The sequence below is a fragment of the Arachis ipaensis genome, chromosome B3 (assembly GCF_059453495.1).
Source record: "Arachis ipaensis isolate K30076 ecotype BB chromosome B3, ASM5945349v1, whole genome shotgun sequence".
NCBI classification, from domain to species: Eukaryota; Viridiplantae; Streptophyta; class Magnoliopsida; order Fabales; family Fabaceae; genus Arachis; species Arachis ipaensis.
Window position 1 is genome coordinate 70,061,444 of NC_142438.1, and position 72,089 is coordinate 70,133,532.

A 72,089-nucleotide genomic window follows, 5' to 3' on the forward strand; every position below is an offset into this window, starting at 1 on the left:
TAGTTAAAATAATGAAATTCTCCAAGAAAAACATTCTTAGTAGGGCACTGATATACTAATTGTTTTGAGTTGGTATTTGTTTTTATTGAAACTTGCTTGAAATATATTATGGAACACATTTTTGGGCTAAGAACACATAAGCATGTGAGTTTTGAGCCTAATTGTGTGGTTACTTCATATAACCACTATTTTCATTCTTGTGTGTATTATTCTCTTTTTATGATTGCAATCTTTGATTTTTTTGATTCTTTATGTCCATTGTTTGATATATAAATATGATTGAGGCCATCACTTTATTTAGCTCACTTACCCAAATAGCCTACCCTTTTATCTTCCTTTGTTAACCAACTTTGAGCCTATTTTAATCCCCTTTTGTTCTTAATTTTAGCACATCATTAACCCTAAGTGAAAAACAATAAATATTCCTTATTTGGATCTTTGATTAGCTTAGGCTAGTGAGAGTGTGTATCATCTAAGTGTGGAAAAGTTTGGGAACTTTGGTTGAGGTAAAAGTAGATGTTTGTACTTTTGTTGAAAATCTTCGAGATTGGGTACATACTCATGCATCAAATGCTTAAACCATATGCATTGATACTTTTGTATATATTTTAGTTTGAAGAAAAAATAATGAAATGAAAATGAGAAAAAAAATAGAAAAAGAAAGCAATAAAAAGGGGGACAAAATGCCCCAAAGTAGAATAATAATAATAATGCATATGGAATGTGAATTGAAGAGAATGCATGAGTGTGTAAGAAAAGTGAGGAATGGGTCATTAGGTTTACTTTGAGTTGTATAGGTTGTTATATATGTTAGTGAGAGCTTAGACTAATCAAAGAGGCAAATTTCAAGCTCACTTGACCATATGCATCCTTACCTTTACCATAACCCCATTACAACCATGAAAAGTCCTCATGATACTTGTATTCATGCATTGAATAATTGTTGATTGTTAGATAAAAAACAAATCTTAGAAAGCTTGATTAGAAGAGAATTGAGTGAATCAACCCTAAACACTTGAGCGATTAGAGTGTATACACATCCGGTGAGGGGTTCGATTGCTCAAATTCTATGTTTCCACTTATTATTATTGCTTATCTTGCAAGTTGTTAAACTCTTTTCAATAACTCAATTCAATTGTGGATTTGACTTGATTGAAATTGCTTTAGCCCTTATGTTTATATATGTATTATTGGAAATTGATTCATTTTGACTAAGTAGTTGCATTCATTTAGATAGACTGCATATAGGTAGTTTTCTTGCATTGAATAAATGTAATACCCCTTGTTTCTTTCTTGAGTTTAGCATGAGGACATGCTATTTTTTAAGTGTGGGGATGTGATAAATCCACATTTTATGGTATTAATTTGCTCTAATTAGGTGGATTTTATCAACTTTTCCTATACTATTCAATGAAATAGCATAGTTTTGTAAATTCTTCCTAAATTATGTTTAAAGTGAAAACATACTTTTTAGGCCCTTATTTGCTAAATTTTATTCACTTTAATTCTATTTGATGCCTTGATGTGTTTGTTGAGTGATTTTAGGCTTGTAAGGCAAATATTCGATTGAAGGAATGAAGAAAAAGCATGTAAAAGTGGAGAATTTATGAAGAAATAGAGTTTGGAGCTTTTCAACAAGTGTGCGAACGCACAACCCTTTGTGCGTACACACAAATGGAAAAATCAGAAAGTGTGCGTACTGATGAGCAGATATTACATACGCTTTTTGGGGATATTTTCGTATAATTTTTAGTAGAATCTAGCTACTTTTTAGTATATTTTTATTAGTTTTTATGCAAAAATCACATTTCTGGACTTTACTATGAGTTTGTGTGTTTTTTTGTGATTTCAGGTATTTTCTGGCTGAAATTGAGGGACCTGAGCAAAAATCTAATTCACAGGCTGAAAAAGGACTGCAGATGCTGTTGGATTTTGACCTCCCTGCACTTGAAATGGATTTTCTGGAGCTACAGAAGCTTAATTGGCGCGCTCTCAATTGCGTTGGAAAGCAGACATCCAGGGCTTTCCAGCAATATATAATAGTCCATACTTTGCCCAAGTTTTGACGATGCAAATTGGCGTTTAACGCTAAGTCTTTAGCCTATTCTGGCGTTACACGCCAGAAACATGTTGCAAACCAGAGTTAAACGCCAAAAACAGGATACAACCTAGTGTTTAACTCCAAAAAAAGTCTCTACACATGAAAGCTTCAATGCTTAGCCTAAGCACACACCAAGTGGGCCCCGGAAGTGGATTTCTGCACTATCTATCTTAGTTTACTCAATTTCTGTAAACCTAGGTCACTAGCTTAATATAAAAACTACTTTTAGAGATTTATTTGGCATCTCATGACATTTTTCATGTTTTACATTGTATCTCTACACTATGAGTCTCTAAACTCCATGATTGGGGGTGAAGAGCTCTGCTGTGTCTCGATGAATTAATGCAATTACTTCTATTTTCTATTCAACACGCTTGTTTCTGTTCTAAGATATTCACTCGTACCTAACCATGAAGAATGTGATGATCCGTGACACTCATCATCATTCTCAACCTATGAACGCGTGCCTAACAACCACTTACGTTCTATCTGTAATAGCTTGAGTGTATATCTCTTGGGCTCCTGGTTCAGGAGTTTGATTGCCTCTCCTGACAACAAAGCGTTCAAACCCTTAATCCAGAGTCTTCGTGGTAAAAGCTAGAATCAATTGGCAGCATCCCTGAGATCCGGAACGTCTAAACCTTGTCTGTGGTATTCTGAGTAGGATCCAAGAAGGGATGACTGTGACGAGCTTCAAACTCACAAGTATTGGGCGTAGTTACATACGCAAAAGGATCAATGGATCTTATTCCAACACAAGTGAGAACCGACAGATGATTAGCCATATACATGGACCCTTTTCACTGAGAGGACAGATGGTAGCCACTGACAACGGTGATCCACCAACACACAGCTTGTCATGGAAGGAGCCTTGCGTGTGTGAAGAAGAAGATGGGAGGAAAGCAAGGATCCAGAAGACGAAGCATCTCCAAAACCTCAATCTGTTCTCAATTACTGCATAACAAGTATTTATTTGATGCTTTTTTACTTTTTACTATTGAAATTAAGAATTACTATTGATATCCTGACTAAGTGTTACAAGATAACCATAGCTTGCTTCAAGCCGACAATCTCCGTGGGATCGACCCTTACTCATGTAAGGTATTACTTGGACGACCCAGTGCACTTGTTGGTTAGTGGTACGAGTTGTGAAAAGTGTGATTTGCAATTCGTGCACCAAGTTTTTGGCGTCGTTGCCGGGGATTGTTCGAGATTGGACAACTGACGGTTTATTTTGTTGCCTAGATTAGGAAAAATTTTTCTTTTTGGTTTAGAGTCTTCTATTATTGTTTTTTGTTGAATTTCTTTTCAAAAAAATCCTTATTTTTGTTTTCAAATTTTTTCAAAAATTAAAAAAAAAACTAATAACTGAGTTTTTCTGTTTGAGTTTAGTTTCTTATTTTAAGTTTGGTGTCCTTTGTGTTTCTATTTTCTTAAAAATTTTTCAAAAGTTGTTCTTAGCGTTCATTGTGATATTCAAAGTTTTCCTGTTTGTTTCCTTTGTTTTGATCTAAAAATTGAAGTTTGGTGTTATTTTTACTGTTTTTCTCTTTCTTCATTAAATTCAAAAATATATTTTCTCTTTATTTTACCTAATTTTTGAATTTTCCTTTAAAAATTCATATTTTTATTTTAAAACTTTTTATTCTATCTTATCTTAGTTTTGAAATTTCAAATTTCAAAATCTTTTTCAAAAATCATATCCAAAGTTTTTCAAATCTTCTTAATTAAGTAATTATTTTCGTTTTCAAATTTATTTTCTCTTAGTTTTCGAAATTTATATTTTAATTTCTAATTATTTTATTTTATCCTGTTATTTTTATTTATTTTTAATTATTCGGTTTTTTCTACTAAAATAAAATAAAAACAAAAATATATTTTAATTGGAATTCATATCAATTCCCTTTTATCCATCATGGACCAAAGTGGAAATGAACAGTCCAGAAGGACTCTGGGTTTATATGCTAACCCCATTACTGCTGCATATGGGAGTAGCATTTGTATACCTCCCATCAGAGCAAGCAGTTTTGAGCTAAATCCTCAGCTCATTGTCATGGTGCAGCAAAATTGCCAGTATTCCGGTCTTCCACAAGAAGAACCTACTGAGTTTCTGGCACAGTTCTTGCAAATTTCTGACACAGTGCATGACAAGGAGGTAGATCAGAACATATACAGGCTGTTACTATTTCTGTTTGCTGTAAAAGATCAAGCTAAGAGGTGGTTAAATAACCAACCCACAGCAAGCATAAGAACATGGAAACAGTTATCAGACAAATTTCTGAATCAATATTTCCCTCCAAAAAGGATGACATAGCTAAGGTTGGACATCCAAAGCTTTAAACAAGAGGATGATGAATCCCTTTATAACGCCTGGGAGAGGTACAGAGGGATGCTAAGGAAATGCCCCTCTGAAATGTTTTCAGAGTGGGTGCAATTAGACATCTTCTACTATGGGCTTACAGAAAAAGCTCAGATATCTATAGACCACTCAGCTGGCGGATCTATACACATGAGAAAGACTATTGAAGAGGCTCAAGAGCTTATTGATATAGTTGCTAGAAATCAGCATCTGTACATAAGTAATGAGTCCCCCATGAAAGAAGAAGCTAAGGCAGTCTCAACTGACTTTAGTCCTCAGGAACAAGTTGCTGAACTCAATCAGCAACTATCTTCTATAACAAGGCAGTTAGCAGAATTTAAGGAGATGCTACAAGAAACCAAAATTGCTAACAAGGATATGGAATCATAATTAAATCAGACAAAACAGTAGTTATCAAAATAGATAACAGAGGAGTGCCAAGCAGTTCAATTAAGAAGTGGAAAAACGTTAAATACCTCAACTCAAAGCAGCAGAAAGCCAAGAAAAGAACAGCTGACAGGGGATGAGCAACATGCTATCCAAAATCCCACTGAGGACAGTAAGAGCCCAGAGAGGAACAAGTCTGGCGTTCAAACGCCGGAAAAGGGTGAAAAACCGGCGTTAAACGCCCAATCCATGTTCAGTTCTGGCGTTCAAACGCCAGAAAAGGATAGGAATATAGCGTTAAACACCCAATCCTGGCGTTCAAATGCCAGTGAGGGATCAGACACCTGCAAGTGCTGATAATAACTCCCTCAAGAAGGCTTCTCAACCTGCCTCTGTAGGAAATAAACCTGCAGCAACTAAGGTTAAAGAATATAAAACCAAAATGCCTTATCCTCAGAAACTCCGCCAAGTAGAACAGGATAAACAATTTGCCCACTTTGCAGACTATCTTAGGACTCTTGAAATAAAGATTCCGTTTGCAGAGGCACTTGAGCAAATACCCTCTTTGATGGGAAAATTTGTGGAAAACTGAATCTTCTAAAATACCCAAAACTAACCGGCAAGTGCACCGGGTCGCATCAAGTAATAAAAACTCACGGGAGTGAGGTCGATCCCACAGGGATTGAAGGATTGAGCAATTTTAGTTTAGTGGTTGATTTAGTCAAGCGAATCAAGTTTTGGTTGGGTGATTTGTGATTTGCAGAAATTAAATTGCATGGAAATAAAGAGAACAGGGAATTAAAGTGCTGAATCTTAAAGAACAAGAAATTAAATAGCAGAAACTTAGAATGCAAGAAATGTAAATTGCGGAATCTTAAAGTGCAAGAAATGTAAACGGCTGGAATTATAAAGGGAATTGGGGAATGGATTTGCAGAATTTAAACAAGGAGAAGTTGAATTGCATTAAACAGAAGAGTAAAAGGGAATTGGGATTGAAGCGGATCTTGAAGCAGTAAAGTAAATGAACATTAAAAGCAAGAAACAAAATGTAAATTGGGAATTTAGATCTCAGGGCCCAGAGACTAGAAAACCAAGTCTAGATCTCAATGCCTTCCTAGATCCAACAAGAACAATTTCAAGGGAATTGTAAATTGCAAGGAAAGTAGATGAGAAGTAAGTAACAGAGACAGAAATTTAAATTCAGTAAATAAGCAGAGAGATCCAAGGATGAGATTGAAACAGAATTTCTTCAAATCTCCAACCCAAGATCCAAGACAAGTGTAATTGAAATTGAAAGCAATAAAACTAAGAGGAAGAGGAATGAATTCTCCTTCCCCAAGACAAAGAAATTAAAGATCACTCCAAGTAGCTCAAAACCAAAAGCTCTCTCCCAAAATCACTCAGTAAAAACTCAAAAGGAAAAAGCTCCCTAAAAACTTCAAATCCTAAGCTATTTATACACTTTCTTCCAATGATCATTAAGCATTGAATTGGGCCTTTAGTCTTGATGGAATTGGGTTGATAGTAGCCTCCGTTGATTGCTCTTGGTGTTGGGAAGAAATCCATTAGTGAACCGGGCCATGAGTCATTCACGTTTGAGCCAACGTTTGAGTCAAACGTTGACTCAAATGTTACTTGAGTGAAATTATGCAGCATAGGCCATTTGCTGTCATCCACGTTTGAGCTAACGTTTGAGGTCAAACGTGAGCTCAAACGTGGTTCTTCCCTCTTGCATGCTTCTTGGGGCTACTTTGTCCTCTTGTTGTGTTGCCAATTTTTGTGCCCAATAGAGACTATTATATATGGTTGGAAAGCTCTGAATGTCAGCTTTCTAACCCACTTGGAATCACCTCAATTGGACATCTACAACTCAAGTTATTCTTGTTTGAAGTGTGCCCCCTTCATGCTGTTTGGCGCCAACGTTTGACCTCACGTTTGAGTCAAACGTTGGCTCAAACGTTGCTGCCTCCAGGGATGCCATTTCTCTTCTCTTTGGCGCCAACGTTTGACCTCACGTTTGAGGCAAACGTTGGCGCAAACGTTGCCTTCCCAGGAGCTTCAATTCTCTTCTCTTTTGGAGCCAACGTTTGACCTCACGTTTGAGGCAAACGTTGGCTCAAACGTTGCCTTCCATGAGCTTCATTCTTCAGCCAACGTTTGACCTCAACGTTTGAGGCAAACGTTGGCGCAAACGTTGGCTTTCCCCAGGGTGTTCTTCAACTGCTACTCACGTTTGAGTTGACGTTTGACTCAAACGTTAGCTCAAACGTGAATTCCATTTTCTTAAACCCATTCTTGCAACCTTCTTCCATAATGTTGGCACATCTTTTGTTTCCTTTCTTCACCTACAAGTAATCAAAACAACCAATCAAAGTGTCACAAAATTCACAAGGTTTATAAATCAATTAGTTATCAACTAAAGTTGGCTTGAATCTCATGATTTTGTATCAATTAAGAGGTGGTTGATTGATTTAAGGAAACCATGCAATTCCAATTCAAATGGTTAATTTATAATACAAGAAAGTGCATAAAACTAAATGAAAACAAAAGAAAAAGACTAGTGAAACTAGGCTAAAATGACTTGTCATCACTCTTATGCTAAGTTCATGAAAGAGATCTTAAGTCATAAGAAGGATTGGAGAGAAACAGAAAAAGTTTTTCTCACTGAAGAATGCAGTGCAGTCATCCTAACAAGCTTACCAGAAAAGCTTAAGGATCCCGGAAGCTTTATGATACCATGCACATTAGAGTGTACTTGTACCAAGACAGCCCTATGTGACCTTGGGGCAAGTATTAATCTAATCCCTGTATCCACTATCAGAAAGCTTGGCTTGACTGAAGAGGTCAAACCAACCCGGATATGTCTTCAACTTGCTGATGGCTCCATTAAATACCCATCAGGCATAAATGAGGACCTAATTGTCAAGGTTGGGCCATTTGCCTTTCCCACTGACTTTGTAGTACTGGAGATGGAGGAGCACAAGAGTGCAACTCTCATTCTAGGAAGACCCTTCCTAGCAACTGGACGAACCCTCATTGATGTCCAAAAAGGGGAAGTGACCTTGAGAGTCAATGAGGATGAGTTCAGGCTGAATGTTGTTGAGGCAATGAAGCATCCAGACACATCAAAAGACTGCATGCGTGTTGATATTATTGACTCCCTGGTAGAGGAGATCAACATGGCTAAGAGTCTTGAATCAGAGCTAGAAGACATCTTTAAAGATGTTCAGCCTGATCTGGAGGAATCAGAGGAAATAAAAGGGCCTCTGAAAATTCTTCAAGAAGAGGAGAAACCTCCTAAACCCGAGCTCAAACCACTACCACCATCCCTGAAATATGCATTTCTGGGAGAAGGTGACACTTTTTCGATGATTATAAGCTCTGCTTTAAATCCACAGGAAGAGAAAGCACTACTTCAAGTGCTAAGGACATACAAGACAGCTCTTGGGTGGTCCATAAGTAATCTTAAGGGCATCAGCCCAGCAAGATGCATGCACAAAATCCTATTGGAGGACGATGCTAAGCCAGTGGTTCAACCACAAAGGCGGCTAAATCCAGCCATGAAGGAGGTGGTGCAGAAAGAGGTTACCAAGTTACTGGAGGCTGGGATTATTTATCCTATTTCTGATAATCCCTGGGTAAGCCCTATTCAAGTTGTCCCCAAGAAGGGAGGCATGACAGTGGTTCATAATGAAAAGAATGAACTGGTTCCTACAAGAATAGTTACAGGGTGGCGTATGTGTATTGATTACAGAAGGCTTAATACAGCCACCAGGAAGGATCACTTTCCTTTACCATTCATAGACCAGATGCTAGAGAGACTAGCATGTCATGAATATTATTGCTTTTTGGATGGCTATTCAGGTTACAACCAAATTGCAGTAGATCCTCAGGACCAAGAGAAAATAGCATTCACATGTCCTTCTGGAGTGTTTGCCTATAGAAGGATGCCTTTTGGTCTGTGCAATGCACCTGCAACCTTTTAGACGTGCATGCTCTCTATCTTCTCTGATATGGTAGAAAAATTTTTGGAAGTCTTCATGGATGACTTCTCAGTATTTGGAGACTCATTCAGCTCCTGCCTTAACCATTTAGCACTTGTTCTGAGAAGATGCCAAGAGACCAACCTAGTTTTAAACTGGGAAAAATGTCACTTTATGGTGACTGAAGGAATTGTCCTTGGACATAAAATTTCAAACAAAGGAATAGAGGTGGATCAAGCTAAAGTGGAAGTAATTGAAAAATTACCACCACCTGCCAATGTTAAGGCAATCAGAAGCTTTCTGGGGCATGCAAGATTCTATAGGAGGTTTATAAAGGATTTTTCAAAAATTTCAAAACCTCTGAGCAATCTACTAGCTGCTGACACGCTATTTATATTTGACACAGAGTGTCAGCAGGCGTTTGAAACTCTGAAAGCTAAGTTGGTCACAGCACCAGTTATTTCTGCACCAGACTACACATTACCATTCAAACTAATGTGTGATGCCAGTGACCATGCCATTGGTGTAGTATTGGGACAGAGGCATAACAAGCTTCTGCATGTCATTTATAATGCTAGCTGTGTTTTAAATAATGCCCAGAAAAATTACACAACCACAGAAAAAGAATTGCTTGCAGTGGTTTATGCCATTGACAAGTTTAGATCATACTTAGTAGGATCAAAAGTGATTGCGTACACTAACCATGCTGCTCTTAAATATCTACTCACAAAGTAGGATTCTAAACCCAGGCTCATAAGATGGGTGTTGCTTCTACAAGAGTTTGATATAGAAATAAGAGACAGAAATGGGACAGAGAACCAAGTGGCTGATCATCTGTCCCGGATAGAACCAGTAGAAGGGGCGTCCTTTCCTTCTATTGACATCTCTGAATCCTTTTCGAATGAGCAATTGTTTGCCATTCAGAAAACACCATGGTTTGCAGACATTGCAAACTATAAAGCTGCAAGATTCATACCCAAGGAATACAGCAGGCAACAAACAAAAAAATTAATTACTGATGCTAAGTACTACTTGTGGGATGAACCATATCTCTTTAAGAGATGTGCAGACGGAATAATCCATAGATGTGTGCCTAGAGAAAAAGCACAGAAGATCTTATGGCATTGCCATGGATCACAATATGGAGGACATTTCGGAAGTGAGCGAACAGCCACCAAGGTTCTCCAATGTGGCTTCTACTGGTCTACTCTCTATAGAGACTCCCGAGAGTTCGTACGTAACTGTGACAGTTGCCAGAGAGCTGGTAATCTGCCTCATGGTTACGCCATGCCTCAGCAAGGGATCTTAGAGATTGAGTTGTTTGATGTATGGGGTATTAACTTCATGGGGCCCTTCCCACTATCATACTCAAACACCCACTAATGATATTAAGACAGTGCTGAAGTTCCTCCATAAACATATCTTCAGCAGGTTTGGTGTCCATAGAGCACTAATCAGTGATGGGGGCACTCACTTCTGTAATAAACAGCTTTACTTTGCTATGGTTAGATATGGAATTAGCCACAAAGTAGCAACTCCGTATCATCCACAGACAAATGGGCAGGCTAAAGTCTCTAATAGAGAACTAAAAAAAATCCTGGAATGGACTGTAATTACCCGTAGAAGGGATTGGGCAAGAAGCTTGGATGAGGCTCTGTGGGCATACAGAATAGCATTCAAGACTCCTATAGGGACCTCTCCATACCAGCTTGTGTATGGTAAGGCCTGTCATTTGCCCGTGGAACTGGAACACAAGGCCTACTGGGCAACCAGATTCCTAAATCTTGATGCCAAGTTAGCTGGAGAAAAAAGATTGCTCCAGCTAAATGAGCTAGAGGAATTCAGGCTTAATGCTTTCGAAAATGCTAAGATTTACAAAGAGAAAGCAAAAAGGTGGCATGATAAGAAATTGTCACCCAGAGTCTTTGAACCAGGACAAAAGGTTCTGCTGTTCAACTCTAGGCTCAGATTATTTCCCGAGAAACTGAAATCCCGGTAGAAAGGACCATATGTAATTACAAGTGTATCACTATATAGCTTTGTGGAGCTTCAAGACATTGATTCTAATAAAAAGTTCATTGTTAATGGACAGTGAATCAAGCATTATCTTGAAGGCAATATTGAGCAAGAATGCTCAAAGCTAAGGCTAGATTAAAAGCTCAGCAAGGTCCAGCTAAAGACAATAAAGAAGCGCTTGCTGGGAGGCAACCCAGCCATTAGCAATGTTTATTTTGAAAATAATAATTATATGAGTTTTATATAAACTATCTTTAAGAATGATTAACAATTACAGGCGTTCACAGAGTTACAGAAGAATTCAGAGCATAAAGCAGAGAAAGGGAGCTCATTGGCACAAAAACGCCAGTAAAGGGAAGTTTGGGCGTTAAACACCCAAAAGAAGCATCTACTGGGCGTTTAACGCCAATAAAGATACCTTTCTGGGTGTTAAACGCCAGAATGGGCACTATTCTGGGCGTTTAGCGCCAGAATTGCAGCATCCCGGGCGTTTAGAAAAAAAGCCCAGTGACAAAGGATTTCTGGTGTTTAACGCCAGCCAGGGTACCTGGCTGGGCATTAAACGCCCAAAACAAGCAACAAATGGGCATTAAACGCCCAAAACAAGCAACAACTGGGCGTTTAACGCCAGAAGTGTGGAGGGGAGGAAGTTTGTTTTTCACTTCAATTTTTCTCAAATTTTCATATTTCCATCCATGATTTCTTGCATGAACATGTTACAAATTCTCATTTTTTAATTTCAATTTCAAATTATTTCAAGCCTAAAAATCTTTCCTCATTCTTTTTCAACTTCTTTTCAAATCTTTTTCAAAACTCATCTATCTTTTTAAATTCTTTTTAAATCTTTTTCAAATCATCATACTATCTTTTCAAAAAGTAGATTTATCTTTTTCAAATCTCTCTCCTATCTTTTCAATTTTGAAACTATATCTTTTGCAAATCATAATTATCTTTTTACGAATCATATCTTATAGCATATCTTTTTCAAAATTTTCACATTCGGCCACCCCCTCTCCGCCACAATTCGAATTTGTCTCTCCTTCTATTCCTCTCATTTCCTTTCTTTTGCTTGAGGACAAGCAAACCTCTAAGTTTGGTGTGCTTTTCGTGATCACTGAGCTAAGACTCACTAAGATCATGGCTCCTAAAGGAAAACAAACCACTTCAAGAGGCAAGAAAGAGAATATTCCAAAACCACTTTGGAATCAAGAGAGGTTCTTAACCAAAGAACATGCAGACTATTACTATAGAATAATGGGTCTAAAATCAGTGATCCCGAAAGTTAAATTCGAACTGAAAGAAGACGAATATCCAGAGATCCAAGAGCTGATTCAAAACAGAGGCTGGAAAATTCTGGCTAATCCCGAGACAAAGGTGGGTAGAAACATGGTTCAGGAATTCTACATAAATCGGTGGCAAACAGATAAGCAGAGAATTTCTATACCTTTCGAACCTTGGTCAGAGGGAAAATTATGTACTTCTACCAGGACAAAATAAGAGAGGTCTTCAAGCTGCCTTAACTACAAGATGATCCAGAATCCTTTAATAGAAGAATGGTGAGATTTGATAAGTGCTTAGACCATGTTCTAGAGGACATATGCGTCCCTGGAACCAAGTGGATAACCAATACAAAAGGTGTTCCAAATCAACTCAAGAGAGGAGATCTCAAACCAATTGCTAGGGGCTGGCTGGACTTCATTGGGTGATCTATATTGCCCACCAGTAACCGCTCTAAAGTCACTGTCAAAAGAGCAGTGATGATCCACTGCATTATGCTGGGAAACGAAGTGGAGATCCATCATCAGATTTCTTGTGAACTTTACACAATTGCAAACAAGAACTCCACTGACGCCAAATTGGCTTACCCAAACCTAATATCTCTGCTATGTAAAGATGCTGGGGTGAAGATGGGAGTGGATGAGTATATCCCAGTCGAGCAACCAATCACCAAAAAGTTAATGGAAGGACAACAAGTGCAGGATAACTCCATCAAAAGGAGGGCACAGGAGTTCCTCCCAGAAATCCCTCAGATTGATTACTGGACCCGCCTAGAAGCATCTGTCACCAAATTACAAGAAGCTATGGATCAACTGAAGGAAGAACAGCAGGTTCAAAATAGCATGCTCTGCAAACTGCTGAAGGAACAAGAGGAGCAGGGGCGTGAGTTACAGGAGCTGAAGTGCCAGAAGCTGTCTCTTGAAGGGCCAAGCACCCCACAGACTAAAGGAGCATCCATCTCCCAAAATAAAAGTTGTTGAGTCCTAATCTTAGTCTTAACTCGATGATAACTTTTACTATTAGAAATCTACCTTAGAAGTTATATGAGTAGTAGTAATTAGTATCTTTATTTTTATTTTTATTCCCCAAATAAGTTATAATTCATCTTTCTTATCATCATTGAACATGAATAAAATAGCAGATTTTTAGAATAAGAAGGCAATTTTATTTTCGAGTTCTTAATAAGAAAAATTCAAATTATTTATATGTGGTGGCAATACTTTTTGTTTTCTGAATGAATGCTTGAACAGTGCATATGTCTTTTGAATTTGTTGTTTATAAATGTTAAAATTGTTGGCTCTTGAAGAATGATGAAAAAGAGAAATGTTATTGATAATCTAAAAAATCATGAAATTGATTCTTGAAGCAAGAAAAAGTAGTGAAAAAAAAAAGGAGAAAAAAGAGAGAAAGCAGAAAAAGCTAGTAACCCTTTAAACCAAAAGGCAAGGGTAATGAAAAAGGGATCCAAGGCTTTGAGCATTAATGGATCGGAGGGCCCAAAGGAATAAAATCCTTGCCTAAGCGGCTAAACCAAGCTGTCCCTAACCGTGTGCTTGTGGCGTGAAGGTGTCAAGTGAAAAACTTGAGACTGAGCGGTTAAAGTCGTGGACCAAAGCAAAAAGAGTGTGCTTAAGAACTCTGGACACCTCTAACTGGGGACTTTAGCAAAGCTAAGTCACAATCTGAAAAGGTTCACCAAGTTATGTGTCTGTGGCATTTATGTATCTGGTGGTAATACTGGAAAACAAAGTGCTTAGGGCCACGGCCAAGACTCATAAAGTAGCTATGTTCTAGAATCAACATACTAAACTAGGAGAATCAATAACACTATCTGAATTCTGAGTTCCAATAGATGTCAATCATTCTGAACTTCAAAGGATAAAGGGAGGTGCCAAAACTGTTCGGAAGCAAAAAGCTACTAGCCCCGCTCATCTAATGAGAATTTGAGCTTCATATGAAACACTGAGATGTTATTGCCTCTTGATTTTCTTTCTATCCTGTTTTATTTATCTAGTTGCTTGAGGACAAGCAACAGTTTAAGTTTGGTGTTGTGATGAGCGGATATTTTATATACTTTTTGGGGATATTTTCATATAGTTTTTAGTACAATCTAGCTACTTTTTAGTATATTTTTATTAGTTTTTATGAAAAAATCACATTTCTAGATTTTAATCTGAGTTTGTATATTTTTCTGTGATTTAAGATATTTTCTGGCTGAAATTGAGGGACCTGAGCAAAAATCTGATTCAGAGGCTGAAAAAGAACTGCAGATGCTGTTGGATTCTGACCTCCCTACACTCGAAATGGATTTTTTTCTGGAGCTACAGAAGCCGAATTGACGCGCTCTCAATTGCGTTGGAAAGTATACATCCAAGGCTTTCCAGCAATATATAATAGTCCATACTTTGCCCAAGTTTTGACGATGCAAATTGGCGTTTAACGCCAAGTCTTTACCCTATTCTGGCGTTAAACACCAGAAACATGTTGCAAACCAGAATTAAACGCCAGAAACAGGCTACAACCTGGCGTTTAACTCCAAAAAAAAGTCGCTACACATGAAAGCTTCAATGCTCAGCCCAAGCACACACCAAGTGGGCCCCGAAAGTGGATTTCTACACTATCTATCTTAGTTTACTCAATTTCTGTAAACCTAGGTCACTAGCTTAGTATAAAAACTACTTTTAGAGATTTATTTGGCATCTCATGACATTTTTCACGTTTTACATTGTATGTCTACAGTATGAGTCTCTAAACTCCATGATTGGGGGTGAGGAGCTCTGCTGTGTCTCGATGAATTAATGCAATTACTTCTATTTTCTATTCAACACGCTTGTTTCTGTTCTAATATATTCACTCGTACCTAACCGTGAAGAATGTGATGATCCGTGACACTCATCATCATTCTAAACCTATGAAAGTGTTCCTGACAACCACTTACGTTCTATCTGTAATAGCTTGAGTGTATATCTCCTGGGCTCCTGGTTCAGGAGTTTGATTGCCTCTCCTGACAACAGAGCATTCAAACCCTTAATCCAGAGTCTTCGTGGTAAAAGCTAGAATCAATTGGCAGCATCCCTGAGATCCGGAGCGTCTAAACCTTGTCTGTGATATTTTGAGTAGGATTCAGGAAAGGATGATTGTGACGAGCTTCAAACTCACAAGTATTGGGCGTAGTGACAGACACAAAAGGATCAATGGATCTTATTCCAACACAAGTGAGAACCGACAGATGATTAGCCATGTACATGGACTCTTTTCACTGAGAGGACGGATGGTAGCCATTGACAACGGTGATCCACCAACATACAGCTTTCCATGGAAGGAGCCTTGCGTGTGTGAAGAAGAAGATGGGAGGAAAGCAGGGATCCAGAAGACGAAGCATCTCCAAAACCTCAATCTGTTCTCAATTACTGCATAACAAGTATTTATTTGATGCTTTTTTACTTTTTACTATTGAAATTAAGAATTACTATTGATATCCTGACTAAGTGTTACAAGATAACCATAGCTTGCTTTAAGCCGACAATCTCCGTGGGATCGACCCTTACTCACGTAAGTTATTACTTGGACGACCCAGTGCACTTGTTGGTTAGTGGTACGAGTTGTTAAACGTGTGATTTGCAATTCGTGCACCACGTACGCATACATCTGTGCATACGTACAGGTGCCAGCACGTGACCTCATTAATCCAATTCGCTGGCAGCAAATTTTGGGCCTCCAAAACCCAATCCAACACATTTCTAAAGCTCTTTAACCCTAATTCAAGAGGAGGCAAGGGGGGAGCAATTAGGTTTTAGGTTTTGCCATGTTGTAGGTTATTTTCTAGAGAGAGAAGCTCCCCCTTCTCTCTAGAATTAGGTTAGGTTTAGTTAATTTTCTCTTAGATTGATGCTTTAATTCTTGTCTTGATTTTGTTTCTTTACTACTTTCTTCTTCTAGCTTCTTACTTCTTTTAGTTTTACTTGTTATTTCTTTTATTTGGTTATTTTATTGTAATGAACTCTTGTTAATTTGAATTTCTATTAATGCAATTTAATGTTTCTTTGTTTATTGTTATTTAATTGAGCTGTTATTATTATTTTCTTGTATTTGGTAGCCTTAGATTTTATTATTATTGCAATTTAATATGATTTTATTTTCATGCACATCAAGTGTTTGATAAAATGTTTGGCTTAGTTTTTACCTAGTTTTCTTCACTCTTGGCTTGGAATTGAGGACTTTGGTGACCCTTGAGTCATTGATGTCCATTCTTGATTGATATATTAGAGTAGTTAGTTGATTTGGTTTCCACTAACTCTAAGTCTTCCATTAATAGAGTTGGCTAGGACTTGTGGATTGAAATCAATTATGCCTATTTGACTTATCCTCGATGTTAGGGTTGACTAAGTAGGATTAACTCTTCAAAATCATCATATGCTTGTAGTCAATGGCTAGGATAGGTAACCTTGACTCTCAATCCTTTCCAAGAGGTTTTTTAGCATTTGAATTTCCCTTTTCTTGCTTTAATCATTTCCCGTTTAATTTCTTACATGTTTGTTTGCTTTCTTGCTATTTGCATTTTTTGTCTCTTGCAATCTCAAAACCCCGTTTCCTCCATAGCCAATAATAGAACATTTCATTTGCAACTCCTAGGGAAGACGACTCGGGATTTAAAACTCCCGGTAAATTTTGTGTTGATTGTGACATCTTTGATTTAAACTTTGATGTTGGTCAATTGTTGGGTTTGGTACTATACTTGCAACGCCAATTCTATTTTGAGAAAAATTATTAACCCACTTTGGGCCATCATCACTTGTTCCCAAGTAACCAAAAACAAAATAAGATAAAGAAGAGCGGATTACAATGACTCTCAGAGCTCTCAATGAAGCTTAGCTCCGCTTATTTGAATGGGGCAATTAGCTTCTTGATTTCTGAAAAGGTTTGGAATCTCACTTTCCTTTGAAGGTCAGAAATATTGTCATCTCTTGGAATTGGAATTCGGATGATATTATTGATTCTCCTAGTTGAGTTTTTCTTGATTCTTGACCCACAGCTTCTTTTGGTGCTTTGCACCTTTGAGCCTAGCCGTGACCCTAACCGTTTTATTTTCCAGTATTACCACCGGATACATAAACGCCACAGGCACTTAACTGGGTGAACCCAATTGGATTGTAATTCAGCTTTGCTAGAATTCCCAGACAGTGGTACCCAGGGTTCTTAGGTATACTCTTTGCTTTCTTTTGCATTGGATCACGACTTTAATCGCTCAGTCTCAAACTTTTCACTTGACACCTTCACGCCACAAGCATATAGTCAGGGAAAGCAGTTCATTTGAACTTTTAGGCCTTTTTATTGTGAAGCCTTCCTAACCATTGATGCTCAAAGCCTTAGATCCGAGCTCTCCTTTTCCTTCATTTTGAGCTTTATTGGATTTTTCTCTTACTTTTTCTTTTGGCTTTTTCTTTTGATTTTTCTTTTTCTCTTCTCTTTTTTTTCTTTTTGCTTTGCCTTTTTCTGCTGTTTCTTTTGCTCCAAGAATAAACTATTTTTTATTTTTCAGAGAATCAATAATACTTCTCTAAATCTACTATTCTTCAAGAGCCAATACACTAAACTTCACTATCAAATATGCACAGTTAATTCATACATTCAGAAAATTAATGCAAAGCCACCACATCAAAATAATTAGAACATAGTCATGATGTACTTGAAAATCATGCATTCACCACTTCTTAAAAAAATTTTCTTTTAAATTTGGTGAGGGATACATTGGATATCTTATAACCGTGAAGTACTTGAAAATAAATAACTAAAGCAAAATCCTAAGAGTGATTATGCAAAAGCTAGAATAGAAATAAAAAAAATGGAATGAAATACTGAAAAATAGAAAGAAAGGGGAATGAAACTCAACCACCTTAGTATTGATGGTTGCTTAGGCTATGCATCTGTGAAGATGATTCAGCTTCCCTTGGTGCCGTTGATAATAATAAAAACCTAGAGCTCACTCTGCAACACCAAACTTAAAAAATTTGCTTGTCCTCAAGCAAAGAAAACTGAAAACATAAGGTAAGAGTGTTAGAGAGGGATGAAGAATTCTAGCGTTCAACGCCAAGAATGGGCATTGAACGCCCAAAGGGGACCGAAAATTGGTCCAGAGCTCCTTCTGAATGGGCGTTAGACGCCCCAGTTGCTCCTATTTTTGCGTTCAATACCAATAAGTACTTCTCAGTGGACGTTGAACGCCCAGTTTCCTCCTTGTCTGGCGTTCGTTCAACGCTAGCAAGGGGCTCTCCCTAGGGTGTTCTGTTTTCCATCTCAAGCGTCTCTGTCTCTGTTCTAAGTGTCTACTCTTGGTTGGGTTGCCTCCCAATAAGCGCTTCCTTAATGTCATTAGCTGAACTTTACTGTACTCATGTTAGCAGCAGGGTAGATCTCTCTTGCTCAACCTCACCATCCAAGTAGTGTTTCACTCTCTGGCCATTAACTGTGAATCTTTCATCGGAATATCTGCTTTGAAGTTCTACATGACCATAAGGTGACACTGCAGTGACCACAAAAGGTCCTGTCCAACATGACTTGAGCTTCCCTGGGAAGAGATTGAGTCTAGAATTGAAGAGTAAAATTTTCTGGCCAAGTTCAAAGACTCTGGAAGATATCTTCCTGTCATGCCACTTTTTGGCTCTTTCCTTATAGAATTTTGCATTCTCGAATGTAGCATGCCGGAATTCATCCAACTCATTCAGCTGGAGCAACCTTTTCTCTCCTACTGCTTTAGCATCAAAGCTGAGAAATCTGGTTGCCTAGTAGTCCCTATGTTCTAGTTCCACTGGTAAATGACATGCTTTCCCACAAACCAATTGGTATGGTGACATGTCTTGTATGCCCATAGAGCATCATCGAGCTTTCTTGCCCAATCTTTTCTAGAGGTGTTCACTGTTCTTTCTAGGATTATTTTTAGTTCCCTGTTGGAGATCTCAGCTTGCCCATTTATATGTTGATGATATGGAGTTACTACTCTGTGGTGAACACTATAACGGTGTAGTAAGGAGTCAAGCTGTCTGTTACAGAAATGACAGCCTCCATCACTAATCAGTGTCCTTAGGACACCAAACCTGCTGAAGATGTGTTTCTAAAGAAACTTCATCACTACTCGAGTATTATTAGTGGGTGATGCAACTGCCTCAACCCATTTAAACATGTAATCCACTGCCACAAGGATGTAGGTGTTTGAATATGAAGGTGGGAAAGGTCCTATGAAGTCTATACCCCATACATCAAACAGCTCAACCTCTAGGATCCCTTGCTAGGGCATGTCATGACTATGAGGGAGATTGCCAGCCCTTTGGCAATTATCACAGTCACGCACAAACTTTCGGGCATCCTTGAAGAGTGTTGGCCAGTAGAAGCCACTTTGAAGGACTTTGGCGACTATCCGCTCACCTCCGAAGTGTCCTCCATAGTCTGAGCCATGGTAATGCCATAAGATCTTCTGTGCTTCTTCTTCATATACACAACGGCGGATCATTCCGTCTGAGCATCTCTTGAAAAGATATGGTTCATCCCACAAGTAGTACTTTGCATCGTGCATGAGCTTCCGAGCTTGTTGTCTACTGTATTATTTGGGGATTAGCCTTATGGCCTTGTAATTTTGCAATGTCTGCAAACCAAGGTGTTGTCCGAATTGCAAAGAGTTGCTCATCAGGAAAGGTTTCGGATACCTCAGTAGAGGGAGGTGATATCCCTGCTACTGGTTCAATCCGAGACAAGTGGTCAGCCACTTGATTTTCTGATCCTTTTTTGTCTCTGATTTCTATATCAAACTCTTATAGGAGTAGCACCCGTCTTATCAGCCTTGGCTTAGAATCCTGCTTGGTGAGGAGATATTTGAGAGCAGCATGGTCAGTGTAGATAATGACCTTAGATCCTATCAAATAAGATATGAACTTGTCAATGGCATAGACCACTGCAAGTAATTCCTTCTCTGTGGTGGTGTAATTCCTCTGTGCGTTATTTAAAACATGACTGGCATAATAAATGACATGCAGGAGCTTATCATATCTCTATCCCAGGACTACGCCAATGGCATGGTCACTGGCATCACACATCAGTTCGAATGGCAAGTCCCAATTGGGTGCAGAAATGATGGGTGTAGTGATAAGCTTGGCTTTTAGAGTTTCAAAGGCATGCAGGCACTTTTTGTTAAAGACAAAAGGAGTATCAGTGGCTAGGAGATTGCACAGGGGCTTTGCAATTTTAGAAGAATCATTTATAAACCTCCTGTAAAATTCCACATGTCCCAGGAAACTTCTGATTGCCTTAACATTAGTTGGTGGTGGTAATCTTTCAATTACTTCCACCTTAGTTTGATCCACCTCTATCCCTTTATTTGAAATCCGATATCCAAGAACAATTCCTTCAGTCACCATGAAGTGGCATTTTTTCCAGTTTAAAACCAGATTTGTTTCTTGGCATCGTTTCAGAACTAAGGCCAGATGGTTAAGGCAAGCATCAAAGGAATCACCGAAGACAGAAAAGTCATCTATGAATACTTCAAGGAATTTCTCAACCATATCGGAGAAATGGAGATCATAAACCTTTGAAAGGTTGCAAGTGCATTGCACAAGCCAAATGGCATTCTTCTGTAAGCAAACACCCCATATGGGCAAGTGTATGTTATCTTTTTTTAGTTTTGAGGGTCTACTGCAATTTGATTGTAGCCTGAATAACCATCCAGGAAGCAGTAGAATGCATGCCCTGCCAGTCTCTCCATCATCTGATCTATGAATGGTAAAGGAAAATGATCCTTTCTTGTGGCATTGTTAAGTCTCCTATAGTCAATGCACATACGCCACCCTGTAACTGTTCTTGTGAGAATCAGTTCGTTTTTTTCAACCACTGTCATTCCTCCCTTCTTGGGTACAACTTGAACAGGGCCCACCTAGGGGCAGTCTGAAATAGGATAGATAATCCCAGCCTCTCAGATTTTTTATGACTTCTTTTTGCACTACTTCCTTCATGGATAGATTTAGTCGCCTTTGTGGTTGCTGACTGATGCGTACGCATCAGTGGTCGACGCTCCTAGAATAGCTGAGCAAGTGTACTGGGTTATCCAAGTACTACCTGATCGAGTCAGGGTCGATCCCACGAGGATTGTGGTTTGAAGCAAGCTATAGTTATCTTGCAGATCTTAGTCAGGTGAGTAGGAGTTGTTGGTATGTTGTTTAATTGCATAAAAGAAATAATGAGATCTGAACTAGGTTGACCTGTTTACAATGATAAGAAGATGGTTAAGGCTTGGAGATGCTTTGCCCTTCTGGATTAACTCTGGTCTTATTGTCTTCTTCAATTGTGAATAATTTCTTCTATGGCAGGCTGTATGTGATTATCACCGGTTGAGAGGTCGCCACTGCTCCTCCAGATCTGAACCCCAGGATTAGTGTGGATCCATTCTGATTGAGAGTGAAGCTCCTGCAGTCCATTCTCCTTAATGATCCTACTCAAAACGCCACAGATAAGGTCGGATCTTCCGGATCAGAGAATGCTGCGCCTTTGGGTTCTAGCCTCTACCACAGAGACCCTAATCTTCCCATACCTCATCTAAACTGGTGTCTCGAGAAGTCCCCAACGATGTCATAGATTAGCCGTCTAAGAGATGTATAATCAAGCTAGTGGTTCGATGCTTTCCAATTACGTATTCACACAAACCCAAGAAGAACACGGGTGGTTGTCTGGAACGCAGTCTTAGTATGAAGAATGAAGATGATTGTCACGGGTCATCCCATTCATCAAGTTAAAGAACGAAGATACATCTTAAAATTGAATCAAACATGGATTGAAAAGAAACAGTAATACTTTTATTGATCCATAAAACTCAGCAGGACTCCTCTCCTCAACCTAGGAGGTTTAGAAACTTATACTGATAGAAAATACAATGTGTAAAATGAAATATGGCTGATCTTTCCTTTTGAGGATCGTGTAAAAGTCTTTAAATACTAAACTAATGACTAAAGATTACATAAGAAAGGGTAAAAGAGTCTTTTAGTGCTAAAATCCACTTCTAGGGCCCACTCAGTGAGTGTTTGGGCTGAGCTTTAATAAGATCCATGTGCTAGGAGGCCTCTAGGGCGTTGAACGCTGCCTAGGGGGTCCTCTTTGGGCGTTTGGACGCTGGTCTCCTCCTTTTGGGCGCCGGATGCCTGGACTGGGCAATGAGGTTGGCGTTGAACGCCAGTTTTGGGCCTTCAATTCTGAATCAAAGTATGAACTATTATACATTGCTAGAAATCTCTGGAAGTCGGCTTTCCATAGCCAATGAGAACGCTCTATTTGGACTTCTGTAGCTCCAAAAAAGATCTTTCGAGTGCAAGGAGGTCAGATTTGGACAGCATCTGCAGTGCTTTCTCTGTCTCTGAATCAGACTTTTGCTCTAGCTCCTCAATTTTTGCCAAAAATTATCTGAAATTGCATAAAAACACACAAACTCAACGTAGAATCCAAAAGTGTGAATTTTACAGTAAAACCTATGAAAACTTAATAAAACTTAAACAAAACATGCTAAAAATTATATGAAAATGATGCCAAAAAGCATATAAAATATCCGCTCATCACAACACCAAACTTAAACTATTGCTTGTCCCCAAGCAACTAAAAATATAGTAAGATAAAAAGAAGAGTAAGATATAATAAATCTCATAGTTTCCAATGAAGCTCAGTTTCAATTAGATGAGCGGGACTTAGTAGCTTTTTGCTTCTGAACAGTTTTAGCATCTCACTATCCACTGAAACTCAGAAATGTTGGTCTCTTTAGGAACTTAGAATCCAGATGATATTATTGACTCTCCTAGTTCAGTTCTTTTTTATTCTTGAACACAGCTTTTAGAGTCTTGGGCATGACCCTAAGCACTTTGTTTTCCAGTATTACCACTTGATACATAAATGCCACAGACACTTTAAGTGGGTGAACCCTTTTGGATTGTGATTTAGCTTTGCTAGAATCCCCAGATAGAGGTGTCTAGAGTTCTTAAGCACACTCTTAGGATCTTTGGATCCTTTTTACCCTTGCCTTTTAGTTTAAAGGGTTACTGGCTTTTTGCTCTTGCCTTTTGGTTTAAAGAGCTATTGGCTTTTTCTGCTTCTTTCTTTTTTTATTTATTTTTTCTTTTTTTTTGCAATTTTATTATTTTTTGCATGCATATATTATTTTTTTTTCTTTTGCAACATGCTTTTTCTTTTTCTTTTTGCTGCATTTTCTTGCTTCAAGAATCAATTTTTGGATTTTTTAGATTACCAATAATACTTTTCCTTTTTCATCATTCTTTCAAGAGCCAACATTTTAAAATTTCAACTTCAAATATGCACTGTTATTCATACATTCAGAAAATAAAAGCAATGCCACCACATCAAAATAATTGAACTATTCTTATTTTATAACTTGAAATTCATGTATCTATCAATTCTTTTCAATTAAAAATTTCCTTTAAGCAAAGTGAGAGACATATGGAACATTTTATAAATTTAAGACATAGATAAAAGTGATCATGCAATAAGAACAAGAGAACAGACAATACAACATAACAGAAACAGAAAAAAATGACATAAGGAGAGGGGATTAAGAGAACGAATCCACCTTAATAGTGGTGGCTAGTGCTCCTCTTTGAGGATCCAATGTAGTGTTGATCTCTTCAATGTCACTCTTTTGTCTTTATTGTTCTTCCTTCATAGCCCTTTGGTCTTCTCTAATTTCATTGAGAATGGTGGAATGCTCTTGATGCTCCATCCTCAACTGATTCATGTTAGAGCTTAATTCTCCCATAGAAGTATGCCATTAATCCCAATAGCTTTGAGGAGGAAAATACATCCCTTGAGGCATCTCAGAGATCTCATGCTGAGACAGTTGCACAGGCTCATGTGCATGCTCTCTAGTTTGCTCCATCCTCTTCTTAGTGATGGGCTTGTCCTCCTCAATGGAGATATCTCCCTCTATGACAATTCCAGCTAAATTGCATAGATGACAGATGAGGTATGGGAATGCCAAACTTGCTTTGGTGGAAGGCTTCTCAGCTATCTTGTATAATTTTTGAGGAATCACCTCATGTACTTCTACCTCACTTCCAATCATGATGCAATGGATCATGATGGCTCTTTCAAGGGTCACTTCTGACCGGTTGCTAGTGGGGTTGATAGATCGTTGGATGAATTCCACCCATCCTCTAGCTATGGGCTTGAGGTCAAGCCTTCTTAGTTAAATGGGCTTGCCTTGGGAATCCCTTTTCCACTGTGCTCGTTCCACACAAATGTCTGAGAGCACTTGATCCAGTCTTTGATCAAAGTTGACTCTTCTAGTATAAGGATGTGGGTCTCCTTGCATTAGAGGCAAGTTGAACGCCAACCTCACACTTTCCGAGTTGAAATATAAGATTCTTGATGAATCCATATTTGATGATGATTTTTGGTTATAATTGAATGGATTTTCATCACATAAACTCACACTTATTCCCTTGAATAGCATGCTTTTGATCTCTCCTCTCCATTTGTGCTTGATCATGAAAATATGCTCTTTTATACTTAATTTAATCTATTTTATTCCATTTGCCTTCCATTCGATGCCCTGATGTTGTTGGTGAGTTCTTTCAGCTATATAAGGTAGGAATGAATCGGAGAAAATGGAAGAAGAGCATGCAAAGAGGAGGAAGCAAGAGAAATCAAAGGAGTGAGCTCAGAGATGTGTGCGTGCGCACAGCTACCTGTGCATATGCACAGCCACCCAAGTAGAGCGCGTGGATTGCATCGAGCGCGTCGCGCGTCTAGCCAAGCATCGCATAGTGTGCGTACGCACGGCTGCTTGTGCGTACGCACAGGCCTGGATTTCTCGCGAAGTGTGCGGACGCACGTGTCTATGCGTCCGCACAGGTGTCCGCACATGACTTCATTAAAATATCATGTGCCTCGCAATTTGAGGGCTTTGGAGGCCCATTTATGAAGACTTCTAGCTCATATTGGAGGGGGAAATGAACACATGGGAGAGCATATCATTAAGTATAGTTTAGGAGTAGTAGTAGGATATTTTAGTTTAGTTTTTCTCTAAGTTTTTCATCATCTCTATTAGGGTTTATATTAGGGTTTTACATTCAAGTGCCATTTCCATTTTTTATCTTGGATTTTGCAAGCTTTCATTGTAAGTATTTCCTTGTTATTACTCTTTATAGTTACATTGTCATTACTCTTTCTTCTAATTCAAGTTATAGTTCAATTTTGCTTTTCTCTTGCAATTTCAATTTCTTGTTGATGAATTTGATGTTGGATGTTGATTATATACTCTCTTGTGTTATCTTTGTTGATTGAGATTAATTGTTGCTTTTAGTTTCAAGTCTTTACTCATTTTTCTCATGTTTAAGCTTTTTGCCCACCAAGTGTTTGACAAAAGGTCAAACATGGTTCTAGGGTAAATTTTTGGTTCTTGGCTTGCGTAAAGTAAGCAATTGGGTTCCTAGAGTTGGAATGTCCAATATTTAGTTTAAATTCTTGGGTTGTTAATTGTTCTTGTTCCCACTAACGCTAATTTGTTGCTAAGGTAATTAGCAAGCAAGTTAGGATTTGTGGGTTAAGGACACTTATGCTCATTTAACTTACTTTCCGATGTGAGAGTTGATCAAGTGAGACTAATCCATTATAATTGTCATAGTTGTGGTTCTAACAAGGAAAGGACCCTTAGCTCATTCCAAGCCAAGACTCTTTTTGATGCTTTCAATCTTTTATACCTTTATATGTTGATTTCTTTTATACTTTACTTGTTTATATTACATAGTCGGTTCTTTAATTTATTGATTAGTTCAATCATTGCAATTTTGCATGTTCTTTTATTGCTTTATATGTTTATTTCTTCATTCACAAACCATTGATCACTACAACTGGAATTGCACACTCGTTGTTCTAAAGTGCTCCTAGGGAGACGACTCGGGAGTCTAATACTCTCAGTTTTAATTTGGTTTTGCTTGTGACATATCTTGTGAATTTCTAATTTGATCCGAGGGGCCAATTCGTCTGGTTGGAACTATACTTGCAACGTTAAATCCGTTTTCTTTGGATAACCGAGTTCCTAACCCACATGCAAATTGATCCTAGCCCCTCCATCAAATTTTGGCGCCGTTGCCGGGGAGTTCACTTTATGTGCAATGAGTGCTACTATTTTGGTTGTTGTAAATATGTGAATATTGTGAATACTTGATTTTGGTTTGCTACTTGGCTTTAATTATAGATACCATATTCCTCTTTAGTTAACTTTAGTAGTCTTTGATTGTTAAGTTGGTTCTTGTTTACTTGTCTATTTTTGTTTTGCCCTTCATAATTGCATGGTTTTATTGCCTCCTCAGTTGAATGACACGGTCACTTCCAGACCCGAGCTTGGCCACTTTTGATCCGAAAATTGAAAGAACTTTAACTCGTTTAAGGTAAGCTCGGCGCCGGCTAGCTTTTGTGGATAGTGAATCGAGTTCCCTTGAGGAGCACTCCCATTCACTATCACCAACCATCCGTGACCATCATTTTCCAATCAACGGGGAGACTCTATATTCATCTATGGGGAGTACTGAATTCTCTTTGAGTGACTCAGGTGATACTGATATGGCAGACCCGCCTAGAAGAATCACCTTGAAAGAGGCTGGAGCTCCTGATCTTAACTTACAACCACTTCAAATCTTGTATCCGGCCTTAGATCTAAATTTTGAGCTCAAGTTTGGCACGATAAACTTGCTCCCTAAATACAATGGGTTGCCTGGAGATGATCTCTTGAAGAATCTCAAGGATTTCCAAGTTGCTTGTGCAATCGCAAGAAGACATGAGGCCGATGAAGCTGCAGTGTTGGTCTTTGCCTTTTCTTTCTCTTTGGAAGAAAAAGTGAAGGAGTGATTTTATACTCAGACGGGTGAAATTAGATCCAACTGGGACTTGTTGCGTAAAGAGTTTTTAGAAAAGTTCTACCCTCCCTAGAAAATAGACAAGTTGCGAAGAGAGATTTCTTGCATTGTGCAACGGGATGGGGAAACTTTGTATGAGTATTGGGAGAGATTGAAGAAGTTGCTAGAGTCTTGCCCTCACCATCGGATTGATGAGTTGGTTCTTATCAGTTATTTCTGTCAAGGAATGCATCACCAAGACAAGCTTCTCCCTAACGCCGCGAGTGAAGGTTCATTGACTAAGAACAAGACCGCTGCGGAGGCATGGAAAGTTATATCAGACTTGGCGGACTCCACTCTGCACTCAAGGGGGAGGAGCCCACAACCGAAAGCTATGAATGAAATTTCTCCCTCCGGAGATGCTATTTTAACCAAGACCCTTGGTGAAATGACAATTATGTTGCAACAACTCACCCAAGGACAACAAATTCCTCAAGCTTTGATAAGTGCTCAACCTCAACCTCAAAGGATCGAAGGACCACCAAGGGTATGTGGTATGTGTGCGTGTAACACTCATTACACCGATGAGTGTCCTCAGCTCCAAGAGGACACTACATTGCTGGTAGCTAACTCTTACCCACAAAAACCAAATTACACCCAAGGATCCAACCAACATGGAGGAAACCAAAACCAAGGGTGGAGGGATAACTCAAACCAAAGGTAGAACCAAGTTCCTCAAGCTCATCCCAACCAAAACGCCCAAGTCTACTACTATCAACAACCCCAAGGCCAACCACAATACCAACAAACATACCAACAACCCCCACAATCTCAACCTCAAGGGAAGTACCAACACCCACATAGTAGGCCTAGCCCTCTTCAAGTTAACCAAGCCCTTCCCTCCAACCAACCTCACATGAATGACACAATTCACACCTTCATGCAAGAACAACGAGAGTTCCACAAGAAACAAGAAGCATATATGGCTACAATAGCCGATGCCCTCTCCTGTTTGACTCTCCCTCCTCAAACCGCACAAAACACCCAACAAGCTTCAACCTCAAGTAGTTTGCCCTCCCAACCCCAACCCAATCCGAAGGGTAGTATCAATGCCATTACCCTTAGGAGCGGCACTAAATTGGATAAGAATGTTGCTATACCTACAAAGTTGAGTGAGGAGACAAACAATGAAGATGTGGAAGATGAAGTGGAGGTCATGAGGGATGAGGATGAAGGTGTTGATAAAAGCAAGGAAGAGCCACCCAAGGTCAAGGAGCCAAAGAGAAAGACTTTGCTTGAAGAGCCTTTGCCCATTCCATTACCAACTTTAGCCAAGAAGGCCAAGAAACAAGAAGAGATTGACCTCACTATGGTAGAAGTTTTCAAGAAGGTTGAAGTCACCGTCCCTCTCTTCCAAGCAATTCAACAAGTGTTGAGATATAACAAATTCCTTAAAGATGTTTGCACTCACAAAGAGAAGCTTGGAAACCTCAACACAAGGCCGGTAGATGATTCTATTTCCTCTTTACTTCCTGAAAAATGCAATGATTCCGGCCCATGTATGGTCACTTATTTGACTGGCGGGAAAAAATTCATGGACTGTATGTGTGATCTAGGGGCGTGTGTGAGCATTATGCTACTCCCCATTTATGAAAGATTGAATTTGTCACCCCTAAAGAGGTCCGGGGCGAGGTTTGTACTAGCCGACAAGAGTATTGTGTCCGTTGTTGGGATCGCCGAAAATGTCCTAGTCAATATTCAAGGATTGCTCTTTCCAGTTGATTTTAACATTTTGGAGACACCCCCATTGACTCAAACAAGCCATCATCCATACTCCTTGGAAGGCCATTCTTAAAGACAGCCCGTTGATGTGAGAACTTTTGTCGATATAGAATTTCCTCAATTGAATGAATTCTCGTTGCAAGTATAGTTCTACACCAACAAAGAATCCTCACATGCAAAAATTTGGTTGTCACAAGTACAAACCCCAAATAAGAATTAAACGAAGTATTTAGACTCCGGGTCGTCTCACAAGAAATTGCAATGAAGTGTCTTCAAGCTTGAAATCCACCTCTTGTTCAATGTCGCCTAGCTCTTTAACCACTTCTTCCGGCTCAGTTATCTTAACTTCCTCCCCTTGTGCCAATTCTTGCTTCAACTCCTCTTCTTCACCTTGAAGCTCTAAACTCACTCCCTCACTATGCTCCTTGATTGCTTCTCCATATTCAACAATGGGAGAGCCTTGATCATATAGGCTTAGGCGGGATGAGACCATATGGCTAACGGCTTCCGCTAGGATAGCCATCTTGGCTCCTAGCTCCTTAAACTCCTTTTCCATCCCCTCTTGTTGCCTTTGCATATGAGAGTCAAGATCTCTTAATTCTAGCATAAGGGCTTCATCGGGGGGCGGTGGTGGAAGAGAGAGTTCATTGTTTGAGAGGAAAGTTTCATGATTGGAAGTTGGTTCACCTTGGTAAGGGTATGGAGTTGGTGTATATTGAGGTGGTTCTTGAGAGTAGTTGTGTTGGAATTGTGGTGGTTCTATGTATAGTTCATATGGCTCATAAGGTGGTTGGTAGGGTGGATAAGGATTAGGGCCATATGGAGGTGTTTGGTGAAAAGGGGCTTGTGAGTAAGGTGGTTCAAAATTATGTTGAGGGGGTGGTTCATAGGCATATGGTGGTGGTTGTTGACAATCACAATAAGGGTCACCACATCCATTAGATTGATATGTATTAGGATGAGAGTTATACCCATAAGAATTCGGAGGTTGTTGTTGCCAAGAAGGGTGATCAATCCCTTGAGGCTCTTCCCACCTTTGATTATTCCATCCTTGATGTATATTGTCATTAAAGTTTCCATTTCCTACAACATAATTTGAGTCAAACTCATAGCCAAAGGGATGAGAATTCATATAGCAAATAAAAACAAAAGCTAACAAAAATAAGCAACAAAGTCCTAAGCCTAACAAAAAGTAACAAATAAGCAAAAGGCAAACATATTCACATATTCACAATAGCCAATAACATAACACCATTGCAACTCCCCGGCAACGGCGCCATTTTGATGTGAGAACTTTTGTCGATATAGAATTTCCTCAATTGAATGAATTCTCGTTGCAAGTATAGTTCTACACCAACAAAGAATCCTCACATGCAAAAATTTGGTTGTCACAAGTACAAACCCCAAATAAGAATTAACTGAAGTATTTAGACTCCGGGTCGTCTCACAAGGAATTGCAATGAAGTGCTCAATTATTAGCTATGAGGATGCAATGGGTTTGATTTTATATTTTTGCAAGAAAGTAAAGGGGCAAGAATTAAATGACAAGAAGAATAAATCAAGCAAGTAACTAAAGAAAGCAAGTAATAAAGAGAGACATTCATGACAAGGATTGAGATCATAGGCTTTCCATCCTAGTCACTAATAACAATAATTAACAAGAATTTATCTTATTACGTCATCCCCAATGATGGAAGAAGATATAGGTTATCTTCCATGAGAGAAAGTCTAATAAGACTAGCTAATCTCAATCTAAAAGTCCTAATCACCTTCTAATTGAATTAGCAAGAGATTAGAGTCAATGGAAATCATGCTAGCCAACAACTCTAGATCACCAATATAAGTTGGGTTTTCATGACTCAAGATTACCTAATTACTCTTTCCAAGCCAAGAATGCTCAAAATCTACTCTAAATCCCAACCAAGCATTTTGTCAAACACTTGGTGGGTACAAATGGAAAGTATGGTAAAAGTGCAAGAATAATAAATCTACCAACTACCAATTGCAAGAAAAGTAAATCAACAACTCAAATCATCAATTAAAAGAACATCAAACATTAAATTTCATTAAAAGAGATCTAAATCCAACATAAGCATCCATGAACATAAAAGAGAGCATAAAAGGGAAATTAACATCATAAACTAAGAGAATGGAAGTGTAGAAGCAAGAAATCATAAAGGAAACAAGATGAAAAGATGAGCTTGAACCTAGATCTAGGAGAGATTAACCTAACCTAATTCTAGAGAGAAGATAGAGCTTCTCTCTCTAAAAACTAACCTACATGATGCCAAAACTACAAACAATTGCTCCCCCCTTTCCCAAGCTTGAATTCTGCATGAAATAGCATCAGAAATGGGTTGGATTGGGTCCAAAATGAGCTAGAAATCACCCCTAACGAGTTGCCCAAAGTGGACCCACGCTGCTCTATCGGCGTGCACGCATACAGTGCATGTGCGCATCCCTAGACGTTAGGCAACTATGAAAAATTTTATATCATTTTGAAGCCCCGGATGTTAGCTTTCCAACACAACTAGAACCATCTCATTTGGACCTCTGTAGCTCATGTTATGGTCGATTGAGTGCGAAGAGGTCAGGCTTGACAGCTTTACGGTTCCTTCATTTCTTCATGAGTTCTCCCACTTTGCATGCTTTTCTCCTCACTTCTTCCATCCAATACTTGCCTTATGAACCTGAAATCACTCAACAAACACATCAAGGCATAGAATGGAATTAAAGTGAATTGAATTTAGCTATTTTAAGGCCTAAAAATCATGTTTTTACATTTAAGCACAAATCAAAGGAGAATGGCAAAACCATGCTATTTCATTGAATAAATGTGAGAAAAGGTGATAAAATCCCCCAAATTAAGCACAAGATAAACCACAAAATTGGGGTTTATTACCCGTTTCAAGCTAGATGCACATTCGGGGGTCTATTCTTTTAAGGCGGATGGCAAGTTAGTCAATTTCACCTTGGAGGAATCCAACAAGCCCGTTCTTGAGGCGTATTCTATTTTTGGCTGTGATGTAGTTAAAGAGCAAGTCATTGAGGGTGGCAAGGAGCAAAAAGAAGAGGATGTTCCTTCAAAGGATCATACTCATCACACTCAACCCAAAAATTCCAAGGAGTTGGAGATCTTCCTCCTTGGTGAAGTTCCCAAGTGAACAATGAAGCCATGCAAGTCCAACTTAGGACTCTAAACCAAAGTGCTTGGTGGGAGACACCCCACCATGGTGACATTATTCCAACTCTATCTCTTGTTTATAGTCTTTTGCCTTATTTGCTTTTTTTGTGATATAATGGATAGTTTAGGTTTGATTTGATGAATTTTGAGTTGCTCAAGTTGTATTGCTTATGGACTGTGAATTTGTGCTTATTTGAATGGTTTGGGGTTGGTATGTTGATGTGCTAAGGGTAGGAACCTAAGTTTTGAAGAGAAAAAAAAATTTTCTGAAACAGGGCATCTATGCGTCTGCACCCACCTGTGCGTCCGCACAACCCTGAATTTTTCGCCATCTGTGCGAACGCACCAGCCTGTGCGCCCGCACGAGCTTTGCTTTGCCCTCTGGTCGCAGCTCCAGCACAGCCTGTGCATGCGTGCTACCAGTTTTCCTTACCCTCAGCGAGCGCTCATCCGCGTGCGCCCGCACGCACTCCCTTTCATGCTCCATCTGTGCGGCCGCACAGACGTGTGCATCCGCACACAACTTGAGAGCCCCTCTGTTGGCAGCGAGGGAACAGCTTGTGCATGGGCACAACCCGCCCCATTCCCAACCTCTGTGCGTGCGCACGAACCTGTGTGCGGATGCACGCGAGCCTTTGTCCTCAAGCTAAAAAAAAACTCTCTGTGCGGTCGCACGTCTTTGTGCATCCGCACGTCCTTTTACAACCCCTCTGGTCGCAGCGATCGCACGCTGTGTGCGTTCGCACCCTTCTAAGTTTTCATCTCTGTGCGTCTGCACAGGACGCGTTCTGGGCAATATCAAGGCAACCTGCCCTGTTGAGAGGCAGCCTTCTCTTTTCTTTTTCTCTTCATAGCTGCCCTCTCTCCCACTTCTCTGCCCAGCCTCGCCGGTCTTGGCTGCCGTCGTCGCCGGCGCTGCCAGTCCACCACCGGCGACCACACTCTCCTTTTCTTTTCCTTCTTCCTTTCCTTCTCTTTTCTAAACACATCCGGTGAGTTCCCTCTTTCAGTGTTGCTTTCTTTTTTCGGCGAACCCAACCGCTGTGATTTTGCAGTGGCTATAAGAAGTGTCATTGTTTCCCACCTCATTCTTGTCTTCTCAACCTCTATATCTAAGGTTCTTGTTTTCTTTTTCTCTTTATATTAAATATTTTTGTGATTGTTTCCATTCCTTTCTTATTGTTTAGATTTAATTAGTTGCTTTCTTTCTTGTTTCCTTGATTTGCAAAGTGTTGTTGTTTGATTTTTGGGATAGGTTATGATTGAATCTGAGCTTAATTATGATGAACTTGCACATTGCATACCACATGTTCGATAAAATGCCTCAATGAACACTTTGTTTGATTCATATGACTTGGCCATCATATGTCTTCAATTTATCTCTTGTTAGGCATATTGTATGAATTGTGCAACTTCTATTATGACTTTTGATGGTTATTAAGTAAACCCACCAATGTATTCCTTCGTTTGTTCATGTGCAATTCGTGGTTACAAATGCATTGTGTATATGAATTCATTTGTCGTTGTTCATCAAAATTTTTGATTCGGTAATCACTATACAATGGCTCAACCTTAGTTGATGTCTTGATTAAACATCTTTTGCACTCAAATTAAGACCATTGTATGTGGGATTACCACTTCTTGAGAATGAACAATTGCTAATTCCCTTTTGGTGCTTGCTTAAGGCTTCAGTTGTTAATTGTTTAAGGGTGTGATTGCAGTGATGGCCAGCCGGTGTGTATATTCCAACCGCACGCATTATTGGAATATATACACCGTGTTTTTGTAAATCACACCATTTGTATAAGCTTCTTTTAAAGTTATTAGTGCTTCCTCAATGATTTTTACTTTAATGTTGCCCTATGATCTCGAAATTCCTTTGTTTGTATTTTCAGGATGCGAAAGAAGGGTAAGGCACCGGTTTCTGCGCCGGTTGAGCAAACTACCGCTCACTCTCCTGATATATGGTGGAATCGCCACGGTGATAAACTGGATACCTTGGTGAACCGAAGAGCCGACTCTCAATACGAGGCTATTGAGGAACGAAAAATCCATTGGGAGCGGCCGTTGAAGGTTCCTGATCAATATAAGGCGATTATTCACCAAAAGATCGCCTCATTTTATTGAGAGTTTCTCGAGCGAGAACCCATTGAAATCAATGAGACTATGGTGTGGGAATTCTATGCAAACTACCAAGCTTGGGAAACTAGGTCAGTCTTCCTCTGGGATAGGATGTTGGATACCTCCAATCAAGCACTGGAAGCTATCCTGAACATCCCCCACATTCCATTTGAGAAAGACGAATACTCCAAGATAAAAGAGGATGTCGTCGAAGGAAGAATATCTCTGACTCCCATTCTTGAGAAAATAGGCTGTTGATGAGCGGATAATTTATACGCTTTTTGGCATTGTTTTTAGTATGTTTTTAGTAGAATCTGGTTACTTTTAGGGATGTTTTCATTAGTTTTTATGCTAAATTTACATTTCTAGAATTTACTATGAGTTTGTGTGTTTTTCTATGATTTCAGGTATTTTCTGGCTGAAATTGAGGGACTTGAGCAAAAATCAGATTCAGAGGTAGAAGAAGGACTGCTGATGTTGTTGGATTCTGACCTCCCTGCACTCAAAGTGGATTTTCTGGAGCTACAGAATTCAAAATGGCTCTCTTTTAATTGCGTTAGAAAGTAGACATTCAGGGCTTTCCATCAATATATAATAGTCCATACTTTGAACGAGTTTAGATGACGTAAAAAGGCGTTGAACGCCAGTTCTATGCTGTTGTCTGGAGTTAAACGCCAGAAACAAGTCACAAACCAGAGTTGAACGCCAGAAATACGTTACAACCTGGCGTTCAACTCCAGAAAGAGCCTCTGCACGTGTAACATTCAAGCTCAGCCAAAGCACACACCAAGTGGGCCCCGGAAGTGGATTTATGCATCAATTACTTACTTCTGTAAACCCTAGTAGCTAGTTTATTATAAATAGGACTTTTTACTATTGTATTAGACATCTTTGGATCATCTTTGATCACCTTTGGACGCTTGGTTCTTAGATCATGGGGGCTGGCCATTCGGCCATGACTGGACCTTTCACTTATGTATTTTCAACGGTAGAGTTTCTACACTCCATAGATTAAGGTGTGGAGCTCTGCTGTTCCTCAAAGATTAATGCAAAGTACTACTGTTTTTCTATTCAATTCAACTTATTCCGCTTCTAAGATATTCATTCGCACTTCAACCTGAATGTGATGAACGTGAAAATCATCATCATTCCCTATGAACGCGTGCCTGACAACCACTTCCGTTCTACTTTAGATTGAATGAGTATCTTTTGGATCTCTTAATCAGAATCTTCGTGGTATAAGCTAGATTGATGGCGGCATTCATGAGAGTCCGGAAAGTTTAAACCTTGTCTGTGGTATTCCGAGTAGGACTCTGGGATTGAATGACTGTGATGGACTTCAAACTCGTGAGTGTTGGGCGTAGTGATAGACGCAAAAGGAGGGTGAATCCTATTCCAGTACGATCGAGAACCTCAGATGATTAGCCGTGCTGTGACAGAGCATTTGGACCATTTTCACAAGAGGATAGGATGCAGCCATTGACAAGGGTGATGCCTCCAGACGATTAGCCATGCAGTGACAGCGCATCGGACCATTTTCCAGAGAGGATTAAAAGTAGCCATTGACAACGGTGATGTCCTTACATAAAGCCAGCCATGGAAAGGAGTAAGACTGATTGGATGAAGACAGCAGGAAAGCAGAGGTTCAGAGGAACGAAAGCATCTCTATACACTTATCTGAAATTCTCACCAATGAATTACATAAGTGTTTCTATCCTTATTTTCTATCTATTTATTATTTATGTTCGAAAACTCCATAACCTTTTGATATCCGCCTGACTGAGATTTACAAGGTGACCATAGCTTGCTTCAAGCCGACAATCTCCGTGGGATCGACCCTTACTCACGTAAGGTTTATTACTTGGACGACCCAGTGCACTTACTGGTTAGTTGTATTGAAGTTGTGAATGAAAAACAATTTATTAAGACGTGCGTACAGAGTTTCTGGCACCGTTGCCTGAGATCACAATTTCGTGCACCAAGTTTTTAGCGCCGTTGCCGGGGATTGTTCAAGTTTGGACAACTGACGGTTCATCTTGTTGTTTAGATTGGGTGATTTTCTTCTTATTTTCAAAAAAGTTTTTAAAAAAAAAAAATTTTTTTCAAAAACCTTTCAAAAATTTCTCATCTGTTTTCGAAAAAAAAAATGTTTTCAAAAAAATATATTTTTCTTCAGAATTTTTAAGAATGAATTCTAGTGTTTCATGAAGCATGTTGAAGCCTGGCTGGCTGTAAAGCCATGTCTAATTCTTTTGGATAGGGAATGTCAGGCGTGTCATGTCTGAGTTACATACTAAAGCTTGGCTGGCTATTAAGCCATGCCTGACCCTTTGATTGGAGCTTTAGACTAAAGAGCATAAGATTCCTGAAATTCATATTAAAAATTTTGGAATCCTTATTTTTATTTTTCAAAATGATTTTTGAAAAAATTAAAAGAAAATACAAAAAAATCATAAAATCATAAAAATAAAAAATATTTCATGTTTCTTGTTTGAGTCTTGAGTCAAGTTGAAAGTTTGGTGTCAATTGCATACTCATCTTGCATTTTTTGAAAATTGCATTCATGCATTCATAGTGTTCTTCATGATCTTCAAGTTGTTCTTGATAAGTCTTCTTGTTTGATCTTGATGTTTTCTTGTGTTGTGTCTTTTCTTGTTTTTCATATGCATTCTTGCATTCATAGTGTCTATACATGAAAAATTTTTAAGTTTGGTGTCTTGCATATTTTCTTTGCATTAAAAATTTTTCAAAAATAAGTTCTTGATGTTCATCTTGACATTCAAAGTGTTCTTGCTGTTCATCTTGACATTCATAGCATTCTTGCATGCATTCATTGTTTTGATCTAAAAATTTCCATGCATTGAGCATTTTCATTGTTTTTCTCTCTCATCATTAAAAAAATTCAAAAATAAAAAAAAATATCTTCCCTCTTTTCTCTCATAAAATTTCGAAAATTAGATTTGACTTTTTCAAAAATTTTTAAAATCTAGTTGTTTTTATGAGTCAAATCAAATTTTCAATTTAAAAATCTTATCTTTTTCAAAATCTTTTTCAAAAATCAAATCTTTTTCATTTTTCTTAGTTATTTTCGAAAATTTTAAAAATATTTTTCAAAAATCTTTTTCTTATCTTTATCTCCTAATTTTCGAAAATAACATCATCAATTAATGTTTTGATTCAAAAATTTCAAGTTTGTTACTTGCTTGCTAAGAAAGATTCAAACTTTGAGTTCTAGAATCATATCTTGTGATTTCTTGTGAATCAAGTCATTAATTGTGATTTTAAAAATCAAATCTTTTTCAAAACTAATTTCAATCATATCTTTTCAAAAATATCTTCTAATCTTATCTTTTTCAAAAATTGATTTTAAAATATCCTTTCTAACTTCTTATCTTCTTATCTTTTCAAAATTGATTTTCAAATTGGTTTCAACTAACTAACTAACTTTTTGTTTGTTGCTTATCTTTTTCAAAACTACCTAACTAACTCCCTCTCTCTCCAATTTTCGAAAATATCTTCCCTCTTTTTCAAAATTTTTTTTAATTAACTAATTATTTTAACTTTTGATTTTAAAATTTCAAAAATTACTAACCTTTTTCAAAAACTATTTTCGAAAACCACTAACTCTTTTTCAAAAATTATTTTCGAAAATTCACTCCCCCCTCTCATCTTCTTCTATTTGTTTATTTATTTACTAACATCTCTTCCTCACTCACCAAAAATCCGAACCCCCTCTCTCTCTCTGAGCTCATATTTTCTCTTCTTCTTTTCTTCTATTCACACAGGGACCTCTATACTGTGGTAAAAAGGATTCCTATTATTATTATTATTTTTCTGTCCCTCTTTTTCATATGAGCAGGAGCAAAGACAAGAATATTCTTGTTGAAGCAGATCCAGAACCTGAAAGGACTCTGAAAAGGAAACTAAGAGAAGCTAAAATACAACAGTCCAGAGACAACCTTTCAGAAATTTTCGAACAAGAAGAGGAGATGGCAGCCGAAAATAATAATAATGCAAGGAGGATGCTTGGTGACTTTACTGCACCTAATTCCAATTTACATGGAAGAAGCATCTCCATTCCTGCCATTGGAGCAAACAATTTTGAGTTGAAACCTCAATTAGTTTCTCTGATGCAGCAGTACTGCAAGTTTCATGGACTTTCATCTGAAGATCCTTTTCAGTTCTTAACTGAATTCTTGCAGATATGTGATACTGTTAAGACTAATGGAGTAGATCCTGAAGTCTACAGGCTCATGTTTTTCCCTTTTGCTGTGAGAGACAGAGCTAGAATATGGTTTGACTCTCAACCTAAGGATAGCCTGAACTCTTGGGATAAGCTGGTCAAGGCTTTCTTAGCCAAGTTCTTTCCTCCTCAAAAGCTGAGTAAGCTTAGAGTGGATGTTCAGACTTCAGACAGAAAGAAGGTGAATCCCTCTATGAAGCTTGGGAGAGATACAAAGGACTGACCAAAAAGTGTCCTTCTGACATGCTTTCAGAATGGACCATCCTGGATATATTCTATGATGGTCTGTCTGAATTAGCTAAGATGTCATTGGATACTTCTGCAGGTGGATCCATTCACCTAAAGAAAATGCCTGCAGAAGCTCAAGAACTCATTGACATGGTTGCTAATAACCAGTTCATGTACACTTCTGAAAGGAATCCTGTGAATAATGAGACGCCTATGAAGAAGGGAGTTCTTGAAATTGATACTCTGAATGCTATATTGGCTCAGAATAAAATATTGACTCAGCAAGTCAATATGATTTCTCAAAGTCTGAATGGAATGCAAGCTGCATCCAACTGTACTCAAGAGGCATCTTCTGAAGAAGAAGCTTATGATCCTGAAAATCCTGCAATAGCAGAGGTAAATTATATGGGTGAACCTTATGGAAACATATATAATCCATCATGGAGAAATCACCCAAATCTCTCATGGAACGATCAACAAAAGCCTCAACAAGGCTTTAATAATGGTGGAAGAAATAGGTTTAACAATAGTAAACCTTTTCCATCATCCACTCAGCAATAGACAGAGAACTCTGGACAAAATACCTCTAATTTAGCAAACTTAGTCTCTGATCTATCCAAGGCCACTGTAAGTTTCATGAATGAAACAAGGTCTTCCATTAGAAATTTAGAAGCACAAGTGGGCCAGCTGAGTAAAAGGATCACTGAAATCCCTCCTAGTACTCTCCCAAGCAATACAGAAGAAAATCCAAAAGGAGAGTGCAAGGCCATTGACATAACCACCATGGCCGAACCTGTAAGGGAGGTTGAGGACGTGAATCCCAGTGAGGAAGACCTCCTGGGATGTCCAGTGATCAATAAGGAGTTTCCCTCTGAGGAACCAAAGGAATCTGAGACTCATCTAGAGACCATAGAGATTCCATTGAACCTCCTTATGCCATTCATGAGCTCTGATGAGTATTCCTCTTCTGAAGAAAAGGAGGATGTTACTGAAGAGCAAACTGCCAAGTTTCTTAGTGCAATCATGAAGCTGAATGCCAAATTATTTGGTATTGAGACTTGGGAAGATGAACCTCCCTTGTTCACTAATGAACTGAGTGATCTGGATCAACTGACATTGCCTCAGAAGAAACAGGATCCTGGAAAGTTCTTAATACCTTGTACCATTGGTACCATGACCTTTGAGAAGGCTCTATGTGACCTTGGGTCAGGGATAAACCTCATGCCCCTCTCTGTAATAGAGAAACTGGGAATCTATGGGGTGCAAGCTGCTAAAATCTCAGTAGAGATGGCAGACAATTCAAGAAAACAGGCTTATGGACAAGTAGAGGACGTGTTAGTAAAGGTTGAAGGCCTTTACATCCCTGCTGATTTCATAGTCCTAGATACTGGGAAGGATGAGGATGAATCCATCATCCTTGGAAGACCCTTCTTAGCCACAGCAAGAGCTGTGATTGATGTTGACAGAGGTAAACTAGTCCTTCAATTGAATGAGGACTCCGTTGTGTTTAGAACTCGAGGTCATCCTTCTGTAAACATGGAGAGGAAGCACAGTAAGCTTCTCTCAAAACAGAGTCAACCAGAGCCCCCACAGTCAAACTCTAAGTTTGGTGTTGGGAGGCCACAACCAAACTCTAAGTTTGGTGTTGAAATCCCATATCCAAACTCTAAGTTTGGTGTTGGGAAGTCTCAACAATGCTCTAAACATCTGTGAGGCTCCATGAGAGCCCACTGTCAAGCTATCGACATTAAAGAAGCGCTTGTTGGGAGGCAACCCAATTTTTATTTATCTAAATCTAATTTTATTGTTCTTTCATGTTTTATTAGGTTCATGATCATGTGGAGTCACAAAATAAGTATAAAAGTTGAAAATGAAATAAAAAACAGCAGAAGAAAAATCACACCCTGGAGGAGGACCTTACTGGCATTTAAACGCCAGTAAGAAGCATCTGGCTGGCGTTCAACGCCAGAACAGAGCATGGTTTTGGTGCTGAACGCCCAAAATGGGCAGCATCTGGGTGTTTGAACACCAGAATTACACCCTGGAGAAGAGCTGGCGCTGAACGCCCAAAACAAGCATGGTTCTGGTGTTCAACGCCAGAAATGGGTAACAAATGGGCATTCAACGCCCAGAACAAGCACCAATCTGGCGCTGAACGCCCAGAGTTGTGTGCAAGGGCATTTTGCATGCCCAATTTGGTGAAAGGTTGTAAATTCTGGAACACCTCAGGATCTGTGGACCCCACAGGATCACCTCAGGATCTGTGGACCCCACAGGATCCTCACCTACCTCCACTCACTTCTTCTCACCCCTCTTTCACACAATCCCATAAACACACTTCCACAAAACTCTTCACCAATCACCTCAATCTCTCTTCCCTATCACCACTTCACCACTCACATCCATCCACTTTTCCCGATAAACCTACCTCATAAACTCCACCTACCTTCAAAATTCAAAATCAATTTCCCACCCAAACCCACCCTATATGGCCGAACCTTAACCCCCCTCCCTTCCCTATATATAGCCCTCCATTCTTCCACATTTTCACACAACACAACCCTCTCTTCCCCTTCTTGACCGAAACACATCTCTCTCTCCCTCACCTCCATTTCTTCTTCTTCTTCATCTCTTCTTTCTTCTCTTGCTCGAGGGAGAGCAATAATCTAAGTTTGGTGTGGTAAAAGCATAAGCTTTTTGTTTTTCCATTACCATTGATGGAACCTAAGACTGGAGAATCCTCTAGAAAAGGGAAAGGGAAGACAAAAGCTTCCACCTCCGAGTCATGGGAGATGGAAAGGTTCATCTCCAAAGCTCATCAAGACCACTTCTATGATGTTATGGCCAAGAAGAAGGTGATCCCTGAGGTCCCTTTCAAACTCAAGAGAAATGAGTATCCGGAGATCTGACATGAAATCCAAAGAAGAGGTTGGGAAGTTCTAACAAACCCCATCCAACAAGTCGGCATCCTAATGGTTCAAGAGTTCTATGCCAATGCATGGATCACAAGGAACCATGATCAAAGTAAGAACCCGAACCCAAAGAATTATCTCACTATGGTTCGGGGGAAATACTTAGATTTTAGTCCGGAAAACGTGAGGTTGGCGTTCAACTTGCCTATGATGCAAGGAGATGCACGCCCCTACACTAGAAGGGTCAACTTTAATCAAAGGTTGGACCAAGTCCTCATGGACATATGTGTGGAAGGAGCTCAATGGAAGATTGACTCCAAAGGCAAGCCAGTTTAATTAAGAAGACTGGACCTCAAGCCTGTGGCTAGAGGATGGTTGGAGTTCATCCAACGCTCCATCATCCCCACTAGCAACCGATCTGAAGTTACTGTGGATCGGGCCATCATGATCCATGGCATCATGATTGGAGAAGAAGTAGAAGTTCATGAAGTCATCTCCCTTGAATTCTACAAAATAGCCGAAAAGCCCTCTCCTGGGGCAAGGCTAGCTTTTCCTCATCTTATTTGCCATCTATGTTACTCAGCTGGAGCTTTCATAGAAGGAGACATTCCCATTGAGGAAGAGAAGCCCATCACCAAGAAAAGGATGGAGCAAGCAAGAGAGCCCATTCATGGATCTCAAGAGACGCATGAAGCTCATCACCATAAGATCCCGGAAATGCCTCAAATGCATTTTCCTCCACAAAACTATTGGGAGCAAATCAACACCTCCCTAGGAGAATTAAGTTCCAACATGGGACAATTAAGGGTGGAACATCAAGAGCACTCCATCATCCTTCATGAAATTAGAGAAGATCAAAAAGCAATGAGGGAGGAGCAACAAAGACAAGGAAGAGACATAGAAGAGCTCAAGGACATCATTGGTTCCTCAAGAAGGAAACGCCACCATCACTAAGGTGGACTCATTCCTTGTTCTTACTTTCTCTGTTTTTCATTTTCTATGTTAAGTGCTTATCTATGTTTGTGTCTTCATTACATGATCATTAGTATTTAGTAACTTTGCCTTAAAGTTATGAATGTCCTATGAATCCATCACCTCTATTAAATGAAAAATGTTTTAATTCAAAAGAACAAGAAGTACATGAGTTTCGAATTTATCCTTGAACTTAGTTTAATTATATTGATGTGGTGACAATACTTTTTGTTTTCTGAATGAATGCTTGAACAGTGCATATGTCTTTTGAAGTTGTTGTTTAAGAATGTTAAATATGTTGGCTCTTGAAAGAATGATGATAAGGAGACATGTTATCTGGTAATCTGAAAAATCATAAAAATGATTCTTGAAGCAAGAAAAAGCAGCAAAGAACAAAGCTTGCAGAAAAAAAAATAGCGAAAAAAAATAGAAAGAAAAAGAAAAAGCAAGCAGAAAAAGCCAAAGCTCTTAAAACCAAGAGGCAAGAGCAAAAATCCAGTAACCGTTAAAACCAAAAGGCAAGGGTAAATAAAAAGGATCCCAAGGCTTTGAGCATCAGTGGATAGGAGGGCCTAAAGGAATAAAATCCTGGCCTAAGCGGCTAAACCAAGCTGTCCCTAACCATGTGCTTGTGGCGTGAAGGTGTCAAGTGAAAACTTGAGACTGAGCGGTTAAAGTCAAGGTCCAAAGCAAAAAAAGAGTGTACTTAAGAACCCTGGACACCTCTAATTGGGGACTTTAGCAAAGCTGAGTCACAATCTGAAAAGGTTCACCCAATTATGTGTATGTGGCATTTATGTATCCGGTGGTAATGCTGGAAAATAAAGTGCTTAGGGCCACGGCCAAGACTCATAAAATAGCTGTGTTCAAGAATCATCATACTGAACTAGGAGAATCAATAACACTATCTGAACTCTGAGTTCCTATAGATGCCAATCATTCTGAACTTCAATGGATAAAGTGAGATGCCAAAACTATTCAAGAGGCAAAAAGCTACAAGTCCCGCTCATCTGATTGGAGCTATGTTTCATTGATAGTTTGGAATTTATAGTATATTCTCTTCTTTTTATCCTATTTGATTTTCAGTTGCTTGGGGACAAGCAACAATTTAAGTTTGGTGTTGTGATGAGCGGATAATTTATACGCTTTTTGGCATTGTTTTTAGTATGTTTTTAGTAGAATCTGGTTACTTTTAGGGATGTTTTCATTAGTTTTTATGCTAAATTCACATTTCTGGACTTTACTATGAGTTTGTGTGTTTTTCTGTGATTTCAGGTATTTTCTGGCTGAAATTGAGGGACTTGAGCAAAAATCAGATTCAGAGGTAGAAGAAGGACTGCTGATGCTGTTGGATTCTGACCTCCCTGCACTCAAAGTGGATTTTCCGGAGCCATAGAACTCAAAATGGCGCGCTTCTAATTGCATTTGAAAGTAGACATCCAGGGCTTTCCAGAAATATATAATAGTCCATACTTTAAACGAGTTTAGATGACGTAAAAGGGCGTTGAACGCCAGTTCTATGCTGCTGTCTGGAGTTAAACGCCAAAAACAAGTCACAAACCAGAGTTGAACGCCAGAAATACGTTACAACCTGGCGTTCAACTCCAGAAAGAGCCTCTGCACGTGTAACATTCAAGCTCAGCCCAAGCACACACCAAGTGGGCCCCGGAAGTGGATTTATGCATCAATTACTTACTTTTGTAAACCCTAGTAGCTAGTTTATTATAAATAGGACTTTTTACTATTGTATTAGACATCTTTGGATCATCTTTGATCATCTTTGGATGCTTGGTTCTTAGATCATGGGGGCTGGCCATTCGGCCATGCCTGGACCTTTCACTTATGTATTTTCAATGGTAGAGTTTCTACACTCCATAGATTAAGGTGTGGAGCTCTGCTGTTCCTCAAAGATTAATGCAAAGTACTACTGTTTTTCTATTCAATTCAACTTATTCCGCTTCTAAGGTATTTATTCACACTTCAACCTGAATGTGATGAACGTGACAATCATCATCATTCCCTATGAACGCGTGCCTGACAACCACTTCCGTTCTACTTTAGATTGAATGAGTATTTCTTGGATCTCTTAATCAGAATCTTCGTGGTATAAGCTAGATTGATGGCGGCATTCATGAGAGTCCGGAAAGTCTAAACCTTGTCTGTGGTATTCCGAGTAGGACTCTGGGATTGAATGACTGTGATGGACTTCAAACTCACGAGTGCTGGGCATAATGACAGACGCAAAAGGAGGGTGAATCCTATTCCAGTACGATCGAGAACCTCAGATGATTAGCCGTGCTGTGACAGAGCATTTGGACCATTTTCACAAGAGGATAGGATGCAGCCATTGACAAGGGTGATGCCTCCAGACGATTAGCCATGTAGTGATAGCGCATCGGACCATTTTCCAGAGAGGATTAAAAGTAGCCATTGACAACGGTGATGTCCTTACATAAAGCCAGCCATGGAAAGGAGTAAGACTGATTGGATGAAGACAGCAGGAAAGCAGAGGTTCAGAGGAACGAAAGCATCTCTATACACTTATCTAAAATTCTCACCAATGAATTACATAAGTGTTTCTATCCTTATTTTCTATCTATTTATTATTTATGTTCGAAAACTCCATAACCTTTTGATATCCGCCTGACTGAGATTTACAAGGTGACCATAGCTTGCTTCAAGCCGACAATCTCCGTGGGATCGACCCTTACTCACGTAAGGTTTATTACTTGGACAACCCAATGCACTTGCTGGTTAGTTGTATCGAAGTTGTGAATGAAAAACGATTTATTAAGACGTGCGTACAGAGTTTCTGGCACCGTTGTCTGAGATCACAATTTCGTGCACCAGCTGTCCTGGTGCATCTTCGGAGTATAGCAAAGGGAAGAATTCTGTTCCCACTAGTATTGCATACTCTGATTTGAATGCTGAAGCTCGTATATGGCATCAAATTATGGCGGACTACATCATCCCAAGCACCCACACTACCCATGTGAGATTTAGAATTGCTTTGCTAGTTTAGGCTATTATGCAAGGGAAGCATATAACCATCTTGCCCTTATTGCGCAAATCAATTTGGAAATTGCTTAAGAAGAAGAATGTCAGCATTCCATTTCCATCGATGGTGATGCGTTTAACAAATGCACCGGGGGTAGAGAGGCGACCAATGGATATAATGCTTGAGTTTTCTAGAGGCAACAAGTTCATTCCAAGGGGAAATTTGGAAAGATCAACAAAAACAACCCCCTCCAAGAGGAAGACACCCACAGCACCACCATCAAGTCTACCACCTTCATCAACTGCTTTACCTTTTTTCCGTCCTCTTTTGAATCTATTCTGCGATATCTTGCACGATATCTACTACATGGAGCATTTGGAACACAAACGTTTTGAGTGGATAGTGGCAAGGCTAGAAGGAAGGGACCCCGGCCCGATTCCTACAGCTTCATCCGAGCTAGCTGGGGAGGAGCTTGATGCAGTTGACCATCCCATTTCTGAGCCCACCAGCTAAAGGTGGCCCCCTTTTCATTCTCCCCGGATCGTGAGTATGCACGGAGGACCGTGCACAATCTAAGTGTGGGGGAGGATCGATGACTTCAAGGGAGGTAAAAATTTCTTTCTTAAAGACACTTTGCAATGTTTCATGTAGTACTTTTTCTTTATTTTGAGTAGTTTTTTCTATTGCATCTTGTTTGATTTGTTGTGAATATTTCTTTATCATTTATGGATATTTAGTAGCTAATATTTGCATTTTGCATGATATGATGAATAAAGTGGTGAAACACCAAGGAATTCTCATGAAATCCTTTTCTAAGGGCATACCATTGATTGAATTGAGGAAAAATTGTTTTACCAACTTGCTTGAAGTATTTTGTTTGTAGAACAAGGAAAAAGGAGCTTGAACAACATACCTTGTGAGATTTGAGCTTTAATAGATGGTTGCATTTTTTAACCATAATGTTGTTCTTGTGTGCGATTGTACTCCTTTTTTATTGTGATAATTGATTTGCATGATTCTTTATGTCCTGTATTTGTGTTTGGATGCATTTAGCATGATTGAGGCCATCTTTGATGATAAACTAACTAACCTATATGGCCAACCCTTGCATTCACCTTTGTGAACCCCTTTGAGCCTATGAATCCCCTCTTGTTCTGATGATAGCACATTACTCCCCTTAAGCAGAAAACCATTGATATCATTGAATTACTCTTTGATTAGATTGGGTGGATTAGTGTGTAAATTCTAAGTGTGGGGAAAATTTAGTAGGCATCGGTGATAAAGGCATGAATTCTTTGTGAAAAATCTTTTGGGCAATTAGGTAATGCTCATGCATTTCATTAATTGAAACATAAAAAAAAAACCTTGTGCACAACAAAGTATGAATAAAAAGAGTAAATAAAGGATGCATATGCCATGGTTGAAAAGAAAATGCATGAGTAAGATGAGATATAAAAAGGAAATGGGCGGGAAGGTTGCATTGTTATGTGTATATAGGTGATGTAGGATTAGGTGGATGCTCAAGCTAATCAAAGAACTAATTCCTTAAGTCCACTTGACCATAAATCATCCTACCTAAACCCTAGCCCCATTACATCCCTCTAAAGACCTCATGATACTTGTTATTCATGCATTAAATACTAGTTGAATGTTAGATGAATTGCAAATCTTTAAAAAGCATGATAAAAGGAGAATTGAGTGGTTAAACCCTAAACACTGAGCTAATTGAGTAAAAACACATCTGGTGAGGGGTTTGATTGCTCGATTCCATATTTTTACACCTCATATTGCGTCTTCTTGTAAGTTGTTTGATTGGATAGTTTTAACAACGTCAATTCAATTCTTTGGACATCAATCTTAATGTATGAACTCTTTGCATTGGCCCTCAAGCTTTCTTGTGATGGAACGGAATTTCCTGGTTTGCTTCTAACCACTCTCATCGTAGTACATATTAGTAATTAGCCTTAGGATAGTTGCATGCATTTAAGTAGTATATAACATAAGTCATTTTCCCTTTCATCTATTATCTCCTTTGTGTGTTTAGCATGAGGACATGCTAGTGTTTAAGTATGGGGGAATTGATGAATCCATATTTGATGATGATTTTTTGTTAGAATTGAATGGATTTTCAATACATAAACTCACACTTATTCCATTGAATAGCATGCTTTTGATCTCTCCTCCCCATTTGTGCTTGATAATGAAAATATGCTCTTTTATACTTAATTTAATCTATTTTATTCCATTTGCCTTTCATTCGATGCCTTGATGTTGTTGGTGAGTGCTTTCAGGTATATAAGGTAGGAATAGATCGGAGAAAATAGAAGAAGAGCATGCAAAGAGAAAGAAGCAAGAGAAAGCAAAGGAGTGAGCTCAGAGACGTGTGCATGCGCACAGCTACCTGTGCTGACGCATAGCCACCCAAGCAGAGCGCGTGGATTGCATCGAGCGCATCGCGCGTCCAGCCAAGCATCGCGTAGTGTGCATACGCACGGTTGCTTGTGCGTACGCACAGGCCTGGATTTCTCGCGAAGTGTGCGGACGCACGCGTCTGTGCATCCGCACAGGTGTCCGCACATGACTTCATTAAAATATCATGTGCCTCATGATTTGAAGGCTTTGGAGGCCCATTTCTGAAGTCTTCTAGCTCATATTGGAGGGGGAAATGAAGACATGGGAGAGCATATCATTTAGTATAGTTTAGGAGTAGTAGTAGGAAGTTTTAGTTTAGTTTTTCCCTAAGTTTTTCATCATCTCTATTAGGGTTTATATTAGAATTTTACATTCAAGTTCCATTTCCATTTTTGATCTTGGATTTTACAACCTTTCATTGTAAGTATTTCCTTGTTATTACTTTTTATAGTTACATTGTCATTACTCTTTCTTCTAATTCAAGTTATAGTTCAATTTTGGTTTTCTCTTGCAATTTCAATTTCTTGTTGATGAATTTGATGTTGGATGTTGATTATATGCTCTCTTGTGTTATCTTTGTTGATTGAGATCAATTGTTGCTTTTAGTTTCAAGTCTTACTCATTTTTCTCATTTTAAGCTTTTTGCCCACCAAGTGTTTGACAAAATGTCAAACATGGTGCTAGGCTAAATTTTTGGTTCTTGGCTTGGGTAAAGTGAGCAATTGGGTTCCTAGAGTTGGAATGTCCAATATTTAGTTTCAATTATTGGGTTGTTAATTATTCTTGTTCCCACTAATGCTAATTTGTTGCTAAGGTAATTAGCAATCAAGTTAGGATTTGTGGGTTAAGGACACTTATGCTCATTTAACTTACTTTCCGATGTGAGGGTTGATCAAGTGAGACTAATCCATTATAATTGTCATAGTTTTGGTTCCAACAAGGAAAGGACCCTTAGCTCACTCAAGTTAGGATTTGTGGGTTAAAGACCCTTATGCTCTTTTTGATGCTTTCAATCTTTTATACCTTTATATGTTGATTTCTTTTATACTTTACTTGTTTATATTACATAGTCGGTTCTTTAATTTCTTGATTAGTTCAATCATTGCAATTTTGCATGTTCTTTTATTGCTTTATATGTTCATTTCTTCATTCACAAACCGTTTATCACTACAACTAGAATTGCACACTCGTTGTTCTAAAGTGCTCCTAGGGAGACGACTCGGGAGTCTAATACTCTCGGTTTTAATTTGGTTTTGCTTGTGACATCTTGTGAATTTCCAATTTGATCCGAGGGGCCAATTCGTCGGGTTGGGACTATACTTGCAACGTTAAATCCGTTTTCTTTGGATAACCGAGTTCTTAACCTACATGTGAATTGATCCTAGCCCCTCCATCAATTCTCCCTCGGACCATGGTGCTCCAATTCTTGGGATTTGGATTCATACTAATGTCATAATTTTTTGTGACCCATGCATTAGCATAGAACTCTTACACCATTAAGATCCCAATCTCTTGGATGGGATTGATTAGGACTTCCCAACCTCTTCTCCGGATCTCTCTTCGGATTTCTGGATACTCATTCTTCTTGAGCTTGAAAGGGACCTCAGGGATTACCTTCTTCTCTGCCACTACTTCATAGAAATGGTCTTGGTGGGCTTTGGTGATGAAAGACAACTTTAAGCGCAGAATCTCATAATTACCTTCATAAACACTTAGGGAGTGGTAAGAACAAATTAGTGAGGCAAATATAAAAGAAAGATAAAAAGTGGAAGAAAAGATAAAAGTCGAAGAAAAGTCTGTAAAGTTTTAATGACAGAAAAATAGATAGAGACTAGTGAACGAACTAGGGCAACTTAGCTAGTACTTGAGTTGCGACTAGGGTTAGGTATTATATGAAAAGTTAAACTGTTTCAGTATAGACTTAATGAACCTATACTTGGGACAAGCTAACTATTCATACCAAAATTTACATAAGCTTTAAATATATACGTTAAGCAGAGAAATCAGAGCAGAATAGAGAAATACAAAGAACAGAGTAATCAGAGTAGAGTAAAGAGATAAGAGAAGAAGGGTAACATAGATATAAAGGAATGAGTAATCAGAGAAAAGTAAAGAGATACAGAGAACAGAGTAACCAGAGCAGAGTAAAGAGATACAGAGAAAAGAGAAACCAGAACAGAGTAAAGAGATATAAAGAGAAGAGTAATATATATATATATATATATATATATATATATATATATATATATATATTAGTTGCTTGATGCAACCCAGAGTTTCTGTAGGGATACTAAGTTACCTACAGCCATTTTCCGATTCCCCAGAGCAGAGCAGAGTTTCCTGTGTTAAGCAGAGGCCGTCTCAAATGAGCGGCTATTACTATCCTTTAGGAACGGAAAATCGTATCTGGGAAATCGGGATTACTCATGACCAGATAAATGTCGGGATTGCGAGCAGCCAACCGACACATGAGCTCATAGCCTGCACTAGGGCTAGACATGCATCATTCTTGTCTGCGCATCATTCTCTGTTGCATTCTTTTTTGTGTGTGATCTATTTCCTTATGTTTGTTTGCTTGTATGCTATTTCTGTGTTACATTTTCTTGTATTCTTTTGTTTGTGTTCTACTTTCTGTTGTTCCTACTTTCTCTTTCTATCTTTATCTTCTGTTTACTGCTTCGCTATATTCTGTTATTCGTTTACTAATCGACACCGTGTAAATGAACGTAACTAATAACCCCGGCCCTACTAATAACTCCCCAGTTCTTACCCCCTTCTCTCCCTTCCTCCCCTTCAGATGGAAACGGGTGTGATATTCTATGAAGTCGAAGACCTATATATTTACGAGGATCCAGTGTACTATGGTTACTACATTTTGAGTGCGGAGACTCGTATGAGATGTTACGCATTACAAAACCATCCCTTCTAACATCCTCTGTCTAGCCCGTATTTTGACCCCGATGCTCCTTACGACTTTCCCTTATCCTGATTACACCCTAACGCACCTGGGCATCCTTTTCCCGATGGTCCCGGACACCCTATACTAGCTCAACCTTTGAATGTGGTGGAACCTGAGCCTATCATTCCTAGTGAGCCCGAGTTAGCTGGTGACTACGTACCTGTGATACCACCAGAGTGGGACTTTCCCCCCTGAGCCGATCCCTGACTTTCCACAACCTGATGAGCCGACACTACCAGACAATGAGGTAGCTCCTATTTACGCGAACGGACCTGTGCTCACGAATGGTTTTGTACATAGTGACAGTAGTATTTCTGGTGGATCTGAGCATATAGCTGTAGCCGCAGACAATGAGGAGGAGGAGGATCCCTGAGATAGAGATATAGCAGAATGAGGAGATGGGCGAGCCTCATGACGATCTTCTGAACGGCCACGTGTAGATATAGTTTGACAGCCATAGGGGTACTCTTTTGATGACACTCTAGTCTGACATTATCTATTAGTTAGTCTCTCACTTGTGTTAGTACACCCGAGAGCTAGGAGCTATATAGTGGTTAGGCTAGCCTGGGCGCCAGTTTAGCAGCTTTTTGTATAGGCCAGGCCTTGGGAGTGTCGTGTATATATTAGCTACATAGGATGACGAGGATGTAAACTGACTTGATCTTTCGTGAACGCTACATGTTTTGTTATAGTGTACATGATGTATAGTATCAGCTGTTTCTATGTTTCTTTATGCTTCCTTATTATTTCTATCAGTGTGTGCTTATTTATTTTACTCCCTCGCTCGCAACGATATAATTTAAAAAAAAGTTACTCGTAAAATTGGCAACGTTCTAACAAGGAACAGGCTCATATATTAAATAATAGTTAATAATGAAGAAGGACAAGTTAGTAACACTTAGCTTCTTGTATGACCATGGCATACTGGAAGTTGGGTCGTTATAGATATGGGCTCAGAATTTTGCCCCTTACAGTGAACTTTCTTCCTCTCTTTTTATGAATAAGCTCCACATGCTCTAGAGACAGGACACGACTCACTGTATGTGGTATGACTGGCTTCTTAGTGAAGACAACTCCCATGCCAGGGGAGAGGCCTGCAGTTGGGACTTTCTTATCCCTCCAGCCTTTAGGTACTTTCTTCCGAGTACCTTTGTTCTCAGTGCTTGTTAATGACTGCCCAACACCAAACTTAGAATTGATGTTTGGGAGCTTAGTAAAGCTCTGCACTGAAAGAGATAGTTGGAACACTAGGTGTTGCACCATTGTCTCTTACTTATCAGAGGGAGAATTGGGATTGGACATCTTGAACAAGATGTAGTCCTCTCCTAGTTGGAAAACCATTTCTCCCTTTGCCACATTAATCATGGCTTTTGCAGTGGCTAGGAAAGGTCTTCCGAGAATGATAGAGTCATCCTCATCCTCTCCAATATCCAAGACTATGAAGTTTGCATGATGTAGTGGTCTTCAACCTTTACCAAGATATCCTTTACTAAGCTATATGGCTTCTTTATTGACTTGTCTGCCATCTCTAGTGAGATATTTGCAACTTGTACCTCAAAGATTCCCATCTTCTCCATTACAAAGAGTGGCATGCGGTTTATGCTTGACCCTAGTAATACCTTAGCGAGTCAGTGTCGATCCCATGAGGATTGTGGTTTGAAGCAAGCTATGGTTATCTTGCAGATCTTAGTCAGGTGAGTAAGATATGTTGGTATGTTGTTTAATTGCATAAAAGAAATAATGAGATCTGAACTAGGTTGACCTGTTTACAATGATAAGAAGATGGTTAAGGCCTGGAGATGCTTTGTTTTTCTGGATTTACTATAGTCTTACTGTCTTCTTCAATTGTGAATGATTTCTTCTATGGCAGGCTGTATGTGATTATCGCTAGTTGAGAGGTCACCAATGCTCCTCCAGATCTGATCCCTAGGGTTAGTTTGGATCCATTCTGATTGAGGGTGAAGCTCCTACAGTCTATTCTCCTTAATGATCCTACTCAAAATGCCACAGACAAGGTCGGATCTTCCGGATCAGAGAATGCTGCACTTTTGGGTTCTAGCCTCAACCACAGAGACCGTAATCTCCCCATACCTCGGCTGAACTGGTGTCTCGAGAAGTCCCCAATTTAGTCGTGGATTAGCCATCTAAGAGATGTATAATCAAGTTGGTGGTTCGATACTTTCTAGTTACGTATTCACACGAATCCAAGAAGAACACGGGTCGTTGTCAGGAATGTAGTCTTAGTATGAAGAATGAAGATGATTGTCACGGGTCATCCCATTCATCAAGTTGAAGAACAAAGATACATCTTAGAATTGATACAAACACGGATTGAAAAGAAATAGTAATACTTTTATTAATCCATAAAACTCAGCAGGGCTCTTCCCCTCAACTTAGGAGGTTTCGAAACTCATACTGATAGAAAATACAATGTGTAAAATGAAATATGGCAGATCTCTCCTTTTGAGGATCGTGTAAAAGTATTTAAATACTAAACTAATGACTAAGGATTACATAAGAAAGGGTAAAACAGTCTTTTAGTGCTAAAATCCACTTCTGGGGCTCACCTGGTGAGTGTTTGGGCTGAGCTTTGATGAGATCCACGTGGTAGGAGGCCTCTACGTCATTAAACACTGGCTAGGGGGTCTTCTTTAGGCGTTTAGACGCTGGTCTCCTCCTTTGGGCGCTGGACGCCTGGACTGGGGCAGTAGGCTGACGTTGAATGCCAGTTTTGGGCCTTTAATTCTAAAGCAAACTATAGACTATTATACATTGCTGGAAATCTCTGGAAGTCGGCTTTCCATAGCCAATGAGAACGCTCTATTTGGACTTCCGTAGCTCCAGAAAAGATCTTTCGAGTGCAAGGAGGTCAGATTTGGACAGCATCTGCAGTGCTTTCTCTGTCTCTGAATCAGACTTTTGCTCCAGCTCCTCAATTTCTGCCAGAAATTATCTGAAATTGCATAAAAACACACAGACTCAACGTAGAATCCAAAAGTTTGAATTTTACACTAAAACCTATGAAAACTTAATAAAACTTAAACAAAACATGCTAAAATCTATATGAAAATGATGCCAAAAAGCGTATAAAATATTCGCTCATCACAAGGCCAAACTTAAACTGTTGCTTGTCCCCAAGCAACTAAAAACATAGTAGGAGAGTTTCCAATGAAGCTCAGTTTCAATTAGATGAGCGGGACTTAGTAGCTTTTTGCTTCTGAACAGTTTTGGCATCTCACTATCCACTGAAACTCAGAAATGTTGGTCTCTTTAGGAACTTAGAATCCAGATGATATTATTGACTCTCCTAGTTCAGTTCATTTTTATTCTTGAACATAGCTTTTAGAATCTTGGTCGTGACCTTAAGCACTTTGTTTTTCAGTATTACCACTGGATACATAAATGCCATAGACACTTTAACTGGGTGAACCCTTTTGGATTGTGATTCAGCTTTGCTAAAATCTCCAGATAGAGGTGTCTAGAGTTCTTAAGCACACTCTTAGGATCTTTGGATCCTTTTACCCTTGCCTTTTGGTTTAAAGGGTTACTGGCTTTTTCTGCTTTTTTCTTTTTTCATTTTTTTTGCCATTTTATTATTTTTTGAATGCATATATTATTTTTTTTTCTTTTGCAACATGCTTTTTCTTTTCTTTTTTTTTTGCTGTATTTTCTTACTTCAAGAATCAATTTTTGAATTTTTCAGATTACCAATAATACTTTTCCTTTTTCATCATTCTTTCAAGAGCCACCATTTTAAAATTCCAACTTCAAATATGCACTGTTTATTCATACATTCAGAAAACAAAAGCAATGCCACCACATCAAACTAATTGAACTATTCTTATTTTATAACTTAAAATTCATGTATCTATCAATTCTTTTCAATTAAAATTTTCTTTTAAGCAAAGAAAGAGACATATGGAACATTTTATAACTTTAAGACATAGATAAAAGTGATCATGCAATAAGAACAAGAGAACAGACAAAACAACATAACAGAAAATGGAAAAAAATTACATAAGGAGAGGGGATTAAGAGAACAAATTCACCTTAATGGTGGTGGCTAGTGCTCCTCCTTGAGGATCCAATGTAGTGTTGATCTCTTTAATGTCACTCCTTTGTCTTTGTTGTTCTTCCTTCATAGCCTTTTGGTCTTCTCTAATTTCATTGAGGATGGTGGAATGCTCTTGATGCTCCATCCTCAACTGATTCATGTTAGAGCTTAATTCTCCCATAGAAGTATGCCATTAATCCCAATAGCTTTGAGAAGGAAAATACATCTCTTGAGGCATCTCAGAGATCTCATGCTGAGGCAGTTGCACAGGCTCATGTGCATGCTCTCTAGTTTTCTCCATCCTCTTCTTAGTGATGGGCTTGTCTTCCTCAATGGAGATATTTCCCTCTATGAGAATTCCAGCTGAATTGCATAGATGACAAATGAGGTGTGGGAATGCTAATCTTGCTTTGGTGGAAGGCTTCTCTGCTATCTTGTACAATTTTTGAGGAATCACCTCATGTACTTCCACCTCACTTCCAATCATGATGCAATGGATCATGATGGCTCTTTCAAGGGTCACTTCTGACCGGTTGCTAGTGGGGTTGATAGAGCGTTGGATGAATTCCACCCATCCTCTAGCTTTGGACTTGAGGTCAAGCCTTCTTAGTTGAATGCACTTGGCTTGGGAATCCCTTTTCCACTGTGCTCCTTCCACACAGATGTCTGAGAGCACTTGATCCAGTCTTTGATCAAAGTTGACTCTTCTAGTATAAGGATGTGGGTCTCCTTGCATCAGAGGCAAGTTGAATGCTAACCTCACACTTTCCGAGTTGAAATATAAGATTCTCCCTTGGACCATGGTGCTCAAATTCTTGGGATTTAGATTCACACTAATGTCATGATTTTTTGTGACCCATGCATTAGCATAGAACTCTTACACCATTAAGGTCTCAACCTCTTGGATGGGATTGGTTAGGACTTCCCAACCTCTTCTCCGGATCTCTCTTCGGATTTTCGGATACTCATTCTTCTTGAGCTAGAAAGGGACCTCAGTGATTACCTTCTTCTCTGCCACTACTTCATAGAAGTGGTCTTGGTGGGCTATGGTGATGAATCTCTCTATCTCCCAAGATTTGGAGGTGCCGGCTACTGCCTTTACTTTCCTCTTTCTAGAGGATTCTCCAACCTTGGGTGCCATTAGTGGTAATAGAAAGCAAAAAGCAATGCTTTTCCCACACCAAACTTAAAAGCTTTGCTCGTCCTCGAGCAAAAATAAAGAAACGAGAAGAATGGAGTAGAAGAAGAAGAAAATAGAAGGAGATAGGGGAAGAAGGAAATCTGCCAAGGGGGTTTGGATGTGTGTGAGAGGTGTGTGTATGAAGGGTTATAATGAGGGGTATTTATAGGAGTGAGCTAGGGTTAGGTTCGGCCATGGGTGGGGTAAATAGGAGGAAAATTTGATTTTGAAGTGGGTGGGGGTTGGTGGGAGTTATGAAAGAAAGAAGGAAGAAGTGGGGTAGGTAAAGATGCTTTGAGACCCACTATTCCTGAGATGCTAGGAAATTCAAAATCCCTGCCCTCTGCATTGGCGTTGAACGCCTAGGGTCTGCTCCCTGGCTGGCGTTCAACGCCAGCAACACTCCATCTAGAGTGTTCTATTTTTATTGTTGAATTTTTTTCTATCTATGTTCTGACAGCTGCATATGATCATGAACCTAAATAAATAAATTAAAGGAAAACAAAATTAAGGAAAATAAAAATAATTAATTAAGGTTGGGTTGCCTCCCAACAAGCACTCTTTTAATGTCACTAGCTTGACGGTTAGCTCCTTACAGAGATTGATATGGGCTCAGAATTTCACCCCTTACAGTGAACTTTCTTCCTCTCTTTTCATGAATGAGTTCTGCATGCTGATGAGCGGATAATTTATACACTTTTTGCCATTGTTTTTACATGATTTTTAGTATGATTTAGTTAGTTTTTAGTATATTTTTATTAGTTTTTAAATAAAAATCACATTTCTAGACTTTACTATGAGTTTGTGTGTTTATCTATGATTTCAAGTATTTTCTGGCTGAAATTGAGGGACTTGAGCAAAAATCAGATTCAGAGGTTGAAGAATGACTGCAGATGCTGCTGGATTCTGACCTCCCTGCACTCAAAATAGATTTTCTGGAGCTACAGAACTCCAAATGGCGCATTCTCAATTGCGTTGGAAAGTAGACATCCAGAGATTTCCAGCAATATATAATAGTTCATACTTTGCCTGAGTTTAAATGATGCAAACTGGCGTTCAACGCCAGTTCCATGCTACATTCTGGAGTTAAATGCTAGAAACAGGTTGCAAAGTGGAGTTAAACGCCAGAAACAGGTTACAAACTGGCGTTCAACTCCAAGAGAAGCCTCTACATGTGTAAAGCTCAATGCTCAGCCCAAGCACACACCAAGTGGGCCCCAAAAGTGGATTTCTGCATCATTTACTCATTTCTGTAAACCCTAGTAACTAGTTTAGCATAAATATGACTTTTTACTATTGTATTTAGAGATCTTTTGGAACATCTTTAGTTTTATCTTTAGATCACGTTTAGGGGCTGGCCATTTGGCCATGCCTGAACCTTCATCACTTATGTATTTTCAACGGTAGAGTTTCTTCACACCATAGATTAAGGTGTGGAGCTCTGCTGTTCCTCATGAATTAATACAAAGTACTATTATTTTTCTATTCAATTCAAACTTATTCCGATTCTAAGATATTCATTCACACCTCAATATGAATGTGATGATCGTGACAGTCATCATCATTCCCAACCCATGAACGCGTGCCTGACAACCACTTCCGTTCTACATTAGATTGAATGAGTATCTCTGGGATTCCTTAATCAGAATCTTCGTGGTATAAGTTAGAATCCATGGACGGCCATTCTTGAGATCCGGAAAGTCTAAACCTTGTCTGTGGTATTCCGAGTAGGATCAGGGAAGGGATGGCTGCGACGAGCTTCAAACTCGCGAGTGCTGGGCGTAGTGACAGACGCAAAAGGATCAATGGATCCTATTCCAGTATGATCGAGAACCGACATATGATTAGCCATGCAATGACAGCGCATTGGACCACTTTTACTGAGAGGATAGGATGTAGCCATTGACAACGGTGATGCCTAACATACAGCTTGCCATAGAGAGGAGTATGAATGATTGGATGAAGACAATAGGAAAGCAGAGGTTCAGGAGGAACGAACGCATCTCTATACGCTTATCTGAAATTCTCACCAATGAATTACATAAGTATCACTATCTTTATTTTACGTTTTATTTATCTTTTTAATTATTAAATCTCCATAATCAATTGAATCCGCCTGACTGAGATTTACAAGGTGATCATAGCTGGTTTCAAGTCGACAATCTCCGTGGGATCGACCCTTACTCACGTAAGGTTTATTACTTGGACGACCCAGTACACTTGCTGGTTAGTTGTGTGAAGTTGTGACAAAGAACTAAGATTATGAACGTGCGTATTGAGTTTTTAGCGCCGTTACCAAGGAATGGAACCATCACGATTTCTGCGCACCACATGCTCTAGAGATAGGACACGACTCACTGTATGTGGTATGACTGGCTTCTTGGTGAAGACAACTCTCATGCCTGGAGAGAGGCCTTCAGTTGGGACTTTCTTATCCCTCCAGCCTTTAGGTACTTTCTTCCGAGTACCTTTGTTCTCAGTGCTTATTAATGACTGCCCAACACCAAACTTAGAATTGATGTTTGGGAGCTTAGTAAAGCTCTGCACTGAAAGAGATGGTTGGAACACTAGGTGTTGCACCATTGTCTCTTGCTTATCAAAGGGAGAATTGGGATTGGACATCTTGAACAAGATGTAGTCCTCTCCTAGTTGGAAAACCATTTCTCCCTTTGCCACATTAATCATGGCTTTTGTAGTGGCTAAGAAAGGTCTTCAGAGAATGATAGAGTCATCCTCATCCTCTCCAATATCCAAGACTATGAAGTTTGGATGATGGAGTTGTCTTCAACCTTTACTAAGATATCCTTTACTAAGCTATATGGCTTCTTTATTGACTTGTCTGCCATCTCTAGTGAGATGTTTGCAACTTGTTCCTCAAAGATTCCCAGCTTCTCTATTACAAAGAGTGGCATGAGGTTTATGCTTGACCCTAGTAATACCTTAGCGAGTCAATGTCGATCCCATGAGGATTGTGGTTTGAAGCAAGCTATGGTTATCTTGCAGATCTTAGTCAGGTGAGTAGGATATGTTGTTATGTTGTTTAATTACATAAAAGAAATAATGAGATCTGAACTAGATTGACCTGTTTACAATGATAAAAAGATGGTTAAGGCCTGGAGATGCTTTGTCTTTCTGGATTAACTCTAGTCTTACTGTCTTCTTCAATTGTGAATGATTTCTTCTATGGCAAACTGTATGTGATTGTCGCTGGTTGAGAGGTGATAAACCCCTATTTTATGATGTATCTTGTGCTCAAATTGAGTGTTTTTATCAATTCTTCACCCACTTATTCATATGAATTGCATGGTTTTACTTTCCCATCCTTATTTTATAATATATGTGAAAATCTGTTTCCTATGCTTTAAAAATATTAAAATTAATTATCCTTTATTACCATTCGATGCTGTGATCTGTGTTTTAAGTATTTTCAGGCTTCATAGGGCAGGAATGGCTTAGAAGCCAGAAAGGAAACATACAAAAATGGAAGGAAAGCACAAAAATGGAGTTTTGAAGAAAATAGTAGTGACGCGTACGCATGGATGACGCGGACACGTGCCTTGAGCATAACACAAATGACGCGTACGTGTGACCGATGTGTACGCATAACAAGAAAAAACTCCAGACCACGCGAACGCGTGACCCACGCGCACGCGTGACGGACGCCACATGCAGGAATCTGCAGAAAACGCCCTCAGCGATTTTTGGACCCTTTTTCGGCCCAAATCCAAGCCAGAAACATAGAATATAAGCCAGAGAATGGGGGAATCAAAAGAAGAACGTTAGAGAACAAGTAGAACAATCATCATAGAACATTCAATATACACAATTTTAGGTTTAAATGTAGTTTTTAGAGAGAGAGGCTCTCTCCTCTCTCTTAGGATTTAGGATTAGGATTAGGATTTATGTTATGATTAGGCTACTTCTCTTCAATCACAGGTTCAATGTACCTTTAATTTATTTTCTACTTTTATTTATTTTATTACTTTAATTGTTATTTATCTTTCCAATTTGGTTTATGAACTCCATGTTAGGATTGATTTTCTTAATTAATACATATTGAGGTATTTTAGATTAATGATTGTTTTACTCTATTTATGATGCTTTCAATTTAATTTAGACTTATTTTCTTCTTTTGGCTTTGGTTAAGTAATTGGTAACACTTGAGTTGTTAAACTCAGCAGTTGATTGAGATTTGGGAATTGCTGATTGATTTGGATCCCTCTAAAGCTAGTCTTTCCATAGTAGTTGACTAGGACTTGAGGAATCAAGTTAATTAGTCCACTTGACTTTCCTTTATTTAGTAAGGGTTAACTAAGTGGGAGCCAAATCCAATTCTCATCACACCTGATAAGGATAACTAGGATAGAATTTCCAGTTCTTATACCTTGCCAAGAGATTTTCTAATTATTAATTTATTTTTCTTGTCATTTAAATTACTTGTTCCTTATTTTAAAAACCCAAAACAAAATATACTTTTTCCATAATCAATAATAAATCATACCTCCCTGCAATTCCTTGAGAAGACGACCCGAGGTTTGAATACTTCGGTTATAAATTTTATTGGGTTTTGTTACTTGTGACAACCAAAATTTTTGTACGAAAGGATTCTCTGTTGGTTTAGAAACTATACTTGCAACGCGATTATATTTTTATAAAAATTCTTTACTAGCAGAAATTAGTTCGTAAAAAATAGCGCCGTTGCCGGGGAATTACAACTTTGTGCCTTATTATTGGTTATTGTAAAAATTTTATTTTGCTTTTTAATTTGTTTTTATTTTTGTTTTTAATTTTTATTAGTTATTATGAGTTCTCACCCCCGTCGCTTTGAGTTTGGTTCAAATATTGTTGAAAGGAATGGAAGCTATAACAGGAACATGCATCAAGGTCAAAACAATCAGAGATGGACGGAGCCACGAGGATCTGATCAAACCTTTAGGCAACAACACCCTCCAAAGTACCATGGACGACGACCATTCAATAATACATGTCGAGACAATAGTTATGGTGGACCCCTTCGTGACAACCATCACCCACCAAATTACTACGGTCAAGAGCCATTCCGAGGTGCGTACCAAGATGATAGATATGGTGGACCCCCTTGTAGTTACCAACAAGCCCCATCATACGCCTACAAGCCACCTCATCAGAACCACCACACTCACAAGCCACCTACCAACACTCACTTCCATATGACCCTAACCCATATTCACACCAGTTCCAATCCAATTACTCCCAAGAACCACCACTTTTCTATGCACCATGTCCATATCCATCGACCCAAGAATCACGGGAGCGTCTCAAGGAAACAGTGGAAAAATTTCATGCAACCCTTCACCAACTGGATCAAGCAATCAATCGATTACCTTTCCGATATTCGGACACTCAAGGAACCCCATGGCTTCATGTGGACAATCTAATGAAGAACGTAGCATGAAGGAGATACTGGAAACTCCAATGGACAGTAAGGAGCATGACTTTGTATTGGAACAAGTGGAGGAAGCTGAAATTATCGAAGAAGAAGAATTGGTTGAAGACTTAGGAGATGCTGAATCTCCATGGGAATCCAGAATTGTGGAGAATTCCGTCAAGGAATTTGCAATTGATGCTAAAGAGGATAGTGCACAGCCCCCAAAGCAGGTATCTTATGAAGAACTGGACGGAACAACTCAAGAAGCGAATTTCCTTGATAATAATAATCACGAGTCAAGTTCTCATAGTAATGAACTTGTATCCGCAAGTGAATTATTTGAGACTGAAGAATCTTCCCCAAGTGAATACGAAGATGATGCGGAGGTAGACTTCTCTCAACCTCCAAATTATGACTTGAGTAATGAGGAAGATATCGAAGACTTTGATCAAGACGTGGTTGCAGTTGAAGAAGTTTGCAAGAAAGTGGAGCAATTCACAGAAGAATACAAGGGAGTAGAGCTTGCGAAACCCCTGGAAACACCTTTTCCAAGGCCATTACCATCCAATACAAACTTCAAGTGGGTAAAATCCTTAGCCTTTATCTTTACTTTTCCACTTGAATATGGTTTGCTTGAAACAGATGGCCAGCTTAGAGCTCTTTGCGGCTTTATGAGTAAAAGAGAAATGGTTCGCACTCAGAGCTGGTATGCAAGATTCCATGAAGTTCCACACTTCAATTTGAGGTGCAAGGATTGGTTTCGAGTTCGATTGCATGGGTCTCGAAAGATGTTTGGTCATCTTAGTGAGAATTCAAATCACGTACCGCCCGGCTGGAAAAATATAGATCAAGACAAAGACGGTTACAAAAGCAAGGTTTGGGATCCTGGAATCTATTCTGACATCCAGCACCCCGGGAACCTGAAAACCTGTTTGAACTTACTCAAGGGTTTTACGTGCCTTGTTTGGGAGCCCGGAGGCTGTTGGCATTCCAAACAGTGGTGGAGATTTTTAGATGAATTCAAGCACAAGCCACCATAACAGGGAGCTTAGCAAATGTCCAACTTAAGGACTTTAACCAAAAGTTCTAGGTGGGAGACAACCCACCATGGTATGATCGTTCCCTTTTCAATTTTTATTTTATTTCGTTTTGTTTGTTTTTATAAGTTTTATTTTATTCTATTTTTATTGAACCTGGAATTATTCATAACATCCATACCTGCATTTGCATTTGCATACTGCATATATATAATAACAAAAAAAAGAGCACCCCACGCGTGCGCATGGGCCACGCGTGGGCGTCGATTGCAAATCAGCGTCAAACATCTAATTCCCAGAAAGTTGGGCTGGAATCGTGCGGCATTGGGCCACGCAAACGCGTCAACGATGCGGTCGCGTCACTTTCGCTTCACACACCATGCGAAAGCGTGGGCGACGCGTACGCATAGCGTGGAAATCTTAGCCCCCTAATTGGAAACAGAGAGTTGCGCCAAAACAACACTGGAATTGTGCATTTAGCACAATTCTGAGCGACGTGTACGCGTGCACCCCACGTGTGCGAATGGGCCACGCGTGGGCGTCGATTGCAAATCAGCGTCAAACATCCAACGCCCAGAAAGTTGGGCTGGAATTGTGCGGCTATTGTGCGTTAGGCACAAATTGGGCCACGCGAACGCGTCAACGACGCGGTCGCGTCACTTTCACCTCACACACACCATGCGAAAGCGTGGGCGACGCGTACGCGTCACGTGGAAATCTTAGCCCTCTAATTGGAAATAGAGAGTTGCGCCAAAACGATGCTGGAATTGTGCGTTTAGCACAATTCTGAGTGACGCGTACGCGTGCCCCATGCGTACGTGTTACTTTCATTATCTCTCAATCACGCGATCGCGTCAATAACACGTTCGCGTCATTGCCTTTTCGCCTCAATCACGCGATCGCGTGACCCACGCGTTCGCGTGGATTTGAATCCACTAACCCAACCCACACGAAACCCTAACCCATTTCGCGTCACTTTCCCTCCAATCCCCCTTTGCACTCTCTCTTCTCCTCTCCCCAACCACCACCTCACCACCGCCCCACCCTCACCGAGCCGCAACCACCACCACCCTCATACCACTCACCTCCCTCGCCCCCTCCCTCTCTTTCCCATCCAGAACCCCCTTTCACCCTAAACCACCACACCGCCACCCTACCCCGCCACCGAACCGCCGCCGTGACCGCCTCCCCGCACCACCGCGTCACCACCACCGTATTCTCTCTGATTCCATATTCTATACCTATACAAACCAAGTTCCGCCAAACGCCGATTCCGTTCCCAGTTTTTAGTTAATTCCGCAAATTTTTTTCAGATTATGTTTGAATTAGGATAGTTAGAGATGCATGATCATAGTGGATTTTAGGTGGTTAGGTAGCTAGGATGTGGTTAGTGGATTTATGCCTGGTAATTGCACCGTTCTTGTTAATTATTTTATCTATTTCGCAATTTTGAATATGCTGTGATGATGATGTTGTTCATATGCTGTTCTTTACTATTCTTTGATGCAGATTGAGTTTGTTTATTTTGAATTCATGTGAATTACTATTTGTTACTCTTTTCTGCACTATTTTATTATCATATGAACTGTTTTTGCTATTGTTTATTACCTGGGAATGTCCAATTTTTAGACGAAATGCTGCCCAATTTTTTTTAAGCAAATTATTTCACTCAAATACCATTCATGAATTAGTTTTAGAAATTTTTAAGTTTGCACTAATTCATTTCAACCAAAAAAATTCATTAATGCACGGGCTAGCTTTCTTATTTTTCTGATTCCCTTATTCATTATATTGCCATATTGATGATTTTACTTTAATTTTGCAAATCTTTTCTATAACTAATCATCAATAATTTACAATTTTTACTTGAATTTGAGTTACTTGTTTTCAAATTTGTGCAATTTTAGTTAATTGGGAACCAAAACACCATGCCACTTACTTTAACTTCAATTTTACTCTTAACTACTTTAACTTTCTAACTTTTCTATCAGCTTTCAACTAACCACTTTCAAACCACTTCAAGGCATGATTACTGTTTTTCCTGATTAACAAGAATTCTGCATATAATAAATTTTGTATTGTGATTTTCATTTCACTTGAATACAATTCAAAATTTTACATCTATTTAACTCAATTCATGCTTATATTGATACTTTATTCCTCTTTTGCCACTCTATGCTTAAATTGATAAATTCCTATTTGCTTACCTATTTTCCTGCATTAGTTCTTAAACTGTATCCTGGAATTTCTGCTTTTCGAGATGTCTGACCCTAAAAGCAAAGGAAAGGGCAAAGCAACCACTGGCAAAAGAAAAAGAGGGGAATCCTCTACCTCTATTTTGGATATCCTCCATGACGATTCCTAGCGGGAAAAGAACTTTACCCCGCAGGAAAAAGCTGATCAGCTACTGCCTGCCATAGACCCTGTCAAGTTTGCCAACAGATCCTGTGAGCTAAAGTATCCAGTTTTTGCCACTTCCAGGAACCTATACCTGGAACGGACCCTCAAAATTCCAGAAGAACTCAAACAATACACTTCAGAACAAATTAAACAGAGAGGCTGGTTCTCCTTGAAAAGAAACTTGACTGAAGTCAACTCATCCTGGGTCAGAGAATTCTACTGTAACTACTTCAAAATGTCCATGGATGCAGTACAGCTCAAAGAAAAGCAAATTCTGATTACTGAGGAAGCCATTGAAGAAATCCTCCAACTTCAGACTAAGTCAGATCAGCCAGACGGTTACCAAAAGGCTGAGGAGGATATGAGATTCATGAGATTTGACTGGGATGCAGTCAAGAGGACTATAGCTCTTGATCCTACTGTCCCATGGGTCATGAGCAAGTCCACAGTGGCCCCAAAGGGAATTAAGCTCATTTATCTGAATGATGAGACTCGGCTTTGGCAGCAGATTTTGAGTAACTACGTGATGCCGAGCACTCATGAGACTGAGGTGCCAGCTGCCATGATTACCCTCATCTGGTGTGCGATGGAGGGCAAAGACCTATATCTTCCCCGCTTTATCCGGTATTACATGGACATGGTCCATGTTAGAGGCACTATCCCCATTCCCTACTTGATTACTCAGTTAGGCCGCCGAGCTAAGGTGCCCTGGGAGATTGCTGATGAAAAGCCAATCGCCACAGATTGCAAGAAGATTATCCCTCACAGCAGGAAGTTCTAGGCCTTGGGCTACCGACCTCCTTTTCTCACTGACTCTGCTGAGGCAGCCACATCTTCTACTGCTCCTTTAGCACCTACTGCCCCAGCCACCACTACTGCACCCTCACCTACCTCAAAGCCCATCTACCACCTCGTGCATTGCCTATTTGACCGGTTGGACCAGATGGAGTGCCGCAACCAGCGGCGATATGAGAGATCTGAATGTCGTAGCAAGCGACGCTATGAGCACTTAAAGTTGATAATCCGATCCAGCAGTGACATCCCCTCTGAGCCTGACACCCCTTCTGAGCCATCTGAGGAGGAGGCGGATGATCATGAGGAGGAGACACGTGCAGAGGCTAAGTAGGCAGGACCTGAGCAGGCTGCGCCACATCATGAGGAGCCCATCAAATACAATTGGCTGATCCAGAGATCCCTCTACGGACAGGGCCTCCGCTTCAGTAGGCAGATCCTCCGACACTCATACAGACTGTAGAGCCTCAGATCACCACAGAGACACCTACTGCACATCCGTCCGGAGATGACCCTTCTTCACACCCAGCTTGATTGAGCATCGAGGACGATGCTTTTAGTTAAGTGTGGGGAGGTCACCATCTCTGGCAAACTTTATTTTTGGTGAACCACTTTTCAGAATCTCTTTTATCCTATTTTGTTTATTTTCTGCATTTTTATTTTTATTTTTATTTTATCTTATCTTATTTATCTTTCAGTACTTGCACATTTTTCTTTTGCTGTATTTTTACTTTATTTCTGCATTTTACACTTTGGTTTATATATATATCTTAGATATTTAGTTTAGTTTAGTTTGCACTTTTAGCTTATTAAGTTATGATATAGAAAATATGGATTAATTAGCTTAGTTTACCCTTTTAGTATAAGATAACTATGTTTAATTGAAAATAAAAAGAGTAAACTAGAAACTTTTAGTTTAACAGAATCACAACAGTCCACACACACTATATATATAGCAATAAATGTTGGTTAATTGACAACATTTTTCAAGGAAAATACTAAATTTTATAAAAGCCATTCTAAGATTCACATTGAATTGAATGAAAACTCTTGATTTCTACTTGCATGACATACATAACTGATATATAGTTTTTGAGCTAAAGAACACACAACCCGTGAGTTTTTGAGCTTAATTGTATGGTTACATTCAACCATAAATTTCATTCTTGTGTGTTTTGCACTTCTTTTCTATGCTTGTAATCTTAACTTTGTTTCAATCTATATGTCCAATATAGAATGTAGATACATACCCGCATATGATTGAGGCCATCATTTGAATTTTTCCTCACTTATCCCAAATAAGCCTACCTCCTACATGATCTCAAACAGCCTACCTCCTACCTCCTAGATGCGTCACACATGATCTCAAACAGCCTACTCCAACTTGGCCCTCTCACAATAGGAGCTTGGGTTAAGGCAATCTTCAGCTTGTCAAATGCTTCCATACAATCTTCACCCAAGTCAAACTCTACATCTTTTTGTAACAGTCGGGAAAGGGGTAGTACAACCTTACTGAAGTCCTTGATGAAATGCCGGTAGAAACCTGCATGATTAAGAAAAGAACGGACTTCCCTCACAGAAGAGGGGTAAGGTAAACCAGAAATAATATCAGCCTTTGCAGGATCAACAGATACACCAGTATTAGAGACAACATGACCTAGAACAATACCTTACTTTACCATAAAGTGACATTTTTCAAAATTAATCACAAGGTTTGAACTAGTACATGTTTCTAATACTCTAGCAAGATTATCCAAACAAAGGTAAAAAGAATCACCATAAATACTTCCATACAGTGATAAAAAAGATCCGAAAAGATGCTCATCATGCACCTTTGAAACGTAGCCGGTGCATTACATAAACCAAAAGGCATTTTTTTGTATACATACGTTCCAAAGGGGAATGTGAAAGTGGTTTTCTCTTAGTCTTCTGGAGCAATATGGATCTGGAAAAAACCAGTATAGCCATCTAAAAAGCAATAATGTGATTTACCTAACAGACAATCAAGCATTTGATCGATGAACAGTAGTGGATAGTGATCCTTGCGAGTGGCCAAGTTCAAGCGCCTGTAGTCGAAGCAAACTCTCCATGAATTCTACACTCTTGTGGCCATGAGTTCCCCATTCTCATTCTTGACTATGGTGATGCCGGACTTCTTCGGAACCACTTGTACCGGGCTAACCCACTCATTATCCGAGATTGGATAGATAATATTGGCTTCAAGTAGTCGGGTCACTTCTTTCTTCACAACTTCTAGAATTATGGGGTTCAACTACCTTTGAGGTTCACGGATAGGCTTGGCTCCCTCCTCTAGAAAAATGTGATGCTCACAAACTTGAGGGCTTATACCAACTATGTCTGCCAAACTTCACCCAATAGCCTTCTTATTTCTTCTCAGTACATTAAACAATCGCTCCTCTTGATGGAAGGTAAGCTCCTTTGCAATAATCACCGGGTGCTTTTGATTTTCTTCAAGATAAGCATACTTAAGGTGGGGGTGAAAGTGGCTTCAATTCCACATTTAGCTCAAGGCTTGGCATTTGATTATCCGGTAGCACTGAAGGTGGCAAGGTGTCTTCATCATATTCAGGGAGTTTCTCCACACTTGCACCTTGAACCATGTTCTTCTCATCAACTATATCATGGTGGACTTCGGCCACAATATCATCAATTATATCACACTAGAAGATAGAATGGTCTTCTGGTGGGTGCTTCATAGCATCATCAAGGTTAAAACTGACTGCTCTTCCATCAATTTCGAAGGAGTAGGTACTCGAAAAAGCATCCAATTTAAACTGAGAGTTTTCAAGAATGGCCTCCCTCGCAAGATAGATGATGGTCTTCCGGGGTCATTAGGAGGCATCTCAAGAATATAAAAGTCAATTGGAAAAGTCAACCACTTAATGCTCACTAAGACATCTTCCGCAATGCCAACTACCGAGATTATGCTTTTATCCGCCAAAACAAAACGGGTTGCCGACCTTTTCAACGGTAGAATCTTCAATACATCATAAATAGATAATGGCATAATGCTAACACAAGCACCTAGGTCACACATGCAGTCAACAAATTGTATACCACCTATAGTGCAAGTAACTAAACAAGGACCGGGATCACCACATTTCTCCGGTATAGCACTCATCAAAGTAGAAATTGAGCTACCCAAAGGAATAGTTTCTAAATCATGAATCTTTTCCTTATTCATGCATAAATCCTTTAGAAACTTAGCATACTTAGGAACTTGGCAAATAGCATAAAAAAGGGGAATAGTTACCTCGACCTTTTTGAATATATCTACCATCTTGGGATCTAGCTCCACTTTCTTTTTAGTCCTCCTAGCTAAGGTGGGAAAAAGGAATTGGAATAGCCTCTTTCAAAATATTTCTTCCTTAGAAACTCTATCCTTCGATTGAGCAACTTCTTCTTCGACCGCCTCTTGTACCTCATCCTCGTCTTCAACATCTTCTACCTCAACAACATCTTCATCATGAGTGGCTTCTCTTGAGCTTGGCTCTTTGGGACTCCTCTCTTGCAATATAGTGCCGGACCTCAAGGTGATGGCATTAATTCCACCCTTGGGGTTAGGTAAGGATTGAGAGGGAAGTGCACTAGAGCTTAAAGGTTGAGAATTGGAGGTAGAAGGTGGGTCCATACAGGATAGAAGGGCTTAGATGGTAGAGGTGAGACCGGTGATGCTAGAGGCAACTAAGGCTTAAAGCTCTTTTTGCTCTTGAATAAGAGAGCGAAGCGTCTCATCTTGGTTGGAGGAAGAAGGGGGATAGGTAATTTGGGGGCTTATGGTTGGGTGAGTTGAGGTACTTGAGCTTGCCTTTGGTAAGGTGGTTGGTATCTTTGACCTTGGTTTTGTTGTTGGTAAGGAGGGTTTTGTTGATACTAGTTTTGTTGGTAATTGTTGTTCCACCTTTGGTTTCCACCATTGTCTATTCCTCCTTAGTTGTAGTTGTCTCTCCATCCTTGATTGGGGTTATCTTGCCAACCTTGGTTGTAGTTACCACCTTGATTATAGTTACCACCTTATTGATAGTATCCTTGATTTGGACGGTTGCAATAAGCATTGGTAGCTGCCAAGGTGTTGTCCTCTTGGAGTTATGGACATTCATCGGTATAGCGAGAATAGCAAGCATAAATCCCACATACTCTCTGAGGAACTAGTTGTTGACATTGTTGTTATGGAGGAGGTAGAGGTTGTTGTTGATTGAGTTAGAGTTGCTTGAGGATATTGGTTATCTCTCCTAAAGTCTTGGTGAAGGCGGACTCAGTACTAGAGGAAACTTCCGCAATAGCCTTGGGATGATTATTCATGTGCTTTGCATGTTGGGTAAACTAGACTAAATCAGTGATAAATTGCCATGCTTCTGCTGCCATTTTGTACTTTGTCAAAGAGCCATTACTCAAAGCATCCAAAAGGATCTTATCCTGAGGCTTCATGCCTTGGGAAAAGTAACTAATAAGCACCAACTCGTCAATCATATGATGGGCGCACAAATCAAGGAGCTTCCAAAAATGTTCTCAATACTCATAGAGAGTCTTTGATTCACCTTGAATGATGCAAGAGATTTCCTTTCTCAATCTATCCATGACCTCCGGTGGGAAGAATTTATCCAAAAATTCCCTTCTCAGCAAATCTCAATTCGTGACAACATTCTCGGGTTGAGCGTAGAACCACTCCTTTGCCCTTCCCTCAAGAGAAAATGGGAAGGCATATAACCAAATGGCAACCTCATCCGCAACATCCCGCCTAGCAGTTGAACAAGCCATTTGAAAGTCTCTATGGTGCTTGATGGGATCTTGAGCGGGTTGACCATGGAACTTAGGAAGTAGATTAATCAATGAGGTCTTTAGCTCAAAATCGGCATTCAAATTCGGATAATGCACTTGAAATGGTTGGAGAGTGAAATCCAGAGCTCCTGCCTCCTTGAGAGTGATTCTTCTAGGAATGACCATAGTATCGGTACATAAATCAATGGAAGAGACATCAATAGATTTAGTGGGAGAGGAGTTAGTTTTTTCCTCAAATGATGCTTCGGATTCAACCTCGGGTAAGTGATAAACTCCAATTTTGTGGTTTATCTTTTGTTGAATTTAGGGGATTTTATCAACTTATCTCACATTTATTCAATGAAATAGCATGGTTTTGTGAATTTCTCTTAATTTGTGCTTAAGAGTGAAAACATGCTTTTTAGGCCTTAAAACTGCTAAATTTAATTCACTATAATTCCATTTGATGCCTAGATATGTTTGTTAGGTGATTTGAGGTTTAGAAGGCAAATATTGGGTTGAAGAAATGAAGAAAAAGCATGCAAAAATGGAGAATTCATGAGGAAATAAGGATTTGCTGAACTGAAGGCCACACGCACGCGTCACCCACGCATACTGATGAGCGGATAATTTATACGCTTTTTGGCATTGTTTTTAGTATGTTTTTAGTATGTTTTAGTTAGTTTTTATTATATTTTTATTAGTTCTTAAATAAAAATCACATTTCTGGACTTTACTATGAGTTTGTGTGTTTTTCTGTGATTTCAGGTATTTTCTGGCTAAAATTTAGGGACCTGAGCAAAAATCTGATTAAGAGGCTGAAAAAGGACTGCAAATGCTGTTAGATTCTGACCTCCCTGCACTCAAACTAGATTTTCTGGAGCTACAAAAGCCCAATTGGCGCGCTCTCAATTGAGTTAGAAAGTAGACATCCTGGGCTTTCCAGCAATATATAATTGTTCATACTTTGCCCGAGATTTGATGGCCCAAACCGGCGTTTCAAGTCAGCATAAAAATTCTGGCGTCAAAACGCCAGAACTGGCATAAAAGCTGGAGTTAAACGCCCAAACTGGCACAAAAGCTGGCGTTTAACCCCAAGAAAAGTCTCTACACGTGAAAGCTTCAATGCTCAGCCCAAGCACACCCCAAGTGGGCCTGGAAGAAGATTTCTGCATTAATTACTTATTTCTGTAAACCCTAGGCTACTAGTTTTCTATAAATAGGACCTTTTACTATTGTATTTTCATCTTTGGACGTTTAGTCCTTAGAACTTTGAGGCTGGCCATTCGGCCATGCTTAGACTATTTTTACTTATGTATTTTCAACGGTGGAGTTTCTACACACCATAGATTAAGGTGTGGAGTTCTGCTGTTCCTCATGAATTAATGCAAAGTACTATTGTTTTTCTATTCAACTCAAGCCTATTTCTGTTCTAAGATATCCATTCGTTCTTCAACATGATGAATGTGATGATCCGTGACACTCATCACCATTCTCACCTATGAACGTATTTCTGACAACCACTTCCGTTTTACATGCAATCAAGCTTGAATGTGTATCTTTTGGGTTTCTAATCTAAGATTAGAACCTTCGTGGTATAGGCTAGAATCATTGGCGGTCATTCTTGAGATCCGG

General features: G+C 39.3%; 1 protein-coding gene and 2 non-coding genes across 3 annotated transcripts; all 3 read right to left on the reverse strand.

The window, feature by feature from the left end:
* Nucleotides 1–27,097: 27,097 nt before the first annotated feature.
* On the reverse strand, nt 27,098–27,204 carry LOC148571032 (small nucleolar RNA R71). Its single transcript, XR_015880271.1, has one exon. It is a non-coding gene; the product is annotated as a small nucleolar RNA R71 (small nucleolar RNA).
* An 11,262-nt stretch (nt 27,205–38,466) lies between these two features.
* On the reverse strand, nt 38,467–38,573 carry LOC148571033 (small nucleolar RNA R71). Its single transcript, XR_015908179.1, has one exon. It is a non-coding gene; the product is annotated as a small nucleolar RNA R71 (small nucleolar RNA).
* Nucleotides 38,574–70,322: 31,749 nt separating this feature from the next.
* On the reverse strand, nt 70,323–70,640 carry LOC148571034 (uncharacterized). The gene has a single exon (XM_088507192.1). It carries the CDS (start codon nt 70,638–70,640, stop codon nt 70,323–70,325), a length of 318 nt encoding a protein of 105 aa, XP_088363318.1.
* Between the last annotated feature and the right edge of the window lie 1,449 nt (nt 70,641–72,089).

What these genes read in the sequence shown, in the direction of transcription:
- LOC148571034 (XM_088507192.1), bottom strand. Translation starts at nt 70,640, where the DNA reads ATGGTCATTCCTAGAAGAATCACTCTCAAGGAGGCAGGAGCTCTGGAT.